The sequence below is a fragment of the Benincasa hispida genome, chromosome 6, assembly GCF_027475165.1.
Source record: "Benincasa hispida cultivar pf3 chromosome 6, pf3_genome.v1.1, whole genome shotgun sequence".
NCBI classification, from domain to species: Eukaryota; Viridiplantae; Streptophyta; class Magnoliopsida; order Cucurbitales; family Cucurbitaceae; genus Benincasa; species Benincasa hispida.
Genome location: NC_143483.1, coordinates 53,775,311 through 53,847,399, shown reverse-complemented (window position 1 = coordinate 53,847,399; position 72,089 = coordinate 53,775,311). Strand labels below are relative to the sequence as shown.

General features: G+C 36.9%; 1 long non-coding RNA gene across 1 annotated transcript; it reads left to right on the top strand.

Moving 5' to 3' along the window:
* Positions 1-39,102: 39,102 nt before the first annotated feature.
* On the top strand, positions 39,103-40,780 carry LOC150035771 (uncharacterized). The gene is made up of 2 exons (XR_016530036.1): positions 39,103-39,239; positions 40,526-40,780. It is a non-coding gene; the product is annotated as an uncharacterized LOC150035771 (long non-coding RNA).
* Positions 40,781-72,089: the final 31,309 nt, after the last annotated feature.

Sequence of the window (72,089 nt, the reverse complement as noted above, 5' to 3'; positions counted from 1 at the left end):
AATATTTGATATTAAATTATTAAGTTTTATTTAATAATTAATTGATGAAATTAATTCAATTTTTCATTTTCAAAATCAAAATAGATTTAATAAAATCAAATTTTGATTTTTGAGATAAAATTGAAAAAGAGAAAACAAAACACACAAATGGAAAAATTGGTTTTTCAATTAACCATCTTTCAAGCAGCTCACACAAAATGCATTCAACCTTGTCTTGTCTTCTCCAAACATGAGCTACAACTCATGCAAGTCTCTCCTTTACATGTTGATCTGCAATATAATGAAGAGATTGGAGTGAAAATCGGGCATGCAATCTATAGAGATTTTGAGAGAAAATTTGGTTTGAAGAAAGGATCTTCAACAAGGTTGTTGCAGTGAGCTTTTCTCATTCATCCCTTGATTCAAGCTTGTTTTGAGTCCCACAAATCAATCTAGAGCACCAAGAGAATAGTGGGAAAGATCTTGAGGTGGTCTGCAACAAGATTTGGATAAGATAACAGCTGGAGAAGAAGCTTTGAAGAAGTTTTACAAGAGGTATGTCTTGAAACTCACTTATTTTTCTGCAAGAGCATGCTTTATATTTTCCCAAAATTAGTGAATTCGAGTGCTTAGATGATTCTTGTGCTTCCGCTGTTACTGATACAATCCTAGAATTGGTATCAGAGTATCAAATAAGCATTCAATTCGATTTAATTTTTGTTTGATGGGTGTTTTATATGAGAAATATGAAATTGGTGTACTTATATGGTTTTCTGAGTTTTGGCTGTTTAATTCTCTTTAATTTCTCATTTAAATTTGTAATTGGCTCTTGTTTGATGAGCTTTTACGTGTTAAAAAGAGTCTATAATTTATTTGGAGTTATTAGAGTCAAAATTAAGATGAAATTGAAGAAACAAGTGAAGGAGGCCGAGCTGCTGTTCCAATTTTTCAACTTTTGCTCAAAACCGTTGTTGAGTTTAGTTGCTAAGCGATCATCTAGCTCCAGGCGCTACACGATGTGAAGAAAAGCTAGACGATCGTATAGCAATGGGCACTAGTCGTTGTGATGTTGAACGCTAGACGATCGTGTACCTGTAGAAGCTAAACGGTACGTTTAGTTTGCTATACGATAGCACTAAGCGATCGTTTAGCTTTGGCGTGGGAACTAAATGATACGTTGTATTACTATACAGTAGTACTACACGATCGTTTAGCTATGATGCGTGCTAAGCGATGCGTTGAAGTGCTACACGATAGCGCTGAGCGATTGTTTAAATGCGGAGCTAAGTGATCATGTAGACGAAAAGCTAAACGATGCGTTGAAGTTTCTATGCGATGGAACTGAACGATCGCCTACTTATGAAATGCTAAGCGACAGGATGATATTCTATATGATGGAGTTAAGCGATCGTTTAGCTACGATGGATACTAAACGATGACATGAAGTGCTAGACGATGGTGTTAAGTGATCGTTTAGTTCTATACGATAGAACTAAGCGATAGTTATGCGATAGCTAAGCGATGGAGTTGAGTGATCGTGTAGTTCTATATGATAGAACTAATTGATTGTTTACCTTCGATAGATATTAGGCGATCGTGTAGTTTTATGCGATAATGCTAAACGATCGTTTAGTTGAGGCAAACACTAAGCGATTGTGTAGTTCTTCAACACTACACGATTGGCCTTTGCAAAACTTTGAGGTTGGACCAAGAGTAGCCGGTTCAACCGATTTTCTCAAGGTCCAAACTGGTTCAGCCACAAAGTATTTTTGACTGGTCCGGTTCAGACTTTGATGGTCTTGTTCAGACTCATCCAGTCCGGTTCAAAGTGCTTGGGTTTGGTTTGGAGCGGTTCAAATACGGTTTTGAAGTTGATTATAATAGTTAGCCTTTTGTTTGCTTGTTTTTGCCAAAACTAAAACCATATCATTATGTGTTAATTATTTATGCATTTGATGTATGTTATAATTAAATAAATCTTGTATGTGCATATAGTATGCCATTTAGATTTAAAATTCCACCATAGGAAGCATGTTACATGCATTGAAAGTATGTTATAATTGTTATAATATATAGTATGCATGTTAGGGTTTCTTGTATTTAATATAAGTGTTATATTAAATATTGAATGCCTTATGTATGCTATGGATGTTTAGCATGTCTAAAGTTTTATAAGTTGTTATAAAATTAGGTTAGACATTTAAAATCCATAAACAATAGCTGCATGCTCATGTAGGTTGACCACTTGTTTTAATTGTTAAAACTTATAAAACCTAGGTTACAAACTCAACCGATATATAATCCTGTCTAAGGCTGGGGGTACTTAAGTCGACGGTTTATGAAACACCTCCTACCTGGGGATTATGGCCGAATTATTGAGCATTTATAACCAATTTTATGAGCATACGTGAGTGATATGAGGTAATAAAATGGTTTATCACCAAGACATCATAGGTTAAAATCCAATTATGAGAATTATACTTGGATAAACCACATAGACTTGGGATTATTTTATTAGCCGAAAAGAACCTAAGTATAAATATACCCAAAATAGAACACTTCAATGGCAGTTTAATAACTTCTATATGATAGAGTTATTAGAAAACTTCAGTGGGAGATTAATAACATATATGATACATTATTTTTAGATCTCAGGTCTCTAAGAGTTCACAATCCAGATTTAAGTAGTACTTCGTGTCACCCTTGAAGTGACCTCCCTACGGAAAGTATTTTTTAGCTTATATCTAGATTTCGGTGAATAAGAGGACGTTGTTCAAACATAAGTCTTTTATACGTAAATAGATTTCAACTACCACGTCTCCACATAGTTTACACCGTGAGATTCATATGGCACTTCGTGTCACCCTGGAAGTGGCCTCCCTACGGAGAGTGTATTGTATGAGTCAATATCAAGGTAAACGGAGGAAGTAGTTCATAGTAATTGGGTGAAGGATGTGTGTCAATATATCCTACGGTCTCCTCCATTAGTCTGAACCATGAGATTCCTATGTTGTGCCTACTGATTAGCTTTAAACGGTTCTTTGCTAGTCATTTAGCGACGGCTATCCCCACGGAGGGTTGTAACATAGGATTCGGAATAACCCAGGCTTCAGTAAAATGAATAGGGTTTTATAGTTCCATCTTGGATATTGTCTTCAATTTCGGAGGCAAGTTCATACCGTCCTATAAGATCTGAAAATGTCAGGTCACACTTACAAGAATTACTAAATTGTTAGTAAAGATCTTGACCGAAAACGATAACTAAACAACTATAGGAATAAGAGTTATTTCGGAGACAATAGAAATAAGAGTTATTCCAGAGATAGTGTTTGGTCAAATTTGTTTGTTTTAGTGAAGGAATATGTGACTGCCCCTCGGTAGCACATATTCTGACTCACTAAAGTATCGTTGCAAATAAATAATGGTTATGGGTACATTTTTACCTTTTACTAAAACTTGATTTTGGATTTAGTTACAATTTGCTAATTAGAATTTGTTCGAATTTTATCAGCATATCGAATACTTCTAGAACACTCGCTTCTGATATTATTAACAGTAAAATCAAATCAACAAACAAATTACTAGCGGTTGATTACACCTAAAGAGTTTTAACCAAGGATTGTCCTCTATCTCCCAACTCATCTGAAATTATGAATTATGTAGAAGAGAATGCAAAATTCGAACAACAAGATAAATATGATTTACTTGTTATCGAAGCATGTTTAGTGGAAAACGATAAAATCTTGATAATGGGTTTAGGTGCCGCTAATCATGTATGTACTATCTCACAGGAAAAAAGTTCTTGGAGACAGTTGATAGAAGGTAAAACAATTTTTAAGGTAGGGACCAGGGAAATTGTTTCTGCCAAAGTAGTGGGAGATTTGAAGTTATTTATAGGAGATAAGTACATTTATTTGAAAAATGTATATTATATTCCTTCTATGAAAAGGAATCTAATATTTGTCTCTTGTTTGCTAGAACAAAATTATAAAGTTTATTTCGAAAATGATGAAGTGTTCATCAATATGGGAAATAGACAGATTTGCTCTGCAAAATTAGAAAATAACTTGTACATGCTAAAACCAGCTGAGGGCAAAACTATGTTGAACATAAAGATAGTTAAAACTGCTGGGACTCATAAGAAAAGGAATATTTCTCAAAATGCCTATCTTTAGCACTTGAGACTGGGTCACATAAATCTTAACAGTATTGAGAGATTGGTTAAGAACGGTCTTCTAAATAAGTTGGAAGATAGTTCATTACCACCTTGTGAATTCTGTCTTAAGGGTAAAATGACAAAAAAATCTTTTTCTAGAAAAGGTCTTAGAGCCAAAGAACCCCTAGAGCTGATTTACTTAGACCTTTGTGAGCCTCTAAATGTTAAAGCAAGAGGAGGGTATGAATATTTCATCAGTTTTATAGATGATTATTCCAGGTACGGGCATGTTTACCTAATGCACCAAAAGTCTGAAACTTTTGAAAAGTTCAAAGAGTATAAAGCTGAGGTTGAAAACCAATTAGGTAAAAAGATTAAAATACTTCGATCGGATCGATGTGTTGAGTATATGGACATGGAATTACAGAACTATTTGATAGAACATGGAATTCAGTCTCAACTCACAGCCCCTGACACACCTCAGTAGAAAGGTATGGTAGAAAGAAGAAACAGAACCTTGTTGGACATGGTTTGTTCCATGATAAGTTTCGCTCAATTACCAAATTCTTTTTTGGGACAGCAGTTGGGATTGCGATGTATATTTTGAACATAATTCCCTTGAAAAGTGTTTTTGAAACACCTTATGAGCTCTGGATGGGACGTAAAGAAAATTTACGTCACTTCAGGATTTGGGGTTGTCCAACACACGTGTTGGCACAAAATCCTAAAAAGTTGGAACACCGTTCAAAAGTATGCCTATTTGTAGGCTACCCAAAAGAAACAAAAGGTGGGTTCTTTTATGATCCTCGGGAAGATAAAGTATTTGTATCGACAAATGCAACCTTCCTGGAGGAAGATTATATAAAGAACCATCAACCTCGCAGTAAGCTAGTAATAGAAGAAATGTCTAGAGAAACAACAAATATATCAATAAGAGTTGTTGATGGAGCAGGTCCGTCAACAAGAGTTGTTGATGAAACTGATACTTCATATCCTTCTCAAGAGTTGAGAATGCCTCGTCGTAGTGGCAGGGTTGTGCAACAGCCTGACCGGTATATGGGTTTAACTGAAACTCAAATCATCATACCAGATGATAGTTTAGAGGATCCATTGTCTTTTAACCAAGCAATGAACGATGTGGACAAAGACCAATGGATTAAAGCCATGACCTTGAAATGGAATCTATGTATTTCAATTCTATCTGGGATCTTGTAGATCAACCAGAAGGGGTAAAACCCATCAATTGCAAATGGATCTACAAGAGAAAACGAGACCAAGCTAGTAAGGTATAGACCTACAAAGCTAGACTAGTGGCAAAAGGGTTTACCCAAAGAGTGAGGTTAGATTTTGAAGAAACCTTCTCTCTAATTGCCATGATAAAGTCTATTAGAATACTCTTGTCCATAGCCACATTTTATGGTTATGAAATATGGCAAATGGATGTCAAGACAGCTTTTCTGATTGGCTATCTTGAAGAAAGTATCTATATGTCTCAACCAGAAGGGTTTATACAGCAGGGTCAAGAGTAAAAGGTTTGCAAGCTTAATCGATCCATTTATAGATTAAAACAAGCTTCTAGATCCTGGAATATGAGATTTGATGCTACGATCAAATCTTATGGCTTTGAACAAAATGTTGACGAACCCTGTGTATACAAGAAAATCGTCAACAAAACTGTTGCTTTTCTGGTGTTGTATGTTGATGTTATTCTACTCATTGGGAATGAGGTAGAATATCTAGCTAATGTTAAGAGATGGCTGGCTTCACAATTCTAAATGAAAGATTTGGGAGAAGTACAGTATGTTCTTGGAATCTAACTAGTATGGAATCGCAAGAACAGAACATTGGCATTATCTCTAGCATCTTATATAGACCAGATGTTGTCTACGTATAAAATGTAAAATTCCAAGAAATAATCTTTACCTTTCAGGCATGGAATTCACTTATCTAAGGAATAGAATCCTAAGATACCTCAAGAGCTTGAGGAGATGAATCAACTTCTATAATGCATCTGCAGTTGGGAGTTTGATGTATGCAATGCCGTGTACTCATCCCGATATATGCTATGTCATTGGAATTGTCAGCAGATTTCAGTCCAATCTTGGTCATGACCATTGGACTGTTGTTAAAAACATTCTCAAGTATCTTCGGAGAACAAGAGATTATATATCGTGTATGATCCTAAGGATCTGATCCTTACTGAATACACTGATTCTGACTTTCAGACCGATATTGATTCAAGGAAATCAACTTTGGGGCCAATATTCACTCTTAATGGAGGAGCAGTTGTGTGGAGAAGCATCAAGTAGAGTTATATTGCGGACTCCACAATGGAAGCTGAGTATGTAGCTACAAGCGAAGCAATAAAAGAAGCAGTATGGCTCAGAAAGTTCCTGACAGATCTGAAAGTAGTTCCTAACATGCACCTGCCTGCACTCTCTATTGTGACAACAATGGAGCAGTTGCAAATTCAAAGGAACCACGAAGCCATAAAAGGGGGAAGCATATTGAATGAAAGTATCATCTCATTAGGGAGATTGTACACAGAGGAGACGTTATCGTCACCCAGATTGCTTCCCAAGACAACTTAACTGATTCATTTATGAAGGCTCTCTCGACTAAAGTGTTTGAGGGTCACCTAGTAGGACTAGGTCTACGAGTTTTGTATCACTAGGGCAAGTGGGAGAATATATGGGTATTGTAATTCCCTAGTTTATTGTATTTGTACATTTTATTCTCTCCATGTAAACTCAACATTGTATCTATTTGTATATATTGATCCACTGGAGTTTTTAGTCCAAGTGGGAGTACTATTGGGTTTTATGTCCTAAAACTCACAGTTTGTAAAATGATAAACATTTTCTATAATCAATATACTTGTTATTGATTTCATAAATTATTATGAAAGTCTAAATCCAATAAACAAAGACCCATGACTATTGTATGAGTACTTGAACTTTATGTGGAGACATAAGAGTAGATCAGGTTCAAGTAAATAGTCAAAATGATCTATGGTACATAAATAAGGTTGGGTACCTTATTCTGGTAACACCATTGGATGCAACCTACTTTGTAGTTGTTACAAAGAGTTGTAAAGTGCTACATACGATGTGATCCTTATTCGTAGATGTTATGACATGAGAAGTGGGGGCGTCCTATGCAATGAGTTTGCATAAGATCAGACCAAAAAATAAGTCACTTTTACTTTATAACGTTGTTTACTATATAAAACTGACTATTTCACCTATATGACTTAGGTAAATTGATCTTAATCCTGAGCTAACTATGAACTCCTGTTTATTCGAGATTTTCCTCAGATTTGCATAGGTACGGGTTGGCTCAACAACGTCGGCTCAATAAGACTGCCATTTTAGGGGTAAGACATGATAGATAGTAGGACATAAGGTGCAAGACGGAGTTCACGCCTACCTAATTTAGGGATAGGAGAAAGGTTGTTCTCTCAAGTACTGAATCCAGGTCTTTAACAAGGGACCCCACCCTCTCACTGGGCTGAGAGAGTTTGGTTTAGTGATTGGAACACAAACCAGTTATTCATTAGATGATCAATAGAGACTTGATAAATAAGACATAATCTTGAGGGTAAACAGATATTTGACCTAGCCGTTATTACGAACAACCTGTGAAAGGTCGACTTGCTAATTATGGTTAAATCATGTGGACATAATATATCTACAGTGAGGGCAGTTCAACTATGGGCTTTAGTGGAGTGACCCATTAGTTAACGAATGAAGATTAATTTGGTCTAATGAGTTTAGCCAATTAATCTCGGATCATTGGAGCCCATGATCTGTAGGTCCGCGAGGTCCCTCTACTAGCTCGTAACGGACTAGCTCTAGAATAGCGTGATAAGTTAATTTGAAAGGTTCAAATTAGAATTAAGGAAATTAGTAATTATGAAAATTAATTTAATATTTGATATTAAATTAATTAATTTTTATTTAATAATTAATTTATGAAATTAATTCAATTTTTCATTTTTAAAATCAAAATAAATTTAATAAAATCAAAATTTTATTTTTGAGATAAAATTGAAAAAGAGAAAACAAAAATTGGTTTTTCCATTATCCATCTTTCAAGTAGCTCACACAAAATGCATTCTTGTCTTCTCTAAGCATGAGCTGCAACTCATGCAAGTCTCTCCTTTACATGTTGATCTGCAATATAATGAAGAGATTGGAGTGAAAATCGGGCATGCAATCTATAGAGATTTTGAGAGAAAATTTGGTTTGAAGAAAGGATCTTCAACAAGGTTGTTGCAGTGAGCTTTTCTCATTCATCCCTTGATTCAAGCTTGTTTTGAGTCCCACAAATCAATCTAGAGTACCAAGAGAATAGTGGGAAAGATCTTGAGGTGGTCTGCAACAAGATTTGGATAAGATAACAGCTGAAGAAGGAGCTTTGAAGAAGTTTTACAAGAGGTATGTCTTGAAACTCACTTGTTTTTCTGCAAGAGCATGCTTTATATTTTCCCAAAATTAGTGAATTCGAGTGCTTAGATGATTCTTGTGCTTCCGCTGTTGCTGATAAAATTCTAGAATTGGTATCAAAGTATCAAATAAGCATTCAATTTGATTTAATTTTTGTTTGATGGGTGTTTTATATGAGAAATATGAAATTGGTGTACTTATATGGTTTTCTGAGTTTTGGCTGTTTAATTCTCTTTAATTTCTCATTTAAATTTGTAATTGGCTCTTGTTTGATGAGATTTTATGTGTTAGCAAGAGTCTATAATTTATTTGGAGTCATTAGAGTCGAAATTAAGATGTAATTGAAAAAGGTCGAGCTTCTGTTCCAGTTTTTCAGCTTCTACTCAAAATCATTGTTGAGGTTCAGTTGCTAAATGATCGTCTAGCTCCAAGCGCTACACGATATGAAGTAAAGCTAGACGATCATATAGAATTGGGCGCTGGTCATTGTGATGTTGAACGCTAGATGATCGTGTACTTGCGGGAGCTAAACAATGCGTAAAATTTGCTATACGATAGCATTAAGCGATCGTTTAGCTTTGGCATGGGAATTAAACGATACGTTGTATTTACTATATGGTGGTACTACATGATCGTTTAGCTACGATGTACGCTAAGTGATGCGTTGAAGTGCTACGTGATAGAACTGAGTGACGTTTAGATGCGGAGCTAAGCGATCTTGTAGACAGATACCTAAGCGACATGTTGAAGTTTCTATGCGATGGAACTAAACGATCGCCTACCTACGAAATGCTAAGCGATGCGATGATCTTCTATACGATGGAGTTAAGCGATCGTTTAGCTACGACGGATACTAAACGATGATATGAAGTGCTAGACGATGGTGTTAAGGGATCGTTTAGTTCTATACGATAGAACTAAGTGATAGCTATGCGATAGCTAAGTGTTGGAGTTGCGATCGTGTAGTTCTATATGATAGAACTAAGCGATTGTTTACCTTCGACAGATACTAGGCGATCGTGTAGTTTTATGCGATAAAGCTAAACGATCGTTTAGTTAAGGCAAACACTAAGTGATCGTGTAGTTCTTCACAACACAAGGTGATGGAGCTAGACGATTGCCTTCAATGCAACATGATCGGCCTTTGCAAGACTTTGATGTTAGACCGAGAGCAGCCAATTCGACCAGTTTTTTCAAGGTCTAATCTGGTTCATCCTCAAAGTATTTTTGGCCTTTAATGGTCCGGTTCAGACTCATCCAGTTCGGTTCAAGGTGCTTGGGTTTAGTTTGGAGCGGTTCAAAGACGATTTTGAAGTTGATTGTAATAGTTAGGCTTCTATTTGTTTGTTTTTGCCAAAACTAAAACCATATAGTCTGTGTTAATTATTTATGCATTTGATGTATGTTATAATTAAATAAATCTTGTATGTGCATATAGTATGCCATTTAGATTTAAAATTCCACCATAGGAAGCATGTTACATGCATTGAAAGTATGTTATAATTGTTATAATATATAGTATGCATGTTAGGGTTTCTTGTATTTAATATAAGTGTTATATTAAATATTGAATGCCTTATGTATGCTATGGATGTTTAGCATGTCTAAAGTTTTATAAGTTGTTATAAAATTAGGTTAGACATTTAAAATCCATAAACAATAGCTGCATGCTCATGTAGGTTGACCACTTGTTTTAATTGTTAAAACTTATAAAACCTAGGTTACAAACTCAACCGATATATAATCCTGTCTAAGGCTGGGGGTACTTAAGTCGACGGTTTATGAAACACCTCCTACCTGGGGATTATGGCCGAATTATTGAGCATTGGTAATTGATTTTATGAGCATATGTAAGTGATGTGATGTAATAAAATGGTTTATCACCTAGACATCATAGGTTAAAATCCAATTATAGAAGTTATAAGGTAATAAAATGTTTGGTTCGAGTCTTGTTGTTGTTTGAGGAGTTCGTGACAGTTTGAGGGTTGTACAAGAAGAAGTGTTCTTCAAAGGGATAATTACTTGAACCCTTTTTTTGTTCAAAAGCATGTTGTAATTTTTATTAAGATGCATAATTTGTATGTTTGTTGTAAATGTTTGTTTTCAATCAAAATGGAATTTGGACAATCTACTTCTGCTCATGGATCTCCTTGTAAACGAGTTCCTTCAATTGTTATTAGAGCCAGGTTGTAGTTCTGATTCCAATTCCATTTCTGTATTGAAATCGTTTATAGTTTGGTAGGTTTTATTTTCTGCATTGCGTTTAATCATTAAATGTATGTGGATGGTTGTTGATGGATGTTTACGGGATAGTAGTCTCTGTTTTGGCTTTCTGTTTAATTACAAAAGTTAACTTGTAAGGGCCCCTATGTTTTTGGGCATCAAATCTTCAAATTTAGTCTGTATTCGTTTTAGTTTTGAGTCGTTCGTGAAGCTTCAGATGTAAAGATTGTAGTGTGTTTCGATGGAGAAGACGAAATGGTGGTCGCATCGTGTAGTTTGAGCTAAACGATCGTTTTGATTTTGCTATGCGTTCGTGTAGAATTTTCTATACGATCGTGTAGCATCTACTAAATGATCACATAGCTAAATGCTACGCAATCGTGTAAAGTTGTCTACTCAATCGTGTTGTGTTGGTTGCATGATCGCGTAGGCGCTCGAAAGATAGACAATCACACAGTATGTGATACTCGACGCATGGCATGCGTGCTAAACGATCGTGTAGACTATCATGCTCATCGCATAGTCAGTAGCTACACAATTGCAAAGTATACGATACTCGGCACATTCTACTCGATCGTGTAGACTATCATGTTCATCGCATAGTCTTTAGCTACATGATTGCATGATATGCGCTACTCGAAGCATGCTACACGATTGCATGATATGCACTACATGAAGCATGCTGCACGATTGCGTGGACTTTCATGTTCATCACATAGTTCAAAGCTACGTGATCGTTGTTACACGATCGTTTATACTTGACGGTCGTTGCTCGACGATCAGGAGATTTGCTACACGATCAAGTTGCAAGGCTTCAAGGTGAGCGGTTCAAGACCCGGTTCACTTGTTCTGAACCAGTGGACTCAGCTTTTGTAATAGATTAGCCTTTTCTTTTTCAGTTTTGAGATTTACTATCCTGGTCCATCAGCTTTATTTAAATATGCATGTGATGTATGTTTATTATATATGTCATAATACTTTTAACACCCACCATAGGTTTTGCAATTTTTTTTCATGCATCATTTTATATTATAAGTGTTATAATATATTAGTATGCATGATTTAAATTACTTAATGCATGCTCATGCATCATATAATATAAGAGTTATAATATATACATGCATTATAGCACATCCATGCATCATTTATATTATAAATGTTATAATATAAGGTTGAATGTTTGTATGGAATGTATCCTATAGTCTAATTCATTACTTGATTATATAAAAGTTATATATTAGTAATGAATAAACATTGCATGAAGCATGACACTACTTTAGGTTAATTTATAATTGTTATAAATAACTCATGTTGGTCTAGCTTACAATGTTGTTTGATTTTAATTGTTTCATTTCTTATAAAAGTTATAATAAATGAAATTAGAATTAAAATCAATAATAAAGAATTGCATGCACACTTTAGGCTTTAATTATCTTTTAAAAGTATTTTAAAATTTATTCCTAATAAATGATTAAAAATGTTACAAATGTTTCTATAAGGGACCTTTTGTCTAAGGCTAGTTCTAGCTAGGCTAGGGTGCTTAAGTCGATGGAAACGTCACACCCCTATCTAGGAACCTACTTGGAAATGTGAATTAAATAGATTTGTTACATGCATGCAAATTTGATGAAAGTTTATTAAAGAGTTTAATAAGACTTGAATCAAAGTTGTTTAATCATCAAAAACAAGTTTTTTTTTTAGCAAATTAAACAAATCACTTAGATAAAATCAATAGCCAAATTTTCGAAGTTAATAACCCTAGGTAGAACATTCAATGGGAGGAAAATAGAGTATATGATAATTCACTTTTACCTCTACACGTTTCTCCTTGAAAGTTCACACTGTGAGATTTATCCTCGACCTCAAGGCACCACGGGTGTCTCCCTATGGGTGGCATTTGGGTAGTCAATACAAGGTGAATGGAGAGAGTGTTCATAGTAAGTGGGAGCAGGACGTGTGACAACATATCCTTTGTGCATCGCCTTGTGGCATCATGGGTGTCCCCCTAAAGGATGACAGTTTTACACAACTCTTTATTTAATCTCCAGAAATGGATAGGGTTACTTTAGTCTCTTGTCCTAATCGACTTTTCCTTAAGGTTGGCTCATAGTGAGGGACTCTAGGACCTAAAATGAGGGGTTACACTTACACAGAATTGCTAAGGATATTAACAAATTGTGGACCGAACAATAGTGACTATTAGATTCAATTACAAAGAGTTGTTTCTGTCTAATGGTTGAGATTGTCTCATTTAAGTGAAGACGTACTTGATCACCCTACGGTGACTTTCTTCCTGCCTCATGAAGCATCATTGCAAAATAGATGTCACTTAGGGTACATTAGACTATTTTTCTAAAATTTGATTAGTTTTCTAAAAAGTGGTTTAATGCAAGTAGACTTAATTAAGTTTGTTCGTTTTTCAACAATTTTTTAATGGCTACCGCGACTTTAAGCTTACTTGTCGCTGATAAATTAACTTGTGAAAATTACTCTAGATAGAAAAATAACATAAACACGATTTTGATCATCGATGATCTCCACTTCGTCCTTACAGAGGAATGTCCTCCTATTCCACCTCCTACTACCCCTCGAAATGTTCAGGAAGTGTATAAGCGATGGACACGGGCGAATGAGAAGGCCCAAGCGTACATCTTGGCCAACCTTAACAAAGTTTTGGCCAAGAAGCATGAGCCCATGGTCATTGCACGTGAAATCATGGAGTCCCTGAGGGGAATGTTCGGACAACCGTCCACGCAGCTTAGGCATGACACTCAAAGTACATCCTCAACTCACGAATGCAAGAAGGGTCATCCATTAGGGAACATGTTCTCAACATGATGATCCACTTCAACATGGCTGAGATGAACGGGTCGAGCATCAATGAGGCCAGGCAGGTTAGCATAATTTTATAATCCTTCCCAGACAACTTTCTTCATTTTCATAGCAATGTTGTTCTGAACAAAATTGACTACAACCTTACAACTCTACTCGACGAGTTACAGACTTTCCAATCCTTTTTGAAAAGTAATGAGAAGAAGGGTGAAGCAAATGTTGCTTCATCTTTCAAAAAGTTCCACAAAGGTTTGGCCTCTGAACTAAGTCTGCACCTTCTTCCTCCGAAACTAGAAAGTGGAAAAAGAAGAAGGGTGGTAAAAGGGAAGCACCTGCTAACCCACAACTTGCTGCTCCAAGGGGTAGACAACCAGTGAGGGTTGACAAGGAAAAATGTTCCCATTGCTACCAAGATGGGCACTGAAAGAGGAACTGGACCAGATATTTGGCAGAAAAGAAGAAGGCCAAACAAGGTAAATGTGATTTACTAGTTTTGAAGACTTGTTTAGTAGAGAACGATGATTTTTCCTGGATTATTGATTCTGGGGCCACTAACCATGTTTGTTCTTCATTTCAGGGAATTAGTTCCTAATGGTAGCTTGGTGCTGGTGAGATGACGATGCGAATTGGAACCAGACAAGTTGTCTCAGCTGTGGCAATAGGAGGTCTCCAATTAACTTTACAGAACAAATTTCTCATTTTGAATGACGTATTTATAGTTCTCGATTTGAAGAGGAACTTAGTGTCTATAAAGTGTTTGCTAGAATATAAATATTAATTACATTTTTCTTTTAATAAAATGTTTATTACTAAGAATGGTGTTGATACATGTTCTGATCAACTGAAAAGTAATTTGTATGTGCTAAGGCCGTTAGCACCAAATGCCTCCATAACATAGAGATGTTTAAAACTGTCGTAACTCAAAATAAGTGACTTAAAACTTCTTCTAAAGAAAATGTCCAACTTTGGCACCTAAGATTAGAACACATTAATCTCAATAGGATTGAGAGGTTGTGAAGAATGGACTTCTAAGTGAGTTAGAAGATAATTCTTTACCTATGTGTGAGTCATGCCTTGAAGACAAAATGACTAAAAGGCCTTTTACTAGAAATGGTCATAGGGCCAAAGAACCTTTAGATCTTGTGCATTCAGACCTTTGTGGTCTGATGAATGTAAGAGCCAGAAGATAATATTTCATCACTTTCACTAATGATTATTTAAGGTATGGGTACATTTATTTAATGCAACGGAAGTCTGAGTCTTTTGAAAAGTTTAAAGAATTCAAGGCTAAAGTTGAAAATGAATTAAATAGAACGATTAAAACACTTCAATCCAATCGAGGTGGAGATTTTTTTATCATCTTTCCAGAACTACTTGATAGAACATGGAATAATTTCCCAACTCTTAGCACCTGGTACACCTCAGTAGAATGGTGGTATTAGAAAGGAGAAATCTAACCCTATTGGACATGGTTTGGTCTAGATGAGTTACGCTCCCTTACTTGACTCGTTTTGGGGTATGCAGTGGAGATTGTAGCTTATATCCTGAACTGCGTTCCCTTCAAGAGTGTTGTCGGAACACCTTTCGAGTTATAGAATGGTCGTAAAGCTAGTTTACGTAATTTCAGAATCTGGGGTTTCCTAGCACATGTGCTTGAGGCTAATACTAAGAAAATAGAACCACGTTCAAGGTTATGCCTCTTTGTAGGGTATCCCAAGGGAACGAGAGGTGGTTATTTCTATGATCCTAAAGAAAACAAAGTATTTGTATCGACAAATGCCACTTTTCTTAAGGAGGACCACATAAGGGAGCACAGATTTAGAAGCAAAACTATGTTGAATGAGCTTTCCAAAGAAACTATTGAATCTTCAACAAGAGATGTTGAAGAGCCTATTACCTCAACAAGAGTTGTTAACGTAGGTTTTGAAGGAAATCAAACTTGGGATTTCCATGAGCAGCGGAACAAGACAATTCCAAATTACAATCATGAATCAACAAATCATTTACAGTCGACTTCAATACAAACGGTTATGTGATTATACATAGAAATTACAGCATGAATAAAACACCAAATGTACAAAGAGAACTCTATGCACATATGCAGAGACGTCTCCACGCTCCGATGCGCGACTCTGATCGAACAATCGCAACCACAAGCGCTCGATCTACACGACCGCAACACCACGCGAACACAGCACGAACTCTTTGCACTCGTCCTCAATGATCTCTTTGGTCATGATCTCCTCCGTAACATGAACTCCTCTGAAGCACCACGAATGGATCCTCCAAAGCACCATGAACGACCTCCAAAAAACCTCGATGATGTCGAGTTGAGTCTGACACCACCAATAAGGCGACCTTGGTATTCTCGGTGTGAGAATCCAGAGGGTGGGCTCTGTTCGGACTTGGTGTGAGGCAGAAAAATGGAGGAAACAACGATTGCGTACATGACTGGGCAAGTGGGAGAAGTCGGAGACCTATCGTATAGGTCGATGCCTAATCGTTTAGATAAAGCTATGCGATTGTTTAGAAAAAGCTATGTGATCGTTTAGCTCGACAGACTCTACACGATCGTTTACCTTAGGCCAACGATCGTTTAGCAAAGCTATGTGATCGTTTAGTAAACACTGCACGATCGTTTAGCTAGCACCTGTACGATTGTTTAGCTCAGCCCAACCGTCGTTTAGTAAATCTTTATTTACTTGACGACCACCATGAGTTTCTTTTCGCGGGGAGAAAACTCAAATTTCTTTTCAAAATTTTGTAAAAACTTCTATTTCAAAATAGGAAACCAATTTTCCTTTTAAACTCACGGTTACCATGATCAATAACCATCCATTACATTTGGTTATTTAAAAGAAAAAGTATTAATTATCTAATAATTAATATTATTATAAACATAAATGATAACCAACTTATCATACTATATTTATAACCTATAGTTTTAATATTTTATCTCATGAAACATATAAACCATAGTTCTTTTTCTATTCTATGGTAGTTAATGTAAATCTCATTTACATCAATCCTCCACTAGATATATCTCATACATCATACCGATTATATCACATATAATCAAAATACATCTTGTCAATTTGAACATTTCAAATCAACACCAAGAACTTGATCCTTCAACAGAATCCAAGCTACTAAGGGGACCTCATGGACCTGTAGATCCGAAGCTTCAACGGTACGTGAATAACTGACTAAACTCTTTAGCCATAGGATCCACCGTCCGTTAACTGCCAGGCACTCCACTAAAGACCGACAACTAAACTCTCCTCACTACAGATATATTATGTGTCCATCTTAATCAATCAGTAGTGCGACAACCCTTTACAGATCGCTCGTAAGTACAGTTGGGCCAATAACCATTATGCCCCTATAGTTACATCTGTCTCCTTAAGTACCACTAATCCCTCTAATGAACATAAATCATAGTCCTACTATGACTGAGTCTTCTCTTCCAAAGAGAAGTTATGGCCACTATGTTCAAGCCCCAGAATCAGCCCTTAAGGGAGCAATCTCTCTACTTATCTCTGCTTCGGGAAAGAAGTGAATTCCATATTGTAGATTATGTTCTTAGCTCCCAGATCAGACAAGTCCCCAAAAAGGTAGGCATGTTGAGTTGGAAATCTGGTCACTCTCACCCATACTAATCAAAGGACCGCCCTCAAAGGCAAGAGTTCACAAAACACTCAGGATTGAGGTTGTGTCACCTATGGTCATTTAGGTGAGATGCAAGTCTCTAGTATCAACGGTGTTATATACAACGTCTAGTCATCTCGTGGTCCAGGTCTTATACAAACATTTTGTATAGGACACCCCCGCTCCACGTCTCCACATGAATGGTCAGGATCAACCATCTGTAGTAGTTTACAACACTTACAAATCTCTACAAAGCGGGCTGTATCCGTAGTGTCACCAAGATCAGGTATCCCACCTTAATTCTTATACTATAGAACGATTTAGGTTATCACTTAAGGCATGATCCACTTGTATATCATATATACATGCTTAAGTTCACATAAGATAACCAATGAGCTTTGTTTATTGAATATGAGTAAATGCCAGAATTAAATAACACTTATTTTATTCATTTAATAATGTGTGTTTTTACAAAACAATGAGACTCCGGGAGAATTAGAAGACACCAATCCCAACAGGTTCATCTAGTAGGTCAAATCCACCTCAAGTGTTGAGGGAACCTCGACATAGTGGGAGGGTTGCAAACCCACCTCTTCACTATATGGGTTTAACTAAAATCCTAGCTATGGTAGCTAATGGCGAGGTTAAGGATCTATTGTCTTACAAGAAGGCAATGGAGGATGTTGATAGAGATGAACGGATCAAAGCCATGGATCTCAAAATAGAGTCTATGTACTTCAATTCAGTTTGGGATCTTGTAGATCAACCTGATGAGGTTAAACCTATAGGTTGTAAATGGATCTACAAGAGGAAACGAGATGCTGATGGGAAAGTGCAAAACTTCAAGGCTAGACCGGTAGAAAAAGGTTATTCCCAGGTAGAGGGAGTCGACTTTGAGGAGACTTTCTCGCCTTTTTCTATGCTTAAACCTATCCGGATCCTCCAATCCATTGCCTCATATTATGACTATAAGATATGGCAAATGGATGTCAAGACTACTTTTTTGAATGGCAATCTTGAGGAGACCATTTATATAGTGCAGCCCGAAGTATTCATAGTTTAAAGTCAAGAGCAAAAGGTTTGCAAGCTTAATCGGTCCATTTATGGACTGAAACATGCATCTCGATCTTATAATATAAGGTTTGATACTACAATCAAATATTATGGCTTTGATCAAAACGTTGATGAGCCTTGTGTCTACAAGAAGATCATCAACAGTTCAGTAGTTTTGGTTGTGTAGATGATATTCTAATCATTGGGAATGATGTAGGCTTACTGACTACAGTTAAGAACTGGCCAGCGACCCAATTCCAAATGAAAGATTTGGAAGAAGCTCAGTTTGTTCTTGGTATTCAGATCTTTCGAGATCAGAAGAATATGATGCTAGTACTGTCTCAGGCATCGTATATTGACAAGATGTTGATCGAATATTCGATGCAGAACTCTAAGAGGGGCCTATTGCCTTTCAGGCACGGAGTTACATTGTCTAAGGAACAGTGTCCTAAGACACCTCAAGAGGTTGGGGATATGAGACGGGTCCCCTATGCATCTGTTGTGGGCAGTTTGATGTATGCGATGTTACCTAACATCTGCTATGCAGTGGGGATAGTTAATAGATATCAATCTAATCTAGGATATGATTACTGGACAACCGTTAAGAACATCTTCAAGTATCTACAGAGAACGAGGGACTACATGCTTGTTTATGATTCTAAGGGTTTGATCCTTACCGGATACACTAACTCTATTTTTAGACTGATAGGGATTCTCAGAAATTCACTTTAGGATCAATGTTCACTCTTAACGGGGGGGGAAGGGGAAGAGAGGGTTGTAGTATGGCGACGCACCAAGCAGGGATGCATCGCAAACTCCACCATGGAGGTTGAGTATGTAGCGGCTTGTGAAATTGCTGAGGAGGCCATTTGGCTCAAAAAATTCCTAACTGATATGGAAGTTGTTCCAGACATGTCAAAGTCCATCACACTTTATTGTGATGATAGTGGTGCTGTCGCTAATTTTCGTGAGCCTGTGAGTCATAAGCGTGGCAATCACATAGAGCGAAAATTTCTCATTCGAGAGATTGTGCATCGAGGGAACATGATTGTCATGAAGATAGCTTCAGAGCACAACATTGCTAATCCGTTTACGAAGGCCCTCACTGCTACAGTGTTTGAGGGTCACCTGCAAAGTATAGGTCTATGGGATAGACCACGGCTAGTCTAGGGCCAGTGGAAGATCTTGTACTGGGTGTGTTATGCCCTAGTTTATTGTTTTGTGTACTTGTATTTTTTTTATCTTGTACACCCCATTAGCTTTAGGACAACTGGGAGATTGTTGGGGTTAATGCACTAAATCTCGTAAGGTTCTATAGTTTGTAAACCTTGTATGTGATTAATAATATTTGATATTTTATTCATTTTGTCTATGAAATATATGATATTTTAGTTGCATTAACCACAAACCAATAAACTAACATCCCTAGTTATCGTTGTAACTTAAACATGTATGTGGAGACATACAGGTGGATCATGTTTAAGTGATAACCTAAATAGTCTGTAGTATATAGATAAGGCTGGGTACCTTATCCTGGTGACACTACGAGTATGGCCCGCTTTGTAGATGTTACAAATGTTGTAAACTGCTATAAATGATCTGATCCTAATCATTCATGTATTAGACATCCAAATGAGGATATTCTATACAAAGAAGTTTGTATAAAATCAAACCACGAAATGTTTAGTCTTATTATATAACACCATTCATAATAGAGACTTTCATTTCACTAGAATGATCATAGGTAACATGACCTTAATCCTGAGTGAGTTATGAACTCCTACCTATGAGGGCGGTCCTTTGATTTGTATGGGTGAGAATGGCCAGATTGCCGACTTAACAAGTCTACCATTTTGGAGAAGTTGGTTATCATATTTATTTATATTATTAATTATTTGGAAAATTAATCCCTTTTTCTCTTAACCACCTTAGTGAGAGTGTTGAGTTGATTTTGAATTTTAAATGCGTAATACAATGTAATGTAATGCCACTGCAAGGATGGGGGGAATGGATGGATGGATGGTGATGAAGTGGATGAATCACACTTCTCGATAATAAATGTGATACTACGTTTTAAAGTAATGTATGTGAGGCTGCTTAAATGCGCTCGTAGTATGCGTTCATGTAGTATGTGTGTGTCACAAGTTTTCTTGCGCTGGTACCAAGTATAATTCCAACGCAAGTTTCTCAGAGTGATCTGAGGTCGAACACGGGGATTGCGATGATCAATGCAATACTAATGTGATATATGCGACCAAAAAAAAATAATAATGAATTGTATTAGGAAAAGTAAAATGCGATAATAAAATAAAATGCGATGATAAAATAAATGCAGTGACAAAATAAAATGCAATAATAAAATAAAATGCGGTGATAAATAAATGAATAAACAAATAAATGGGTTGTTTGCGAAGATGTGCAAGTATCTGATGGAATGCGATGGCAAGTCTTATGAAATGTGTCAGAAAGAGAATGGGTTGGGGGAAAGGACATCACAAGTTCATCAATCCTATTGAGGACGCAACTAAGGTTCCACTTTCCCTTGGCTTACACCTCTCAGTGATCGGCCACATACCCATATGTCTATGGTGAATCGGGGATGAACGTTGTGAACGCAAGGTTGTTTCCATTTCTGGAAATACTTCTTGCTTTAGTTAACGCATTCTTCCAACCTTCTTTCGAGAGGTGGATTAACATCTTCACTTCTGCTCTCACAGGTGAAGATGTCGTTAAGCATGCGTTAGCTAAACTTAGCTAATTTCTTCAATATGGATTAACTTACTTGCTTAATCCTTCCCCCTTACCCTGGGGATTAGTTACACATGATGAGATAGATGGACGATGAATGTATGGTGGAGAACAGAGAAATGATGATGAATATGATAATGATATTTAAAGATAACGATAAAGTGTTTGTTATAGATGGATGAATGAAAGATTAGAAATGAACACAGTTGATGAATAGAAAGTGAGAATAAATAAGGAAAGCGTGTCATTATCTTGACACGGATCCTTATCGGAGATGATTTTCTTGCCGGCGTGTAGGAGGAATGTGGTGGAGAACTTCCTTCTCAGGCTTGTTTTCCAGGTAGAAGTGATCTCTGCACAGAGCTTCTCTTCGAGAATGTGAATGAATTTCTTGCTCCTGAGACTTCCCTTTTGGACTTATCTCGTTTTTCTCCAGGATTTTCTCTAAATGTCTCTTCAGACCAGCCTCCTCTCTTTGAAATTGATGTAGCTATTTATAGACCTTGGCACCTCCTTTGTCAGTGGTCCCGCTTTGAAAAGATGCTTTTTCTGCCATGGCTTGGTGGAAACGTCCGCTCTGCTCCACATTCAATTTATCCGATCGTACAATAGAAAAGCTGTACAATTTCAGAAATCCCACGAATGCGTCGCTCTTTTCATCTATGATCGATCGCCGCATGCGGTGCAAATGCGTTGATCTTTTTATCTAGGATCGATTGCCGCATACGGTGCAATTGCGTTGCTCTTTTTTGTCCTTGATTGACCGTCGCATGCAGTGCGGATGCGTTGCTCTTTTTGTCCTCGAGCGATCGTCGCATGCGGTGACCTGTTTCCTATAAAACAAAGACTTGGACATTCCATTTTGCCATTACAATGCTACAAATGATCTAATCCTGATCATTCATGTCGAGACATGTGAGCGAATGTATCCTATACAAAGAGTTTGTATAAGACCCAACCACGAAATGATTAGTCTCTTTATATAATGCTGTTAATAATAGAGACTTACATTTCCCTAGGATGACCATAGATGATATGACCTGCATCCTGAGTGAGTTGTGAACTCTTAATTATGAAGGTGGTTCTTTGATTTGTATGGGTAAGAGTAGCTAGATTGCCAACTCAATAAGCCTACCATTTTGGGGATTCATCTGAGTGGGAAGTTGGGAACACAGCTACATAAAACAGAATTGACTCCTTCCTCGATGATGGGGTAAGTAGATAAATTGATCTCTTAAGGGCTGATTCCGGGGCTTGAACATAGTGGTCACACCCTCTCCTGGCTCGAAAGGGACTTGGTTATTGTTGGACTATGACTTATTGTTCATTAGAGGAATCGGTGGTACTTAAGGAGTTAGATGTAACTACAGGGGGAAACGGTAATTTTGGCCCAGCTGTACTTATGAGCAATTTGTAAAGGGTGATCTCACTGTTGATTGGTTATATTCAATGGACATAGAAATATATATGTAGTGCAAAGAGTGCAACTCTTGGTCTTTAGTGGAATGACCGACAGTTAATGGATGTTGGATAATTTAATTAAAGAGTTTAATTAATTATCCAAGTACCATTGGAGCTTCAATCTACAAGTCCATTAGGTCCCCTTTGTAGCTCAACAGGGATTTTATTGAGAATTATTTTTGGATTAATTTGAAGTGTTCAAATTACTTGAGGGAATTAATTATATGTGATATAATTAATATAATGTATTTGATACATTATAATATAAGGTTATATTAGAGGAATTTGAATATGATTCAAATACTAACTATATAAATGAGATTCATATAATTAAATACAATATAAATATGATTTATATTAAATACTATAAATAAGTTAAGAGGAATTAAATATTTGGATATGATTCAAATATTAATTATATGAATGAGATTCCTACAAGTGAGTTTACTATAAATGTGATTTATATTAAATTCAACGTATGGTTGAGAGAAAATACATTTATAGATTATATTGTATTTGATACAATATGTAACTACAAATTATGTGTTATATGAGATATAACATATAGTTTATATACATATAATAAGGTTGTTATTATATGTATAATTATTATTAATTTAATTTTATTAAATTAATATTAATTAATTAAAGGGAGGAAGTTACAACTCTCTCCCCCTAATTTCTCTCAGCCAAGTACATTATGAGAGGGGTCAGAGAGATGGATCGTGCTCATTCATCTTCTTCCTGAAAACACTGAGAGAAATAGTTCTCTCTGGAAAAAACTCACAAAGAGGAAAATTTCCTTTCTTCTTCCTCTCCATCTTCTTCCCTCTTTCAAACCTAGTGCAGAGCCCACAACTCCTGCCTATTCTCAACCCTAGAGAATATAGAGGGTTCATCTTTGAAGGAACTCTTTGGGGAGAGAACCTTGAGCCGAAGCAGATTGACCAAATTCCATTTTTCATTGAATACAGATTTTATAGTAAACATGAAACAAGATATGCATTTTATAAATTACATCATGCTAAAGAAAAAGTTTCAGAAACCTCACCTCTGAAGACCTTTTCTTCACGTTTTCCCTCGAACAATTCACAGACTCCTTGAAGCCTTTCTTCAAGAATAACCTCGAACACGAACGAATATTACCACAAATGTTTCCTCGGTATTCTCAAGGTGAGAACCCAAGAGTGGTGGGCTCTGGCTATCTTGGTTTTGAGGGAAAACTTAATAGAGAAAAGGAAAGATTGAGAACTCTCTCAAAAAACTCAAAACACACAGAACTTTTCTGTTGTTTTACTCACTTTCTCCAAATCGTTCAACTTAGCCAAACAGAAGAAAAACAAAAGATTTATTTTCTATATGCCAAATATAACCCCCACCCACGTAAAGGGGAAGGGAGTTGTTACTCACTCCCCTATTATTAAAATCATAATAATATAAATATAAATATAATAACTAACTTATCATATTATATATATATATATATATATATATATATTAAATTATATGTTATATCAAATATAACATATAACCTATAGTTTTAATATAGTATCATATACAATATAAGCTATAGTTTCTTTTATCTTTTATATGGCATTTAATATAAATTTTATTTATATTAAATTTAACAACTATGAATCCAATTCATTGAAACTATATTTGAATCTCATCCAAATATTTATGTCCTCTTATTAAGCTATAATATATCAAATACATTGTGTAACGACCGGATCCTTACATATTATGGTCCGACCGCTATGACATGCATGCTTAGAATTTTCTATTATAAGACGAGTTTTGGTAAAAATCTTAAGAGAACATATCTAAGATTTTATTAATTAGGTAGAAAACTATATAAAAAGTTTATTTTACAAAACACCAGGATCCATAAAACCCTAGCGTAGTGATACATAAATGCATATGCCTATAATAGTGAGTTTGGTGGTTGGCTATTTGAGCGACGTCCAGTTCTGCCACCTACGCCGTGTCCTTACCTACAAAGTCTGTAAAAATAGGATGAGTATATAATATACCCAGTAAGTAGTTCTCACATAGGGTAGTGACCAAATGCACAATCACATGCAACATGTTCTGAAAACATATGATTGGGACCGAAAACATATAATAACATGTGGTGGTCGGTTATGCTTCTAACGTAAATTTCTCCGTTCTGATAGAAAGATGAGGACTTAGGCGAAAACTAACCCATCTGATGATTAGCGGGTCATGCACTCAGTAGGGCCAGAGTCGCATCCACATCAACCATTCACATAAACGTAAGATTGGACTAGAGGGGTGCAACCATACATACCCTGTTAGTCCCTAGCATAATCTTGACATAGAATTGGGTCTAGAGGGGTGCAACCATACATGCCCTGCTAGCCCTAGAATAATCTTGACATAGAATTGGGTCTAGAGGGGTGCAACCATACATGCCCTGCTAACCCTAGAAGCATAACCTTTATCTAATTAAAATTTAATCTTATGAACAAACATAATGCATGAGGTCCCTTGTCGATAAACGTATTTTAAACATGTAATGCAACATAACAATAACATAATTATGCAACATATTAAAGGTACACTACCATGAAGCACGGGTAAGATAACTACTTACCTTGACTACGATCTTAGTTATTCCTTAGTATTCCCTATGGTTAATCAGTAGAGCTTTCCCTCTTAAATCAAAAGGAAATTTGGGCAGCACTTCCCTCGCGTTTCCTCCTTCAAACTAACAGAATTACTTCATCCTTTTCACACGATTTTTACTACTGAGTTTGGTTTGAGAATGAGTTTAACTTCTAGCCCAAAGCCTCCTATTTATAGCCGTTTCCAGCTCTTCTCTGTGTGACAACTCATCCTACAAATGGCTTTTTTAAAATTACTTAGGTTTAAGAATTTCTCTTAATAAGACACCTAATTTTGGCTAACGTTTTCCCTTACGTCTTCAACCTTTGTTTGTATTCAATTTTAGGGTTCTTCATGTATAATCTATAAGATCGTGGCCAAATTCAATGCACAATCCACACTTCTATCCAAATCTCGCTCTCTCCAGCTTTCTCACTGGTTTGGCTCTCGTGACTCTCGCTCTTGCTCTCGCTCTCGCTCCCGCTCTCTCCCACTGTCTCGCTGAGAATCTCTCTCTCTTTACTCTTGCTCTCTCTAATTTTCTCTCCACTCTCGGTAGTTTTCACGCGTAGGTTGCCTTCACTGCTTGTAGATTCCACTTCCCCTTTTTAACTCTTTCAAATTTTAAGAGTATATGGGCAATTAATTCACCTCCAATTCTTCCAATGAGCAGTGCCCAACCAAAAAGTTATCTACTGCCCCTTTGTCTCCTGAATTAGCTAGCGTCCAACTTCTAATTAATCCTCCCTGATTCTACCCCCTTAATCATTATTTTTGGATAATTAATAAATTTCTTATTTTTTTCCAATTCTAAATTTCCACCCTGACTTTCCTATTAAGTTTATATTTTTCATTCTTAATTATATATTTTATTTTTTTTCTTGCTTTCTAAATTAGGGTTAGGGTATTACATTTACCCTTTTAAATAAAATTTCGTCCTGCTTAACATTTGACATTTAATTTCTTGTAGTGTATGCGTACAAATTTGGGTTGTTACAATCTTCTCCCCTTAAGAACTTTCGTCCTCGAAAGTTTCTTGGTTCTTAAACAGATAAGGGTATTTGACTTTCATCTCTTCTTCTCGTTCCCATGTAGCTTCTTCTACTTGCTGACTTCTCCAGAGAACCTTCACTAAACTTATTTCTCGATTACGAAGTGACTTTTTTTCTCTTGCTAGGATGCAAACTGGAGTCTCTTCATATTCCAAGTTTTCACTTATTTGTAGAGGTTCATAATTTACTACATGTGATGGGTCAAACACGTATTTTCGAAGCATCGATACATGAAAGATATTTTGTATTGTAGAAAGGGTAGGTGGTAATGCTAACGATAAGCTACTTGACCAATACGTTTTAATATTTCAAAGGGTCCAATGAAGCGGGGGCTAAGTTTGCCTTAATGTAGGTCTTGCAATTAACTGTGCTATTTGAATTATGAAGGTTTCTGGTATTAGTGAGATCTCAGCTCTTTCAAGGTCATCCATTATGTGTTTGGAGATGGTACTTAGGGCTGCTGTATGAGCTGACCTTCTGCTAAGAGCATCAGCAACAATGTTAGCTTTTCCTGGATGATAGAGGATCTGACAGTCATAGTCTTTGACTAATTCTAACCATCTTCGTTGCCTCATATTTAACTCTTTCTGGGTAAAGAAGTACTTATGGCTTTTATGATATGTATAAATTTGGATCTTTTCCCCATATAAATAACGTCTCCATATCTTTAAGACAAATACTGCGACAGCTAACTCCAAGTCATGAACGGGATAATTTTGTTCATAAGGTTTTAGTTGTCTTGAAGCATATGCTATTACCTTTCCATGTTGCATCAATACACAACCAAGCCCCTTCTTCGATGCGTCACTGTACACAGTTAAACTCCCTGATCCGTTAGGTATAGTGAGAATAGGGGCTATGGCCAACCTTTCTTTTAGTTCTTGGAAGCTTTGCTCACATGCTTGATCCCAGACAAAAGGATTATTCTTCTTGGTGAGGTTAGTTAAGGGTAATGCTATACTTGAGAAATTCTTCACAAATTTTCTATAATATCCTGCTAATCGAAGGAAGCTTCGAACTTCGCTGACTGTTGTTGAGCGAGGCCACTTGCTAAATGTTTCAGTCTTAGCAGGATCCACTGAAATTCCTTCTTGCTTTACAATATGCCCTAGGTAGACAACTTGTCACATCCAAAACTCAAACTTGGAGAATTTGGCATACAACTTTTCATTTCTTAATATGGAAAGGGCGTCCCTAAGATGTTTTTCATGTTCTACCTCAGACTTGGAATAGACCAAAATATCATCTATAAATACGATCACAAAGTTATCAAGATAGTCCTTAAAAATTCTATTCATCAAGTCCATGAAGGCTGCTAGGGCATTCGTTAATCCAAAGGGCATCACAACGAATTCATAATGCCCATATCTTGTTCGGAAAGCAGTCTTGGGTATATCAGACTCCTTGATTCGTAATTGATGATAACCAGATCGTAAGTCTATTTTGGAGAATACTGAGGCTCCTTGTAATTGGTCAAATAGGTCATCAATTCGTAGGAGTGGGTACTTATTCTTTATTGTCAACTTATTCAACTCTCGATAATCTATACATAAACGCATAGATCCATCCTTTTTCTTAACAAATAAGACAGGTGCTCCCCATGGAGACACACTAGGGCGTATAAATCCCTTATCTAACAATTCTTGTAATTGTATTTTGAGTTCTTTTAATTTTGCAGGTGCCATTCTATATGGTGCTTTATATATTGGTTCAGCTCCGGGAATTAGATCTATACAAAATTCTATTTCTTGACTAGGTGGTAAACCTGGTAGCTCTTCTGGGAATATATCTTTAAATTCTCTTATTATAGGAGTGGCCTTAATTTCATCCTTTTGGTTTCGTAAATCCAATACACTTGCTAAATATGCCCAAGCCCCATGGTTGAGCAAATGTTTAGTTTTTAAGGCTGAAATTATTCTTGAGGCTGATGGTATATTAGAACTCTTAAACTTAAAATTGGTTCCTGTTGGAAAGGTGAATATGACCTCTTTATTATGGCAATCTATGCTTGCATAGTTTGTTGCTAACCAATCCATACCTAGTATTATGTCAAAATCACTTATGTCTAGGATGATAAGGGTCAGCCTTAGTTTATGTCCTGATACTGACAATTCACAATTTTCCACTACTCAACATAGATACTCCGGCAGGAGTAGCTACGGATAGAATGTAGCCTAAGGGCTTTGATGTTAATTGAGCATGTTGTGCAAATGTTGTAGAGATGAATGAATGACTAGAACCCGAATCAAATAAAGTGAAGGCATAATACCCAAGGATGGGTAATGTACCTGTAACCACTGCATCTTGATCCTCTGCCTCTTGACGTGTAACAGCAAACACCCGTCCATTCTGTTGTTGGGTAACCTTATTACTAGTAGGCTGGGAGGTCTGGGCAGTTGATACTTGGTTGTTGAGCTTTGGACAGCCTTTGCATAGTGACCCATCTGGCTGCAGTTGAAACACACCCCTAAGTTCCGAAAACATTGCCCCTGATGGTGTTTTCCACAATTTCTGCACTTAGGATATGTAAATGTTTGACTCTCCTGTTGTGACTGTACGCTCTGAGCGCTTTGGAAAATTTGTGCTTGCCGTGGTGAACGTTAGAAGCCTTGTTGGGTGAATTTCCATTTTTGATTTGGCTTAAATCCTTGTTCAGAAGTTGAGATTTTGGCAACAAAATCTCTTCCATGAATAAGGCCGACTCGAGGGCAAAAGCATACTCTTTGTGTCGGAAAGCAATAACAATGCCTCGAATGCCTTCTCTTAATCCCCAAATAAACCTTTCCACCTTCTTCTCTTTTGTGTCCACAAGTCGAGGAACAAAGTGAGACAAGCGATCAAATTTTCGTTCATACTCTGCTACCGACATGTTCTCTTGACGAAGATTAAGAAATTCCACTTCCTTTTGATATCTCACTGTCAAAGGGAAATACTTATTGTAAAAAGCCTGATTGAATTGCTGCCATGAGACTATATCTTTGATTGTTCTTTGTGTGGATTCCCACCAGAACTTTGCATCGCCTCTTAACATGAAGATGGCACAATTTACTTTCTGTTCTTCTAGGATGTTCATATGGTGGAAAATATTTTCTATTTCTGTTATCTAATTCTCTGCTATAATTGGATCCAAGATGATCCATCAAATGTTGAAGGATTGAACTTCCCGAATTCTCGAATGATCTTCGAGTCATTTGTATCGTTGGTTATTGGTGTGGTGGATGAGGTTGTGTTTCCATTACTCATTTTTTGTATTAGGATTTGTAACGCTTCAGATGTAAGTAACACGTAAGGCGTCTGTCCATGTCCTTGATTTTGATCCCTTGTGGATTCACTTCAAGGTCTGCCTCGACGTGTTGGAGCCCTTTGTGGTGGCATATAGTACACATATTTTATTTTCATAATAAGGAAGCGATCTAATTTTAATTATTATTTATTTATTTTTTTAACTCATACCTTATGTTTACTAAATTATTTACTAAATTACTTGTTTGAAAATCCACTTACCGGCGTATTTGGCATAACTGTAGGGATCATTTAACAAGCCAAACCATCAAACACCACGACTCTTCTAATTAGTAGAGCCTAATTGGCTCAAATGCTCTAATACCAACCTGTAACGACCGGATCCTTACATATTATGGTCCGACAGCTATGACATGCATGCTTAGACCTTTCTATTATGAGACGAGTTTGAACATATCTAAGATTTTATTAATTAAGTAGAAAACTATATAAAAAGTTTATTTTACAAAACACCAGGATCTATAAAACCCTAGCATAGTGATACAAAAATGCATATGCCTATAATAGTGAGTTTGGTGGTTGGTTATTTGAGCGACGTCCAGTTCTGCCACCTACGTTGTGTTCTTACCTACAAAGTCTGTAAAAATAGGATGAGTATATAATATACCCAGTAAGTAGTTCTCACATAGGATAGTGACCAAATGCACAATCACATGCAACATGTTTTGAAAACATATGATTGAGACCGAAAACATATAATAACATGTGGTGGTCGGTTATGCTTCTTACGTAAATTTCTCCACCCTGATAGGAAGATGAGGACTTAGGAGGAAACTAACCCATCTGATGATTAGCGGGTCATGCACTCAGTAGGGCCAGAGTCGCATCCACATCAACCATTAACATAAACGTAAGATTGGACTAGAGGGGTGTAACCATACATACGCTATTAGTCCCTAGCATAATCTTGACATAGAATTGGGTCTAGAAGGGTGCAACCATACATGCCCTACTAGCCCTAGAATAATCTTGACATAGAATTGGGTCTAGAGGGGTGCAACTATACATGCCCTGCTAGCCCTAGAATAATCTTGACATAGAATTGGGTCTAGAGGGGTGCAACTATACATGCCCTGCTAGCCCTAGAAGCATAACCTTTATCTAATTAAAATTAATCTTATGAACAAACATAATGCATGAGGTCCCTTGTCGATAAACGCATTTTAAACATGTAATGCAACATAACAATAACATAATTATGCAACATATTAAAGGTACACTACCATGAAAAACGGGTGAGATAACTACATATCTTGACTGCGATCCTAGTTATTCCTTAGTATTCCCTATGGTTAATCAGTAGAGCTTTCCCTCTTAAATCAGAAGGAAATTTGGGCAGTACTTCCCTCGCGTTTCCTCCTTCAAACTAACAGAATTACTTCATCCTTTTCACACGATTTTGACTACTGAGTTTTGTTTGAGAATGAGTTTAACTTCCAGCCCAAAGCCTCCTATTTATAGCCGTTTCCAGCTATTCTCTGTGTGACAACTCATCCTACAAATGGCTTCTTTAAAATTACTTAGGTTTAAGAATTTCTCTTAATAAGACACCTAATTTTGGCTAACGTTTTCCCTTACGTCTTCAACCTTTGTTTGTATTCAATTTTAGGGTTCTCCATGTATAATCTATAAAATCGTGGCCAAATTCAATGCATAATCCACACTTCTATCCAAATCTCGCTCTCTCCAGCTTTCTCACTGGTTTGGCTCTCGTGACTCTCGCTCTCGCTCTCTCTAGCTTTCTCACTGGTTTGGCTCTTGTGACTCTCGCTCTCGCTCTCGCTCTCGCTGGTCTTGCTCTCGCTCTCGTTGGTCTTGCTCTCGCTCGTCTCGCTCTCTCGCTCTCGCTCTCTCCCACTGTCTCGTTGAGAATCTCGCTCTCTCCAATTTTCTCTCCACTCTCGGTAGTTTTCACGCGTAGGTTGTCTTCACTGCTTGTTGATTCCACTTCCCCTTTTTAACTCTTTCAAATTTTAAGAGTATATGGGCAATTAATTCACCTCTAATTCTTCCAACGAGCAGTGCCCAACCAAAAAGTTATCTACTGCTCCTTTGTCTCCTGAATTAGCTAGCGTCCAACTTCTAATTAATCCTCCCTGATTTTGCCCCCTTAATCATTATTTTTGGATAATTAATAAATTTCTTATTTTTTTCCAATTCTAAATTTTCACCCGACTTTTCTATTAAGTTTATATATTTTTCATTCTTAATTATATATTTTATTTGTTTTTCCTGCTTTCTAAATTAAGGTTAGGGTATTACATTTACCCTTTTAAATAAAATTTCGTCTTGCTTAACATTTGACATTTAATTTCTTGTAGTGTATGCGTACAAATTTGGGTTGTTACACATTGCGACAATTATATCACATATAATTGAATCAATTTAATTAAATTTATTAATTAAATCCCTCTATTAATTTGTATAATTTGAATTAATCCAAAAACTTATTCTCAATTAATCCTATTGAGCTACCAAGGGGACCTCATGGACCTGTAGTTTGAAGCTCCAACGGTATATGAATAATTAATTAAACTCTTCGCACTGCAAATATATTTATGTGTCCATTGGATATAACCAATCAACAGTATGATGATCCTTCACAAATTGCTTGTAAGTACAACACGGCCAAATTACCATTTTCCCCCGTAGTTACCTCTAACTCCTTAAGTACCACTGATCCCTCAAATGAACAATAGATCATATTTCAACTATGACTAAACCCCTTTCGGACTAGGAGAGGGTGTGGCGCCACATTGTTTAGGACCCGGAATCAGCCCTCAAGGGAGCAATTTATCTACTTACCTCTGCCTCGAGGAAGGAGTGAATTTCATCTTGTGTAGTTGAGTTCCCAGTTCCCAGCTCCTCAATCAGACGAATCCCCAAAATGGTAGGCTTGTTAAGTCGGTGATCTAGCCACTCTAACCCATACAAATCAAAGGACCACCCTCATAGGCAGAAGTTTATAACTCATTCAGGATTAAGGTCATGTTACCTATGGTCATCCTAGTGAAATGTAAGTCTCTATTATGAATGGCGTTATATAATGAGACTAAACATTTCATGGTCTGGTCTTGTACAAGCTCCTTTGTATAGAATATCCCCACTTGCATGTCTATACATGAATGATCAGAATCAGATTATTTGTAGTACTTTACAACAATTGTCACACCTACAAAGTGGGCCATACTCGTAGTGTCACCAAGATAAGGTACCTAGCCTTATCCATCTACTACAGACCACTTATGTTATCACTTAAACATGATCCACTCGTATGTCTCTACATACATGTTTAAGTCACAAAGATAACCTTAGATGTTAGTTTATTGGTTTGTGGTTAATGGAACAAACATATCATATAGTTTATAGACAACGAATAAAATATCATATATTTTATTAAATACATAATGAGTTTGTACAATAATGTTTACAAACTATAAGACCCTTTGAGATTTAGAGCATCAACCCCAACAGTCTTTTGGTGGTGTCCCTTTTGGAAGAAAAGATCATGATCTGTTCGAGAGATTTCTTGAAGAAATCGGTTCTTCAAAGGTAAATTTATTTCCTCCTCTTTCTTTTGAAATTAGCATGAATTAAGTTTATTTTAATGCATAATCCTTCTCTTTTAATTATGTAATTTTTGTAAGTTCTGTGAAAAACGAAAATTGGGACCGATCCCCACATTTAGCTGTGTAAACCTTCAATGGTTTTCCCTTCAAATAGAATATCTTAAAAAATAATTTGAGATGAAAGATCTCGGAAAAAGAACAAAATTTTGTCTTGGCTTGCAAATTGAGCATTTAGTAAATGGGATTCAATTTATACAAGAAAAGTTTTGAAAAGATTTTATATGGACAAAGCACATCCATTGAACATGCAAATGGAAGTTCGTTCATTAGGTGCGAAGAAAGATATATTTTGACCTCGAAATGATAATGAAGAATTTTTTAGTCCTGAAGTACCTTATCTTAGTGTAATTGGTGCACTTATGTATCTTGTTAATAATACAAAACTAGATATTACATTTTCAGTAAATTTATTAGCAAGATATAGATCTTCTCCAACAAAAAGACATTGGAGCGAAATTAAGCATTTACTTCGTTATCTCTGAGGTTTTTTTTTTTTATTAAAATCAATCAAATTTTGATCTAGTTTGTTATGTAGATTCTAGATATTTATCTGATCTACACAAAGCTACATCTCATATAAGTTATCTGTTCACATGTAGAGGAACTGCTATATCATGGCAATCAGTGAAACAGACTATAACTGCCAATCATACTGAAATTCTTGCAATTCACGAGGCTAGTCAAGAATGTGTATGGCTAAGATCAATGACTCAACACATTCATGGAACATATTAAAGAAGATAGAATAAAACATATTTCACCGAAGCTTTTTTACACTCATGATCATGAAGAAAATGGTGACATCACTATACAACAAATTTATTCGAAAGATAACCTAGCAGACTTATTTACAAAGGCATTACCTACCGCAACATTTGAAAAACTGGTGCACAACATTGGAATGCGGCGACTCAAAGATCTCAAGTGACGTTTCCTGAGGGAAAGTAAATATACTACTTTTTTAAAAGTATCAGATTATATGAAATATGTACTATTTTTCTTTTACTAGGATTTTTTTTCCAATGGATTTTTTCCTAGTAAGCTTTTAACTAGGAATAATTCATATATTTGGCATCTAAGGGAGAGTATTCTAAATATGTTAAATTAGATGTAATGTAGATGCCCATTATTAGTGTCCAATGGCCATGTGTCACTTATCCATTATCCCATGTGTTGTCCACATGTCTCAAGATTACACATTATTAGTGCCCATATAATCCACTTCCTATTTGCTAAATTTCCTATAAATAGTGGCATTTGGTAGGTTTTGAAAGACACATTGGGCAAAGTCCGTGAAAATTGGAGAAGTGGAGAATTTAGAGAAATTTCTTATTTTATATTTTAAATTTATTTTATTTTGTTTATTTATATATTTTGTTTAATTTATTTTAATATTAATTTATTTTATTATTATAATATATTTATTTTTATATTATATTTTATTGTATCCGTGTTCCCTTATACTCCTCAGATTCATAACAAATAGATTACTATAGATTTATTGAGATAAATAACTATATCAATTTTGTTAGTTTAATATCAATCAATTAATTATTTAACCATTTTCAAAATAAAATTATATATAAGATGAAAAACAAAAAAATATATCTGGGAATAACTTATTCACAATCAAAGTGTTAAAAACCATGTAACAATCATGAGTTTAGCATGTCTATGTTAATTTTCATCCAGTTAGCCCTTAAACCAAGCAATCCCTCAGGAACGTTAATTAAGGCCCTTCTTAAGGTTAGGCATCATGTATGGAGGATCATCCAAGATATCATTCCCACAAAAGTCAATGTTTTTAAGAAATGACTTGATGCTAACCTTTTTTGTTTGTTTTCTAGAAATAATGGGAGACCACTATATGCGGCTTCTGTTTTGTGATGTGTAGGGCTCATTGGCATCCTTCAAAGCTCTGGGAGTTGGATGGATAACAATCTCAAGGAGGATGAGTGTGGTAAGTGAAGGATTCGAATCCCGTAGCAGAAGCGTTTTGTGAGAACCCTTTCATCCCTCAATTCGATTTTTACATGGCATGCTTTAGGGAAAAAGATTAGAACCATTTTTACTTTTGTAGATTCCTAAGTTTCACGAACAATCCTCTTTAAGTTCCAACGAATGGCTCCTCCAATGATCTTGACCACGAACGATTTCTTGAACAATCTCGAACACTACCACGAGAATAACCTCATTATTTTATAGGATTCCAATAGAGGAATAAGTGGTATCCAACTATTGGGAGAGGGATAGAAGAAAAGGGTTTTGGAGAGTAGAGAAGATTCTCGTTGTAGCTTAGGAAAACTTTTGCACAGTAACACTTGTGTGTTGTGTATTGTCAGTGTCAGTATCAGTGTCTCCCAAAGGGTCCAGAGGGAAGTTTTTATATAGAAAAGAGCCAAGCTATTTTCCTAATCCTTTTCCTATTTCCCTTTTCCACAATTAATTAATTAATTAATACTTATTTAATTAATTATCTCAATTAATTAACACTTATTTAATTTAATTTATACACTAATTAAATAACTATTTATACATGAAATTAAATTTAATGTATGTATATATATATATATTTAATTATCATAAACATCGTACGTATATGTGCAATACCTCTCTATTAATTAATTCTTTGTGAATCTAATTCACTTTAATTAATTCATTGTATCTTTTTCAAATATCATTTTCCAATTTAATTTGAATTATAGATCATATCTATAATCAAGGGCTTCAGACTTATGTTGCATTAGGTAGAGATACCCGTACCTCGAATAATCATCTATGAAAGAGATGGTTGACTAGATGTATCGACATCAACAATTCTTGTTGATCTATTGGCCTGTTCAACAACTCTTGTTGAACCTTCAGTAGTTTCACTAGAAATCTCATGTATAACAAACTTGCTTCGTGGTTTATGATCCCTGATGTGGTCTTCTTCCAAGAAGATAGCATTTGTCGACACAAACACTTTGTTCTCACTCTGATCATAGAAGTATCCACCCTTCGTTTCCCTGGGGTAGCCTACAAAGAGGCAAACTTTCGAACGCGGTTCCAACTTCTTCGAGTTAGCCACAAACACGTGGGTCGAACATCCCCAAATCCTGAAATGGCCTAAACTATATTTACGACCTCTCCACAACTCAAAAGGTGTTTCAGAAACACTTTTTGAGGGAACGTTGTTCAAAATATAACATGCAATCTCCACTGCAAAACTCCAAAACTGGTCTGGAAGATGAGCATAACTCATCATAGATCGAACCATGTCCAATAGGGTTCTGCTTCTCCTTCTGATACACCATTCTGTTGAGGTATACCCGGGGCCAAGAGTTGGGACGTAATTCAATGTTCTATCATATAGTTCTGGAATTAGAGGTCCATATACTCTCCACCACGATCATATTATAGTGTTTTTATCTTCTTACCTAACAAGTTTTCAACTTTAGCCTTATACTCCTTGAACTTCTCAAGGGCTTTAGACTTACGTTGCATTAGGTAGAGATACCCGTACCTTGAATAATCATCCATGAAAGAGATGAAATATTCATACCCACATCGAGCCCTAACACTCATCAGACTACAGAGGTCTAAATGTATAAGTTCCAAGGTTTCCTTGGCTCTATAACCTTTTCCAGTAAAAGATTGTTTAGTCATCTTGCCTTCAAGGCATGATTCACATACCGACAAAAAGTTTTCTTCTAAACTCTTTAGAAGTCCACATTTTACCAATTGCTCAATCCTATTGAGGTTAATGTGACCTAATCTTAGATGCCAAAGATGGACATTTTCCTTAGGAGAAACCTTTGGTCTTTTAGCTGTTGTTGCTGTACTGAATATTTCAGTATTAAACAAGGCTTTTATGACTAACGACCTTAGTACATATAAGTTATTTTCCATTGAACCAAAACCAATCTCCATACAATTCTTAAAAATAAACACTTTACTCTCAGAAAAGAAGATAGTATAACCTTGTTCAATGAGACAAGAAACCGAGATTAAGTTCCTCTTGATATGAGAAACTACAAAAAATATTATCCAGTAATAGATAACGTTTCTTGTCCAAAAATAACTTCAACCTACCTACAGCAACAGCTGAAACAACCTCACCAGTACCGACTCGAAGAGTCATCTCTCCTTGTGGCAACGTTTTTCAGGAACTAAATCCTTGGTAAGAGTAACTAACGTGATTAGTAGAACCTGAATCAAGGATCCAGGCAGAATCATCATTCTCTACTAAACACATCTCCAAGATAAATAAATCACATGAATTGTCTTTAGACTTCCTCCTCTTTTGGAGAGTAGTAGGATCAGTATCATAATCGAAATATTCTCCAAGTTCCATTTCAGAGAAAACTTCTCGTCGATGAACTTTAACAGAGTCAGCAACACTTGCTTTCTCTTCCTGGAGGTTATCTTGGGAACTGACACGATTGGTATCTTTGTCATCCATCCCTTTGTGCTCGAAAAGTAAGAACTGATATTCAAACAATTCTTGCAACGAGTCCATGATCTCATGTGCAATGACCATGTTCTCAACCCTTTTAGACAAAACATCAGATATGCTAGCCAATATGTGAAGTCGGGCCAACAAGTTAGCCTTCATCCACACCTCATATGCATTACGAACATTTCGCGATGCATCAAGGGTCAGGACTTGAGGACACTTCTCAACCATGACAAAATCGAGGTCGTTTACCACGAAATATGTTTTAATAGACTCTTTCCACTGTTTGAAATTGGTCAAACTAGAGGCATTTAACGGAAAAATATTCAAGTTGCTGAAAAAGAAACACATTGACCTGCATTAGGTTTTAAGCAAATACTCGTTGAAAAACATACATCCAATATGGTTTAGCAAAAGCCGCCGAAGGGTGGTCAATTCATCCTTCCTCTGAAATTAGACATTCTCAACCAACCATTAATACTAAAACAACTCTTGCTCCTATAACGACTAACCACCATTGATTTGGTCAAGAAATCATTAACTTACTTAACAATTTCCCGTAAACCCGTCATTTTAGGCCCTAGAGTTCCCCCCCAAGCAGCCAATCCGAAGGGAAAAAATCCGATTGGAAAACTAAAGTGCCCTATCCGATTCTGGAGTTCACCTTGATATTGACCAACTGCACAAAACCCATCCGAAGGGGGACACTTCCAGAGCGCTACGAGGGAGTGCAAGTGTAACACCCCGAATTTTCACTTTTTATATAATTTCAGTAATTTTGTTATTAGAAGGCATTTTTGAAATTTTGGATTTGAAGTATAAGTGTGGGAATTTAAGTGTTAGATGTGAAAATTATTCAATTTTGAAATTTAATTTGAAAATTAATGACAGGAATTAATTTTCTTTTGAAAAGGAAAAGAAATAAATAGTATAAAGTGGATTAAAGAAACGATTTAAGTGTAATTATACTTTTCCTTTTTTAGTTATTATTATTATTATTTTTAAAATAAAAAGAAGAACCCATCCCTCCTCCTTCCTCACGATCTCCAAGCCGCCGGACCCCTGAAACTCTTTTTTTTTTCTCCTCTCACCGACCCTCTTCGCCGGACGTCGCCGCTTGGTTCGTGAAGCCGCCAGCCGTCCGGACCTCAAGCCAGACGCCACCGTTCCCCTGTCCTAGTCCCTCGTGAAACCCGTTGGTCGCTCCCTGTCCGAAGCCGTCGCTCGTCGAGCCCTAGCACCGTTCGTTGTCCAGCATCTCCGGTTGTCCTAAGCCGTCAAATCTGAAGCCGCTAGTCATCGCGCCGCCATCAGTTTTCTCACGCGTCAGATCTGAAGTTCTGTCGATCTGCCTCTTCATCCGTCCCTCGCCAACAAAAGCTCACCTGTACGCCGCTCGTTGCTTAGCCGTCTGCCAACTACCGCACAGGTTTGTAGTCGTCAGCCACTGGCAAGCCACTGTCTTGTGTTAGAATTTGACGTTGGGTATTGAATTCAAGATTTGGAGGATTTAGAGGTGTTGCCCAACAAGATGGAGATTTAATTTCAGCAGAAAAATTGTTAAAGTTTGGTCTTGTTTCAAGGTTTTGCTTTGCAAAGGGGAGATAAGCTTGCTTGGGTTTACTTGGATTTAATTTTGAAGTAAGTAATCTTACTACTGGAATTGTCTTTGTGTCATAAATTTATGATTTATTTTTGAAGATTTTAAGACTAGTTACAAGGATACTTTTGACTATTCTGAGATTTAATGGACTCTTTAGAAAAGATATAGGAACGTGTGATAATATATCTGAAGCATTTTAATGTATGAACATGATTTAGAATTTTATGAGTTACATTAAAAGGATGATTGAGCATGACCCTTAAATGTAAGTTAAGTGGCACTCCTACTGGAATGTCCTACTGGAATGTCTTAAAGTTAGATGAGGATTCGACATTTGCTGATTCATATAGTTATGCAAATTATTATGAGAATGTGTAGACAGTACTATATATTATGAAATCTCAAATACTTGATTGTTTACATAGCTTAGTGCATGAAAGTGATGTACTAGAGCAGATCCATTAACACTAGATTAATTTACGTATGTTGAGGTTAATTAATATGACCTTGATGAGGAGATTTTAGAGGATTCATGATTAGGTGAAGGTTATATGTAATAGGAAGCTAGATACCATTTTTTCCTTTCCAGACTATGTGACTGCATGAAAGTAATGCACGTCCAAGGACCTAGTACATGAAAGAGAGGTACTAGGGCTGGTGTGTATGAAAGTGATAAATACCTAGAGGGTACTGGGGTGTACGAAAGAGGTACATACTTAGTGAGTTATGTGTATACGAAAGAGGTGTATGCCTAATCATGTGTACGAAAGAGGTACACATCCCTACATTTATAGAGAGGATCTAGGGTGTACGAAAGAGGTACATACTTAGTGGATTATGTGTATACGAAAGAGGTTATACATAATTAGATGTACGAAAGAGGTACATACTTAGTAGGTTAGGTGTATACGAAAGAGGTGTATACTTAACTAGGTGTACGAAAGAGGTACACCTTCAATGGGTTATGTGTATACGAAAGAGGTGTATACGTAACTATGTGTACGAAAGAGGTACACATTAAGTGGGTTATGTGTATACGAAAGAGGTGTATGCATAACCATGCGTATGTAAGAGATTGTGTTTTCTTCAGGATTCACCAGAGGTTGTGGGTCCTACGGGACTTATTTGAGGTAGTGGGCATATTCAATTACCTTAGGATAGAAATAAGTTTTTCATATATATATGTGTTCCATGAGGACTAGAATAATTTATATATTCCACTAGGGGTAGACATCTAGAGGACATAGATGTCTAGCCTGACCCCCAGTAGTGGGGTTACTTACTGAGTATTTTATACTCATTCTTTCTTATGTTGATGTTTCAGGTAAGGGGTAGAGATGTACCAGCGATGGCGCAGCAGGATTTGTGATCGTGCCACTGGGACTAGTTTTTACGCTTCCGCATCATGAGATTTAGAGTTCTTTTCACGTTTCTCTTAATGTTTAGTTTTGATGTTTGAAACTTATTATTAAGAATTGTTCTTCATATGTATTTATTAACCTTTATGATTTATGGATACCCTATTATTGTTTTTAACAATTGCATTTAATAAATGTCTTTTGAACTTCTCTTGTTTTAATTAGCATTTATTTCAAATAACTGAGCGTCGTTTTAAATTCTTTGCATGCATTTATTTTGGTAACGTTCTTACTTAAGTCCTAGGGGGTCGGGTCGTTACAGCAAGAATGATCTCACGGTGCGAACCAATGAAGGAGACCGCAGGACATGTTGACAAACACCCTTCACCCACTTACTATAAATACTTTTTCCGTCCACTTTGATATTGACTCATGCAAACATCATCCGAAGAGGGATTCTCACAGGCACCACGAGGCCAAAATGAATCTCACGCGTGAACATTTAGGGAGAAACGTGAGTGGAATCATTGACATATCATAGATATCTCTTCCTCCCACTGAGTATTTTATAACCTAGGGTTTAGTTTAATTAGAAAAAACATAACTAAGAATTTTAACTAAGTGACTTTTTAGGTTTGCTCAAGAGTAACTTTTACCTTGGAAAGTTGAAACAACTTTTGATCATCATTCATTAAAATCTTTAACGAAGTCTTTGATAAACTCTCGTATGCTTGCAGAAAATCTATTTAATTCACCTTTCCAAGTAACTTCCTAGGTAGGGGTGTTCCATTTTCGTCAGCTTAAGTACCCCAGCCTAGACAAAACCCGCCTTAGACAAAAGGTTCCTTATAGATAGATTTAATACAAATTTAATCATTTATGCCAATCAATTTAATCCTATTAAACCGATTTAAAAAGATTAAACTTAGGTATCTAATCTCATTAGAACCTTGAACTTAGGTTTATCTCAATCCAATTTTAAAATTCTTTTAAAACATGAGTTTGCCTAAGTTCGTATGCAACTCTTTCTTATTGATTTTAGTTCTAATTTCCCTTATAACGCTTATAACAGAAACAACCAAAACCATCCACAACACGAAGAAAGCACATACAAGGCATTCATAACTTTTATAAACAAGTCTAAGTGTCATGTAGAGATGTCCACGGGGCGGGACGGGGCCGGGGATGCCATTCCCCATCCCCATCCCCACTCCTCATTTCATTCCTCATCCCTGTGAAATTTCCCATGGGGATCGGGTTCCTGGGGGAATTTTTCTCCGTTACCTTTTTTCTTTCTTTCTAAAAAGTCAATTAATTTAAATCACTAATATGAACAAGTTTTAATTAAATAATTAACTTTATCACTATATTGTTTATTATAGTTAGTTTTGGCCTAAAAAAGCTAATTAATTTTCTTTACTAGAAAGAAATAAATATAAATCAAATTATTCACATATATAATCTAAATTTAAATATATTCATTATCTTTCCCAATAAATAATCAAATTTGAAATTTAAATGTAATATTTATATAATAATCATAATAACATACATTAGATAACTATACTAAATAAATATGTAAAAGCTAATCGGGCGAGGACGGGGAACGGGGGCAGGGACGGGGAATGCATTCCCCGTCCCCGTCCCCGTTTAGCTCATAGGGAATTTTTTTCCTCACTCCCTCCCCCATTCCTCGCCTTATCGGGGAATCCCTAACCCGTTTGGGATGGGACCCCCTCCCCGTGGGGAAATTGGACATCTCTATTGTCATGTTCCATGCATTGTTCATTTATTTCTACTTTTATATAACACTTATACAACCAAGCAATGAACCAACCAAACATGCGTCCATTCACCCTTATACTATAACACTTATAATACAAAGATGGTGCATGAATATGCTTACTGCATGCATAAATATAACTCTTATATTTCATGATGCATGTGGCATGCTCTCTTGTAATTTCATCATGCCAAAAACTATATTATAACATCTAAAATATATGATGCATGAATAATTGCATAACCTACGGGGGGGTTTCAAATCTATATGTCATATATTGTGGCATATAAACAACATACATCCCATGTACATTAAATAAAAGTTGATGAACTGGGATAATTAGCCTCAATCCTTAAAAAAAAAAAAAACAAACTATTACAAATAGCAAAGAGTCTCCAGTTCAAACAAGTGAACCGGGTCTTGAACTGTCCGGGCAAAAAAACATGTCTCCTTGATCGTGTACCAAACTCTTTGTGATCGCCTACACGAAAGAGTAAACGTTTTACTCAATCGTTTACCAACACTTCTTGAGCTAAAAGATCGTTTAGCAACAATCGTGTACCTTTAACTATGCGATGAAGTATGAGATACGTGATCGTGCAGGCGCATCTTGCAACACAAGCCTTAAGCGATCGACTAAACGACAACGATGCAGCGAAGCACAATCATCTAAACGATCGCTGAGCAAGCACAAGGTATCGTATACCGTGTGATCATGTAGTCAGTGACTATGCGATGAAGCATGCTAACTACACGATCGTTTAGTGTGTTCGCCTTTTATTAAACGATGAGCATCAAATGCTTTACGCGATCGTTTACCTCTAGCGTCCACGTGATCGAGCAACGAATGCTATATGATAGAGTAAACGCTTTACCCCATTGTTTAGCAATAGCTAAACGATCGTTTAGTAAATACTACACGATCGGGCAGAATATTTCTACATGATCGTTTAGTAAAAACTGAATTATTGTTTACCTTAGGCTACACGATACGACCAACCTTTGGTCTTCTTCCTCGATGAGAACCGCATATCCATGCTTCGAAACTTCATCATGAACAACTTAACAAACTCAAACACTTTGAATTACAAACTCGATTGCTTGTTAATTATGCCCAAAAATGCAGGGGCCCTTACAAATTAACACTTTGTAATAAAAAAGAAAGCTTTAAACAGAGGCAATAACCCGTAAAAATTCATCAACACATCCACAAACGCATTTAACACATAAACGCAATGCAGAAACCTTAAAACCCACCACGACCATAAAATAAATTCAAAACAGAAATGAAATTTGGAATATCATAACAATCTGGCTCTGATACCAATTGAAGGAAATCAGGCATGAGGATCTTCATGAGCAATGAAAGGATCATTCCAAATTTCATTTGAATTGAACATAAACAATTACAGTATGAGAACGGAAACTAATAGGTCATGTACAACACAAAATTACAACATCCTAATAAGAGTATCAAGGGATAGAGTATGCGTACCTTTGAAGAACCATTCTTCAAATGCCCTTGATCAATCTACAAGCGTCCACAACACAACAACACGAACGCAACGATCAGTGTATAGCACGATCAACAACGAATACCACACGAACAACACAATCACGAACCCGACGAACGGCCTCCACAAACAAATCGAGTCACACTCGATTCACAAAGTGAGTAAGAACACCACCACAATGGTTACCTTGGTATTCTCGGTGTGAGAATCAGGAGTTGTGGGCTCTATATGAACTTGGCTTGAGGAAGAGACTGTAGGACAACAATCGTGTAGACGATTAAGCAAGTGAGAGATAAGAAGTTGTCTATCGTATAGACGATATGCTCAATCGTGTAGTAAATGGCAGCCTATCGCATAGACAATGCCACGCGGTCGTTTAGCTACAACTAACTGATGAACTATCGTATAGTCAAAGTCCACGATCGTTTAGTCTCTCTATAGCTATCGCTTAGTGAAACACTTTCACTTGATAGCTTTCTCTGTGAGTTCTTTCCGAAAGTAGCAACTCTCTAAATTTAGGAAAATATTTTTCCTTTTATCTCATAGTTACCATAAAACCACCAATACCCTCCCGTTCAATCGGTTATTAGAGAAAAAGATTTAATTATCAAATAATAATATCATTATAAATAAATATGAAGACTAACCTACCATATTATATTTATAACCTATAGTTTTAATATTCCATCTCATAAAACATACAAACCATAGTTCTCTTTCTATTTTATGGCACTTAATGTAAATCATGTTTACATTAATCCTCCACTTGATGTATCTCATACATCACACCAATTATATCATATATAATTGAATTTCCTTATGTTAATTTGAACACTTCAAATCAACCCCAAGAATTGATTCTCAACTTGAATCCATTGAGCTACCAAGGGGACCTTATGGATCTGTAGCTTGAAGCTCCAACGGTATGTGAATAACTGACTAAACTCTTTAGTCACGGGATCCGCCATCTGTTAACTGTCGAACACTCCACTAAAGACCGGTAGCTGCGCTCTCCTCACTACAAATATATTTCTGTGTTCATATCAACTAATCAATAGTGCGATAACCTTTCGCAGATAGCTCGTAAGTACAACTGGGCCAATTTACTGTTTCCCCTGTAGTTACATCTAACTCCTTAGTACCACTAATTCCTCTAATGAACAATAAGTCATAGTCCTACTATGACTGGGTTCTCTCTTCCAAAGAGAGGATGTGGCCACTATGTTCAAGACCCGGAACCAGCTCTTAAGGGAGCAATCTATCTACTTACCCCTACTTTGGGGAAGGAGTGAATTTCGTCTAGTGTAACTGAGTTCCCAACTCCCCAATTAGACAAATCACCAAAAAGGTAGGCTTGTTGAGTTAGCAATCTGGCCACTCTCATCCATACTAATCAAATGACCGCCCTCAAAGGCAGAAGTTCCCAAAACACTCAGGATTAAGGTCATATCACCTATGTTCGTTTAAGTGAGATATAAGTCTCAAGTATCAACAACGTTATATAAAGAGACGAATCATCTCGTGGTTCAGTCTTATACAAACTCTTTGTATAGGACACCCTCGCTCGCATGTCTCCACTGAATGGTCAGGATCAGACCATCTGTAGCAGTTCACAACACTTGTAAACCTCTACAAATCGGGTTGTATCCGTAGTGTCATCAAGATAATGTATCCCTCCTTTATCATTCTACTACAGACCTTTTAGATTATTTCTTAAGGCATGATCCACTTGTATATCTCATATACATGCTTAAGTTTATATATAATAACCATAGATCTTTGTTTATTAGATATGATTAAATGCAAAATAAAATAACTCTTATTTTATTCATAAAAATGTGTATAAAGTTTACAAACTACGAGACTCTGGGAGAATTACGACACCAATCCCAACAAACGAGTGCATTCCATCTTATACTATTATGTTCCTAGCTCCCCACTCAGTCTTGTCCCCAAAATGGTAGGCATATTTTGTCAGAAAACTGGCCACCCTCACCTATACAAATCAAAAGACAATTCCTTGTGAACAAGAGTTCGGTTTAGTCTTATGCAAACTCATTGCATAGGATACCCTCATTCGCATGTCAACTACACGAACACATTGGATCATTGTGTTAGTATCAAATACAAAGTGGGTCGTATTCATAGTGTTACCAGAATAAGGTACCGAACCTTATCCTCATACTATAAACCCTTCAGGTTGTATCTTGAACATTGATCCCTGTATGTTTCCACATACAATTCAAGACTCATAAGGCAGCCTTGGGTGTTAGTTTATTGGATTTAGGGTTATTAAGACAAAATAGACAAACAACACAAATAATAACATTTATTGAATTAACATCTATAAATCTTTATTGATGACGACCAATTAATGACATTTACTATCTACGAGTTTTAGAGTAAAAACCCAAAAAACTCCTACTTGAACTAAAGCTTTAGCAGTGGGTTGTGCATAATATCATAATAAAAAAGGTGGGATTATTTTAAATAAATACAATAAACTAGGGTATCCATATACCCATTACACACCTCCCACTTGTCCTAGATTATACAATGTACATTCCTCGTAGACCTGGACTCTCTAGATGACCTTCAAACACTTTAGGCGAGAGAGAGTCTTCGTAAATAGATTGACAATGGCTACTGCCCCATTGTTGTCACAGTATAAGGTGATGAGCAAGTCTATATTTGGAACCCCTTCCAATTCATTTAAGAACTTCCTTAGCCAAATTGCTTCATTTGTTGCTTCATAAGCAGCTACATACTCAGCTTCCACATTGGAATCCACAATACATCCTTGCTTGATGCTACACTACATTATAGTTCCCTCGTTCAGGATAAACACTGATCCTGACGTGGATTTTCTAGAATCCTTGTCAGTTTGGAAATCAGAGTCGATGTATCCTATAAGGATCAAATCCTTAGCTACATACACCAGCTTATTGTAGGGGGGATCAGATCCCACAGTAGAAACATTTTGTTAGAACACCTTGCATCCCGCAAATCGATTTTACATTAAACAAAATCATTGTACAAAACAAAATATATAAACATGTAAATTAGCATGCATTAGGGAAAAGATTAAAATGATTCTTACATTTGTAGATTTCCAAGTGCCACGAACTTCTCCTAGTTCTAACGAATAGATCTCCAACGATCTTGATCACGAACAATTTATTGAACAATCTTAAACACTACCACGAGAGTAACCTCGTTATTCTTTGGGATTCTAATAGAGGGATAGGTGGTATCCAACTATTGCGAGAGGGAGAGAAGAAAAGGGTTTTGGAGAATAGAGAGAATTCTCTTAGAGAAAATTCTGCACAATAACACTAGGGTGTTGTGTATTGTCAGTCTTTCTCTTTGATGATAATATGTGTGTCTTCCAAAGGGCCATAGGAAGGTCTTTATATAAAGAATGGCCAAGCCCTTTTCTTAATACTTATTTAATTAATTAGCTCAAATAAAGAACACTTATTTAATTTTAATTTGCACAATAATTAAATAACTATTTATACATTAAACCCAATTTAATGTATATATTTAATTATCATATACATACCATATATATGTGCAAAACCTCTCTATTAATTAATTCTTTGTGAATCTAATTCACTTGAATTAATTAATTTGAATCTTATTCAAATATTACTTTCCAATTTAATTATAGATCATATCAATAATTAATTATATATTAATCACATTAATATATAAATTCCTCAAATTAATTTGAACAATTCAAATTATCCCTCTTAAATATCAACTAGTGAGCTAACGATGGGACTTGGTGGATCTGTAGATCAGAAGCTCCAGCGATATGAGATTAATTGGCTAAACTCATTAACCAAATTAATCAATATTTGTTAACTGTGGGTACACTCCAGTAAAGACCCACAACTACATTCTTCTCACTACAGACATATTTCTGTGTCCATGGATATAGACTAATACCAGCAAGTTAGTCCTTCATGAGTATTCGTAACTCCAGCTGGGTCAAATTACCGTTTTACCCTTTGGTTGCCTCTGACTCATTAAGTACCAGTGCTTATCTAATGAACTACCTGTTTATGGTCCAACCAATAAACAGAAACCCCTCTCATACTAATGAAAGGGTAGGGCCCTTTTAAAGGGAACACTCATCTACTTACCCTTAAGGCAAGAAGAAGTGAATTCCATCTTGTATTATTATGTTCCCAAATCCCCATTCAGTTTTGTCCCCAAAATGGTAAGCTTATTAGGTCGAAAATTTGGAAACCCTCACCCATACAAATAAAATGATAATCCCTCATAAACTTGAGTTCAGAATATACTCATGATTAAGACTAAGTTGCCAAGGTTATCATAATGAAATAGGAACCTAACTAGTCAACGGTGTTACTGATGACTATATTTTGATGAATGTCCTTTATTAGTATGCATGCACTGTGATGATATATAAGATACTCAGGTTCTTTCGATAAAGACATTTTTATACGATACTACGCCTAAATATATGTGTTGATAGTGCTATGCTCGTAGTATGTGATGAAGTAGTGCGTGTCACAAGTTTCTTTGCGCTGAAACCAAGTATAATTCCAACGCAAGTTTCTCAGAATGATCCGAGGTCGGACACAGGGATTATTTTCGTTAATGCGATACTTATGTGATACATGCGACCGGTTTTTAACAATGAATAAAGAATGATGGTTTATATAGAAATATAAATTGTGATGTAATAAAATTGCGTTAATAAAGTAAATTCCTAAACTAATATGATACAAGATACAAGATACATGATACTGAGGTCGAGAACTGACTGTGAAGTTGTACAAAGAATCGATGTTTACGATGGCAAGTCTTATGAATGAAGCAGAAAGAGAAAGAGTAAAGAGTAAGAACATCGTAAGTTTGTTAATCATGTTAAGAACGCAACTAAGGTCCCATTTTCCCTTGGCGTACACCTCTCAGTGATCGGCCACGTTCCCATATCTCTATGGTGAAGCAGGGATGAACGTGATGAACGTAAGGTTGTTTCCATCTCTGGAAATACTTCTCGCTTTAGTTAACGCATTCTTCCAACCTTCACTTGATAGGCAGAATAACATTTTCACTTCTGCTCTCACAGGAGAAGATGCCATCGAGCATGCTTTAGCTAAACTTAATTATTTCCTTAACACTAATTAACTCACTCGCTTAATTCTTGCTATTTACCCAGGGGATTAAGCACACTTCATAGAGAAAATGGATTATGGATGTATGGAAAGAAACAGAAAGATGACAATGGTGATGATCATAACATTTAATTCTAAAATTAAGCGTTTGATACATGTTGTGAATGAGAGATTAAAGAAGATGACTATAGAAGATGAAATAGAGATTAGAAACAAATACGAAAAGAGTGTCAACGTCTTGACACAGATCCCGATCGGAGATTGTGCTTGCTGGCGTGTGGAGTGGTGGAGAGGAAAGCTTCCCTCTCAGGCTTGCCTTCCCGGTAGAATTGACCTTCGCACAGAGCTTCAACTACGGGAATCAGAAGAATTCTATGCTTGGAGACTCACCTCTCGGCCTTGTCTCGTAGTTCTCCCGGATCTACTCTGGACAGTCGCTTCAGACCAGCCTCTCTCCTAGAATTAGTATATGCACGTCTCTATGTATACATGTATATCTGTATGTACCAGTATCTCATATCTATATGTCTTTCAGCGAATGTGAAGAAGCTATTTATAGGCGAGGCCTTGGCTCTTTGAATTTGTGGTCCCCACTGTATAGTTATGGTAGTTCCTGAAATGGCAGAATGGAAAATTCCTTCTGTTACGCAATCAATCTGTCAAAAATGCACAACTAAAAGTTGTACACTTGTCAGAATCCTCTGCAAATGCATTGCTCTTCACATCTTCGATCAATCGCCGCATGCGATGTTGTTTTGATTACCGCATGCGGTTGAAATTGCGTTGATCGCTAAAGCTCTTGATCGATTGTCACATGCGCCGTCATTTCATTGAACATCTCTTCGTTCTTGATTGATGGGCGCAATGCGACGTAGATACGTTGTTTATTTTGTCTTCGAGCCATGAACGCATGCGGTGACTGATTTCCTGCAAAACAGAAACTGAAACATTCTATTCTACCATCGCAATGGTGTTAGTGGATGTATTTACGACATTTTATAATTTTCGCATTTTTTAGCCAATTTTCATACTATCGACGCAACTTTCCTTTCTTTTTGCCCCAATATCTAAATAAAACAGTATAAATAACTTGTATTTCTATAAGTTATCAGTTACATCTAGTGGTTATATTTTGTGGTCCAGTCTTATGCAAACTCATTGCATAGGATACCCTCTCTTGCGTGTAACCTACACGAACGTGTTGGATCATTGTGTTAGTATCAAATACAAAGTGGGTCGTATCCATAGTGTTACCAGGTTAAGATACCTAGCCTTATCCCTATATTATAGACCCTTTAGGTTGTATCGTGAACATTGATCTCTGTATGTCTCCACATACAATTCAAGACTCATAAGACATCCTTTAATGTTAGTTTATTGGATTTAAGGTTTTTAAGATAAAATAGACAATAATACAAACAATAACATTTATAGATTTAAAATTCATAACTCTTTATTGATGACGGTCAATTAATAACATGTACTATCTACAAGTTTTATAGCATAAAACCCAACAAACTACCACTTGAACTAAAAATCTAGTCAATGGATTGTACACAATCCAAAAGGTGGGATAATGCTAAATAGAATAAACTAGGGCATCCATATTGAAAAAACTCTGTTTACTGAGAAATTTTGAACGGAAGCGGATCATCCAAATCTCATTGTGAATGAACTGATACATTTACAGTCATACAAAACAGATTATGCACAAAACTTAAATTACAGCATGCTTCTAAAATAAAAATAAAGGATAAGAGATTCTACCTTTGAAGAACCCTTCTTCATGTAAATCCCTCGATCAAATTTGTTCACGAATGCAACGAACAACTAAAACACCCTCAAACAGCAACAAACAACAACTCGACACTACCACTAGGTTACCTTGATATTCTCGGTGTGAGAATCCATGAATGGTGGGCATGATGGAACACGAGTCATACGCAGCGGAATAAGGATCTAATTACACTCTAATTACTTTTAATCAAAAGGAATTTAGCATGCAAAATGAAGGAAAAACAGTAAATTAACATACCTTTGAAGCTCCCAAAAACCGCTTTTCCTCGCTGAATCTCGACTCGAACTCTTTCGGACCACCACTAGAGTTGACCTACTATCCTCTGGACTCATAATCGTGTTGTGGGACCCGGTGGATGAAGAACCCAAGAGAGAGAAAGAGATGGAAAAGAAGATGGAATTTGGGTAGGGTTTGGGTTTATTTTTCCAACCCAATTTTGAAAACAAAATTGGCAAATTGTCAAAAAACTTTTCTATCCAAATTCAAAAGCTCATATTTATATAAAAGGGCCATGCAACAATTGCATGAAATCAATTCATAAAAACCCAACACCTAGAATCCACTATCTGAGTGGGCTTAATGACTACACTATAAGCCAACACCCAGCTTACTGTTTTGTTAGTAGAATTATCTAACAAAAGTTTGGATGTTCCCACTAACTATAGTCAAAGGGCAAAATAGTCATTTGGTCAAAGTCAAACTTTGACCAAAAAGTCAACATTTTTAACTTTTTATAATTTTTTCCGTGTTGACTAATTTTGACCTCTCGAGCATGAATTCACATTCATTTTCTCGAAATTCAAATCACATTTGAATATAAGGTCGATCAAAGTTTGACTTTTCAATGTCAAAAGTCAACTATTTGACTTTTTATATCTTTGACCATTTCCATTATTTCCAAGCTTCCGAATATGAATGTGTTCATATTCTTGATATTTTAATCATATTTAAATATTAAAGTTGTATCTCTAAATTGAAAACCCGACCACTATATCACATATACTTGTCGGTTTCTCTCTCTTCACCTAATTCGAACAATTCGAATTATTCTATCATACTGTTCTAAGTTTATTCCATATGAGCTAATAGGGGAATCTAATGGACCTACAGATTATGGGCTCTAACAATCCGAGATTAACCAGTAAACCTCTTTAACCTAATTAATCAACATTTGTTAACTAACGGGTCATTCCACTAAAGTCCCATAGTTGCACTTCTCTCACTGTAGATATATTTCTGTCTATCTGATATAACCATAATTAGTAAGCTAATCCTTCACAGGTTGTTCATAATCTTGGCTGGGTCATAAAAACCGTTTTACCCCCAAGACTACATCTTGTTCCTTAAGCTCCACTGATCCTCTAATGAACAATTGGTTTAAGGTTCAACTTATAAATCGAATCCCTCTCGAGCCAAGAAGAGGGTGGGACCCCTTGTTCAAGACCTGGATTCAGTACTAAAGGGAACAACCTATCTACTATCCCTATAACAGGTAGGAGTGAATTCCATCTTGCACCCTATATTCCAGCCTATCCACCCGATCTTACCCCTGAAATAAGAGGCTTATTGGGCCAGTGATGATGAGTTGCCCTCACCTATGAAGATCTAAGGATAATTCCGAGTGAACAGGAGTTCAAAGTTAGCTGAGGATTAAAATTAAGTTACCTAAGTCATCAATTAACGAAATAGTCAGTTTTATACATAAAACGGCATTTAGAACGTAAAAAGTGACTATTTCATGGTTCAGTCTTATGCAAACTCATTGCATAGGATGCCCCCACTCGCATATCTCTATATGAACAATTCAAGATCACATCGTTTGTACTAACTACAAAGTGGGTCGCATCCATAGTGTCCCCAGAACAAGGCGCCCAACCTTATTCATATATTATAGACCATTTTGGCTATATATTTGAACTTGATCTACCTTTATGTCACTAAATAAAGTTCAAACTACATTAAATAGTCTCAGGACCTTAGTTTATTGGATTCAAGATTACAATTTCAATAACAACTTTATCGAAAAACAAAATAGAATATGTTTATTAATTTACAAACTACGAGTTTTAGGACATAAAATCCAACAGGGCTCTAGCTTATTTTGGTTAGAGGGAAGGTTTGGTGTGTAGGAGGAAGACAATTGAGATGAGAAAAACACTATCGTGTAGACGAAAAAGTCTATCACATAGAATTTGCACTCGATCGTGTAGTCTCTCAAGTGATCGTATAGTAAGACTTTCTTACTCGATTGCTAATCATGTTAATTATTTGAGATTTGAAATCAAATTTCATTTTATCTCAAATTTGCCATAAAACTAAATAACTACCCACTAAGGGTGGTTATTGAGAAAAAGAATTTAATTATCAAATAATTAATAAATATAAATAAATATGATAACTAACTTATCATATTATATTTATTACCTATAGTTTTAATATTGCATCATATACAATATATAAATCATTGTTCTTTTTCTTTATTTTATGGCATTTAATATAAATCATATTTATATTAAATTTAATAACTATGGATCTTATTCATAGAAAATATATTTGAATCATATTCAAATATTAGTTCCTCCAATCAAACAATAATATATCAAATAGATTATATCAATTATATCATATATAATTGAATTAACTTAATTACATCATATATAATTAAATTTCCTCTTATTAATTTGAACATTTTAAATTAACCTAAAAACTGATTCTCAACTTAAATCCATTGAGCTACCAAGGGGACCTTATGAACCTATAGCTTGAAGCTCCAACAGTACGTGAATAACTGACTAAACTCTTTAATCACATTATCCACCATCCGTTAACTACCAGGCACTCCATTAAACACCGGCAGTTGCACTCATCACACTACAAATATGTTTTTGTGTCCATTTGATATAACCAATCAACAGTACGATCAAACTTCACAAATCGCTCATAAGTACAATTGGGCCAAATTATCGTTTTGCCCATTTAGTTATATCTAACTCCTTAAGTAAAACTGATCCCTCTAATGAATAATAGAGCATAGTCCCATTATGACTAAACTCCTCTCGAGCCAATAGAAGGTCTGGCGTCACATTATTCAAGACCCGAAATCAACCCTTAAGGGAGAAATATTTCTACTTACCCTTACATTGAGGAAGGAGTGAATTCCATCTTGTGTAGCTGAGTTTCCAGCTTCCCAATCAGACGAATCCTCAAAATGGTAGGCTTGTTGAGTTGGCGATCTAGCCACTCTCACCCATGCAAATCAAAGGACCGCCCTTATAGGCAGGAGTTCACAACTAACTGAGGATTAAGGTCATGTTACCTATGGTCATCCTAGTGAAATGAAAGTCTCAATTATGAACGACGTTATATAACGAGACTAAACATTCTGTGGTCCAATCTTATACAAACTCTTTTATAAAAAATATCCCCACTTGCATGTTTAATACATGAATGATCAGGATCAAATCATTTAGCACTTTACAACATTTGTAACACCTACAAAGTGGGCCATACTCGTAGTGTCACTAGGATAAGGCACCCAGCCTTATCCATATACTACAGACCATTTAGTATCACTTAAAGCACAATTCACTTGTATGTCTCCAAATACATGTATAAGATACAACGATAATCATGGATCTTAGTTTATTGGTTTGTGGTTAATGCAATTAAAATATCAAATATTTCATAGACGATGTGAATAAAATATCATATATTATAAATCACAGTATTTTGTTCATATAAGTGTTTACAAACTATAATCTCCCACTTGTCTTAAAGCTAATGGGGTGTATAAGATAATCAAATTACAAGTACACAAAACAATAAACTAGGGCACAAACACCCAGTACAAGATCTCCCACATGCCCTAGTCTAGCCGTGGTCTATCCCATAGACCCATACTCTACAGGTGACCCTCAAACACTATAACCTTGAGGGCCTTCATAAACGGATCAGCAACATTGTGTTCCGAAGATTTCTTCATGACAATCACTTCCCCTCGATGCACAATCTCTCGGTTGAGATGGTATTTGATAACTTGTAGAAATCCAAGTTATTTATACTATTTTATTTTGATATTACAGCTAAAAGAAAGAAAAATTGCGTAGATAGTATAGAAATTGGCTAAGAAATGCGAAAATTATAAAATGTCATCAATACACCCACTAACCCCATTGCGATGGTAGAATAAAATGTTTCAGTTTCAGTTTTGCAGGAAATCAGTCACCGCATGCATTCATGGCTCAAAGACGAAATGAACAATGCATCTATGTCGCATTGTGCTCATCAATCAAGAATGAAGAGATGATCAACGCAATGATGGCGCATGTGACAATTGATCAAGAGCTCTAGCAATCAACGCAATTTCAACCGCATGCGGTAATAAAAAACAACACCGCATGCGGCAATCGATCGAAGATGTGAAGAGCAACGCATTTTTAGAAGATTCTGACAAGTGTACAGCTTTCAGTTGTGCATTTCTGACAGGTTGATTGCGTAACAGAAGGAATTTTCCATTCCGCTATTTCAGGAACTACCATAACTATACAGTGGGGACCACAAATTCAAAGAGCCAAGGTCTTTCCTATAAATAGCTTCTTGAAATTCGCTGAAAAGATATATAGATACAGATACTGGTACATACATATATACATAGAGACGTGCATATACTGATTCTGGGAGAGAGGCTGGTCTGAAGCAACTTACGGAGTAGATCTAGGAGAACCACGAGACAAGGCCGAGAGGTGAGTCTCCAAGCAGAGAATATTTCCAATTCTCGTCGTTGAAGCTTTGTGCGAAGGTCAATTCTACCGGGAAAGCAAGCCTGAAAGGGAAGCTTTTCTCTCCACCACTCCCACACGCCGGCAAGCACAATCTCCGTTCGGGATCTATGTCAAGACGTTGACACTCTTTTCGTATTTGTTTCCAATATCTATTTCATCATCTATATTCATCTTCTCTAATCTTTCATTCACAACATGTATCGAACGCTTAATTTTAGAATTAAAAGTTATGATAGTCACCATTGTCATCTCTCTGTCTCTTTCCATACATCCACAACCCATTTTCTCCATGATGTGTTCTTAATCCCCTGGGTCAATAGCAAGAATTAAGCGAGTGAGTTAATTCGTGTTAAGGAAATAATTAAGTTTAGCTAAAGCATGCTCGACGACATCTTCACCTGTGAGATCAGAAGTGAAGATGTTATTCCGCCTAGCGAGAGAAGGTTGGAAGAATGTGTTAACTAAAGCGAGAAGTAGTCCAGAGATGGAAACAACCTTGCGTTCATAACGTTCATCCCTGTTTCACCATAGAGATATGGGAACGCGGCCGATCACCGAGACGTGTACGCCAAGGGAAAGTGGAACCTTAGTTGCATCTTTAACGCAATTGACAAACTTGCGATGTTTTTACTATTTACTCTTTCTCTTTCTGCTCCGTTCATAAGTCTTGCCATCGCATACATCGATTCTTTGTACAACTTCACAGGCAGTTCTCGACCTCGGTATCATGTATCATGTATCCTGTATCGTGTAGCATATTAGTTTAGGATTTACTTTATTGACGCATTTTTACTTTCTTCGCAATTTATATTTCTGTATACCATTCTTTATTCATTGTTAAAAACCGGTCGCATGTTTCATTTAAGTAACGCATTACCGAAAACAATCCCTGTGTTCGACCTTGGATCATTTTGGGAAACTTGCGTTGGAATTATACTTAGTTTCCGTGCAAGGAAACTTGTGACACGCACTAATCCATCGCATACTACGAGCATATCATTAACAACGCATATATTACGACGGAGTATCGCATAAAAAAAATGTCTTTATCACAAAAAAGCACTTGAGCGCATATACAACACATCATTCATTTCATTCACAAACCATGCGTTAGAGTTAGATAAAGAGAAAGAGATTAAATTTATGTCATCAAGTTTATGGCGCCATTGCCGGGGATTGGTAACGGTTAGTGTTGAATACTTTTGTGGTATTTTTCAGGACAGATCTCTTTGTACTGTCTGTTTAATGCGAGGAACAGGCTGACGGTTTATAAGTACTAGAACCGATCAAGAATTCAAAGCTGACCTAGAGATCGAGCGTACTTTTTGCGCAAAGGCATGGTAGAACAGAGGAAGGCGAAGAAGAGTCAATATGGCAGACAATAATAACGAGGCACCCGAAGGAAATCAAGGGGCAAACCGGCCAGCACAAGACCCTATATTTCTTGTTGTTGACTGCAATATCCCCATAAGAAATTATGCGGCGCCCAATCTCTACGACTTCTTGCTTGAAATTTCACAACCTATGGTTGAGGAGAACGCACATTTCGAAATAAAGTCGGTCATACTCTAAATGATACAAAACACGGGGCAATTTGGAGGTCAATAAGGTGAGGACCCACATGCCCATCTTACCAAATTTGTGGAGATGTGCAGTACTTTCTCCATCCCTGACGTCACCCCAGAAGGTATTAGGCTTTACCTCTTCCCATATACACAGAGGGGTGAGGCAAAGAGGCGGGCTCATCCGTTGAAGCCAAATGAAATCACATTATGGGATCAGTTGGTGGAACGATTCATGAAGAAATTCTTCCCAGCAGTCAATGCAAGAAGACGAAAGGATGTGTTGAATTTTGAGCAAATGGAGAACGAGACCCTAAGCACCGCTTGGGTGCGGTTTAGAAGTTGGTGAAAGATTGTTCACATATCGGGATTCCCGATTGCGTTCTGATGGAAACATTTTATAACGGCCTGAATAGATCAACGCAAGTTGTTGCTGATGCCTCCGCAGCGGGAGGATTCATGGATAAGACCTACACAGAAGCCAAGGTCATCCTTGATCGCATTTCGCGGAACACGAATCAATGGATGGATGACGGGTACGGAGGTAGAGGCTCTGAGAGAAGAAGGAATGATCAGGGCATTGTACCAGAGGATACAATGACAACTTTGGCTGCACAAATGGCCACAGTGACCTCTCTTCTACAAACGATGGCACTTAATTAAGGTGCTCTCTCTCAAAGTTCAGCGCAATCCAATGCATCGACACAAGTGGCCGCAATAAGTTGCGTCCAATGTGGAGGGAGGCATGCTGTAGAGATGTGCCCATTAAACCCGTAACAAGTGTTTGCTATCCAGAACAATCCATACAACAACACTTACAATCCCGGTTAGCGGAATCACCCTAACTTCGGTTGGGGAGGAAATCACAACCAAGGAGGGCCGAGTAACCATCAGAGCAACAATTCTGGGAATTGAGGAAATCCTCCATCTTTTCATCAGAATCAGAATCAGGGTCATCAGAGACAACCGTAAAACCAACCGTCCTCTTCAAACACCTCTGGAAATTCATCATCATTGGAGTCCCTGCGGAAGCAGTATATTGAGAAAAACGATGCTATCATGCAGTCGCAGGCGTCTTCAATCAGGAACTTGGAGATCCAAGTTGGGCAACTGGCAGTCGAACTTCGCAATAAAACACCTGGAACGCTGCCAAGTAATTCCGAAGCCTCGAGATCTCACGGGAAGGAATAATATCCTTGATGACATTGGGTAGGTAAGCTTGAGCGCCTGTAGAGGTGTGGATTGTGTTAATCATGGGAAAATTTTCTTTCAATCCATATCTCTAAAATCTATGTTTACTTTGACATGAGCTTGTAGCACATTATCTGTCATCACAGTGCATGCATAAGAAGGAATTAATTTTTATCATTATAAGTTTATGGCGCTGTTGCCGGATATTGATAACGGTTAGTGTTGAATACTTTTTTGGTATTAATTAGGACAGATCTCTTTGTACTGTCTGTTTAATGCAAAGAACAGGCTGACGATTTATGAGTACCAAAACCGATCCAGAATTCAAAGATGATCCAGAGATCGAGCGTACTTTTCGCGTAAAGGCACGCCAGAATAGAGCAAGGTGAAGAAGAGTCAATATGGCAGACAATAATAATGAGGCACCCGAAGGAAATCAAGGGGCAAACCGGCTAGCGCAAGACCCTGTATTTCTTACTACTGACCGCAATATCCCCATGAGGAATTATACGGTGCCCAATCTCTACGACTTCTCACCTAGAATTTCACGACCTATGGTTGAGGAGAATGCACGTTTCGAAATAAAGTCGGTCATGCTCCAAATGATACAAAACACGAGGCAATTTGGAGGTCTACAAGGTGAGGACCCGCATGCCCATCTTACCAGCTTTATGGCGATGTGCAGTACTTTCTCCATCCCTGGCGTCACCCCAAAAGGTATTAAACTTTACCTCTTCCCATATACACTGAGGGATGAGGCAAAGAGGTGGGCTCATTCGTTGGAGCTAAATGAAATCACATCATGGGACCAGTCAGTGGAACAGTTCATGAAGAAATTCTTCCCTCCAGAAGTCAACGCAGGAAGACGAAAAGATGTGTTGAATTTTGAACAAATGGAGAACGAGACCCTAAGCACTGCTTGGGTGTGGTTTAGAAGGTTGGTGAAAAATTGTCCGCATATCGGGATTCCCGATTGTGTTCTGATGGAAACATTTTATAAAGGCCTGAATAGGTCAACGCAAGTTGTTGCTGATGCCTCCGCAATAGGAGGATTCATGGATAAGACCTACACATAAGCCAAGGTCATCATTGATCGCATTTGCGAAACATGGATGACTGGGTGGATGACGGGTACAGGGGTAGAGGCTCCGAGAGAAGAAGGAATGATAATACCATTGTACCAGCGGATACAATGACAACTTTGGCCATACAAATGGCCCCGGTGACCTCTCTTCTACAAACGATGGCACTTAATCAAGGTGCCCTCTCTCAAAGTTCAACGCAATCCAATGTGCCGACACAAGTGGCCGTAATAAATGCGTCCAATATGGAGGGGGTCATACTGTAGAGATGTGCCCATCAAACCCACAACAAGTGTTTGCTATCCAGAACAACCCATACAACAACACTTACAATCCTGGTTGGCAGAATCACCCTAACTTCAGTTGGGGAGGAAATCACAACCAAGGGGGGCCGAGTAACCATCAGAGCAAAAATTCTAGGAATCGAGGAAATCCTCCATCTTTTCATCAGAATGAGAATTAGGGTCATCAGAGACAACCACAAAACCAATCGTCCTCCTCAAACTCCTCTGGAAATTCATCATCATTGGAGTCCCTGCTGAAGCATTATATTGAGAAAAACGATGCTATCATGCAGTCACAGGCGTCTTTAATCAGGAACTTGGAGATCCAAGTTAGGCAACTGGCAGCCAAACTTTGCAATAGAACACCTGGAATGCTACCAAGTAATTTCGAAGCCCCGGGATCTCACGGGAAGGAATAATATCCTTGATGACATTGCGCAGGCAAGCTTGACCACTTGTAGAGGTGTGGATTGCGGTAATCATGGGAAAATTGTCTTTCGATCCATATCTCTAAAATCTATTTTTACTTGCTTTCTTAATTGCTTCCTTTATTGCTTTATGAATTTTGTTATTTATTGCTTCCTTAAACTAGCTTTGATTGCTTTACGAATTTAGTTCTCATTTAATTCAATTGCATTAATTTTCGTGCTTTATTTCAATTTCCTTACTTTCTGCATTAATTGCATTATTCTTAATTTTCAATAAGAAGAAAATGAATGCCGCAAAGTCCTAGCGATTTGCGTTGATAAAAAAAAAATAATAATAAAAATAATAATAACAATCAACATCCGGTATGCATTGCGATGATATGTGCATCTTGTGCTAACAAGATACATTTTGCATCCATCCTACTCAAATGCATTGCACTGAGGGGTGTGTTGCGCTCGTATGTATTTTTCGCCCATCCTTAGCGAAAACGCACTATGTCGATGTAGTGTTGCGCCAGTAGAAATACAGTGCGCCCGTCCTCCAGAAATGCGTTGAGTTGGGGGGGGGGGGTGTTGCGCTGATACATGCATTGTTGCCCGTCCTCTGCAAATATGCATTTGCATTAATGGAGGCATTGCGTTAATCTTAACCTTGCGCATATCCGAATAAAACACAAAAGATAAATTCTTTTTGCAAATAGAGTAGTCTAATCATTTAGGCTTCAAGGAAATGATGATTTAGCAGATGAAATGACGTACTTCTCTGCTAATTCATAAATGTGAGGAGCGCAACGGCAGGCTTGTTGAGTACCTCAAGGCCTGCCACCGCAGAATTTGCATTGGGCCCATCAAGGCCCAACCTATAAATTCCGTCCTCCCCCTTCTTAGGTCATCTATTTAAGTCCTTTACAAAAACGAAACCCTAGCAGATCCTTTGCATACCCAGACTTCAAACTTTCTTCCTAAAACCCTAAGAACCTTCCCAGTTCTTTCACTCAGTACAACCATGGACGATCAATCTTCCTATTCATCCTTTTTACCCTCATCATCCACACCAACCTAAATCACTGCAAGAGAGGCGGCATTCCTCGTAGCAAGCCACCGCCTCGCTGCCCAGTCAAAACCCATCACACGAATCGTCGGAAAACCTTGGCAAAAGCCTTTAGTAGCCAGACCACTCCAAATTAGAGAGGGGCAGAGCATGGAGAGTGCCCCACTCCCAACACTGTCATCTGAAAGCGAGAAGAAGAGAAGAGACGACAGAGAAGTGTTCGGGAGCATTCTGAGTAATATGGAGAAGGAGGGAGGGGTACCTGAAGTGGAAGTTGTTAATCAATCCTTTCCTTCAAAAGAAGAGATGTAAGAAGCTTCGGGGAGAAGCGCCCTGGCCGTTTCGGATCCTAAGGAAACTGTTCAAACAGAATCCTATGAAGAACCCAGGGTTGCTTTGGAGGAGGTGGAAGCGAAGAAGCTGCCTGAAACGACTGAGGAGAAGAAGAAGAAAAAAAATAAGGAGAAGAGGGCAGAAGAAGATGAAGAAGCCCAACCAAGGAAAGAGAAGAAAGAAATAAAATCGAGTGAGAAGAGGGAACGTAGGCGAGAAGGGAAGCACCTGAAGAAGAAGGAAGAAAAGAGAAAGAGGGCTGAGAGTCAAGAAGTCGATGGAGAATCAACCACCACAAAGGTGGATGAAGGAATGTCAATGTAATAAAGAGAATTAGCAAAACCTGAAGAGGAAACAACACAAATAAGAACGGTTGCGACTGACGATGGAGAGGATCTAGACATCACCCCTCTTTTACGGCGTCGCAAGGGTCAACAATCGACCCACCAATTTTGCAAAGTGCAGTAGAAGAGAAGAAGAGGAGAAGAAGAGAGGAAGAAGAAAAACAAGAGAAGATGTTGTAGGCATAACAAATCATCACAGAAGGCGATTTAAAAAGAAAATTACACGATGAAAAAGTGCACCACAACAATGCAATCTCGGCAGAAGAAGAGAGAAGAAGGCTCTAGGAAGAACAACGCATATTGCTGGCCTCACAGCAGTTTGAAAGAGAAATAAGAGAAGAAGAAGAGGAAGAAAAGAAGAAGAAGGAAGAGAAGGAGAAGAGGCGCAGAGTAAATGTTCAGCGCATAAGAGAAAAGAAGAGTAAAGAAATTGCGGAATGGGAAAAGGAGGAACAACGAAAGGATTGGGAAAAGAGACAAAAACAAAGAACTCGTCTTGTGTTGACAAAAGAGAAGGGCAAAGCAAAAGCGGAAAGCAGTGGCCTGCATTGGCCAAATGACGCCCATCCAAGAAGAAAGAGAATGACGACATGATGATGGAGATGGGGTTCTTCCCTGTGCCATGCCACTACCGGACTTAATCACAAGTGTTGTATTGGAACATGGATGGGAAACATTCTGCCAGTGCCAATGGTAGTGCGAGCTGTCTATAATGGACGACTTCATGGCATCAAAGATGCGGTGATCATGAATGGAGAGGTAGTGCCTTCTAACGCAAAGGACATCAATGAGTTATATCAGATGAAGGAAATCTCGGAGGCGCCAGGTAATAAAATCATTGATGATCCCACAAAAGAACAAATGGAAGATACGCTGAAGATATTAACGCAACTAGGCACGCAGTGGTCGGTATCTATGAAAGGCATCAGAACCCTTGCGTCCAATAAACTGCTTGCGGAGGCGCGACTTTGGAAGTATTTGGTGAAACGGTGACTTATCCCGACTTCTCATGACAAAACAGTTTCGAGGAATAAAGTCATGGCCACATACTGCATAGCACGAGGCATTCCAATAGATATGGGCCAATTGATCGCAAGGAAACTTGTGACACGCACTACTCCATCGCATACTACGAGCATATCGTTAATAACGCATATATTACGACGTAGTATCGCATAAAAAAAATGTCTTTATCGCAAAAGCACTTGAGCGCATATACAGCACATCATTCATTTCATTCACAAACCATGCGTTAGAGTTAGATAAAGAGAAAGTGATTAAATTTATGTCATCAAGTTTATGGCACCGTTGTCGGGGATTGGTAACGGTTACTGTTGAATACTTTTGTGGTCTTTTGCAGGACAGATCTCTTTGTACTGTCTCTTTAACGCGAAGAACAGGCTGACGGTATATGAGTACTAGAACCGATCCATAATTCGACGCTGACCCAGAGATCGAGCGTACTTTTTGCGTAAAGGCACGCCAAAATAGAGCAAGGCGAATAAGAGTCAATATGGCAGACAATAATAACGAGGCACCCGAAGGAAATCAAAGGGCAAACCGGCTAGTGCAAGACCCTGTAGTTCTTACTACTGACCGCAATATTCCCATATGTTGTGCCCAATCTGTACGACTTCTCATCTGGAATTTCACGACCTATGGTTGAGGAGAACACACGTTTCGAAATAAAGTCGGTCATGCTCCAAATGATACAAAACACGGGATAATTTGGAGGTCTACAAGGTGAGGACCTACATGCCCATCTTATCAGCTTTCTGGAGATGTGCAATACTTTCTCCATCCCTGGCGTCACCCCATAAGGTATTAGACTTTACCTCTTCCCATATACACTGAGGGATGAGGCAAAGAGGTGGGCTCATTCATTGGAGACAAATGAAATCCATCATGGGACCAGTTGGTGGAACGGTTCATGAAGAAATTCTTCCCTCCAGCAGTCAACACAAGAAGATGAAAGAATGTGTTGAAGTTTGAGCAAATGGAGAATGAGACCCTAAGCACAGCGAGAGGATTCATGGATAAGACCTACACAGAAGGTTGGTGAAAAATTGTTCGCATATCGGGATTCCCAATTGGGTTTTGATGGAAACATTTTATAATGGCCTGAATAGATCAACGCAAGCTGTTGCTGATGCCTCCACAGCGAGAGGATTCATGGATAAGTCCTACACAGAAGCCAAGGTCATCTTTAATCGTATTTCACGGAACACGGATGACTAGGTGGATAACGGATACGGGGGAAGAGGCTCTGAGAGAAGAAGGAATGATAACACCATTGTACTAGCGGATACAATGACAACTTTGGTCGCACAAATGGTCACGGTGACCTCTCTTCAACAAACGATGGCACTTAATCAAGGTGCCCTCTCTCAAAGTTCAGCACAATCCAATGCGCCGACACAAATGGTCGTAATAAGTTGCGTCTAATGTGGAGGGGGCCATGCTGTAGAGATGTGCCCATCAAATCCGCAACAAGTGTTTTCTATCCAGAATAACCCATACAGCAACACTTACAATCCCGGTTGGCGGAATCACCCTAACTTCGCTTGGGGAGGAAATCACAACCAAGAGGGGCCGAGTAACCATCAGAGCAACAATTCTAAGAATCGAGGAAATCCTCCATCTTTTCATCAGAATCAGAATCAGGGTCATCAGAGACAACCGCAGAACCAACCGTCCTTCTCAAACACCTCTGGAAATTCATCATCATTGGAGTCCCTGCTGAAGCAGTATATTGAGAAAATCGATGTTGTCATGCAGTCGCAGGCTTTTTCAATCAGGAACTTAGAGATCCAAGTTAGGCAACTGGCAGCCGAACTTTGCAATAGAACACCTGGAACGCTGCCAAGTAATTCCAAAGCCCCGGGATCTCACGGGAAGGAACAATGTCCTTGATGACACTGCACACGCAAGCTTGACTACCTGCAGAGATGTGGATTGCGGTAATCATGGGAAAATTGTCTTTCAATCCATATCTCTAAAATCTATGTTTACTTTGACATGAGTTTGTAGCACATTATTTATCATCACAGTGCATGCATAAGAAGGAATTAATTTTTATCGTTACAAGTTTATGGCACCATTGTCTGGGATTGATAACGGTTAGTGTTGAATACTTTTGTGGTATTTTGTAGGACTGATCTCTTTGTACTTTCTGTTTAACGTGAAGAACAGGCTGACGGTTCATGAGTACTGGAACCGATCCAGAATTCAAAGCTGACCCAGAGATCGAGTGTACTTTTCGTGCAAGGACACGCTAGAATAGAGCAAGGCGAAGAAGAGTCAATATGGCAGACAATAATAATGAGGCACCCGAAGGAAATCAAGGGGCAAACCGGCCAACGCAAGACCCTGTATTTCTTGCTGCTTACCGCAATGTCCCTATGAGGAATTATGCGACACCCAATCTCTACAACTTCTCACCCGTAATTTCATGACCTATGGTTGTGGAGAATGCACGTTTCGAAATAAAGTCGGTCATGCTCCAAATGATACAAAACACGGAGCAATTTGGAGGTCTACAAGGTGAGGACCCGCATGCCCATCTTACCAGCTTTGTGGAGATGTGCAACACTTGCTCCATCTCTGGCGTCACCCCAGAAAGTATTAAACTTTACCTCTTCCTATATACACTGAGGGATGAGGCAAAGAGGTGGGCTCATTCATTGGAGCTAAATGAAATCACATCATGGGACCAGTTGGTGGAACGGTTCATGAAGAAATTCTTCCCTCCAACAGTCAACGCAAGAAGACGAAAGGATGTGTTGAATTTTGATGACATTGTGTAGGCAAGCTTGACCGCCTGCAGAGGTGTGGATTGCGGTAATCATGGAAAAATTGTCTTTCAATCCATATCTCTAAAATCTATGTTTAATTGCTTTCCTTTATTGCTTTATGCATTACGTTATTTATTATTTTCTTAAACTAGCTTTTATTCCTTTATGAATTTACTTTTCATTTAATTCAATTATGTTAATTTCCATGCTTTGTTCAATTTCCTTACTTCTAGGCATTAATTGCGTTGTTTTAAATTCTCTGTGAATGATTGTTTAAAAGAAAATGAATACCACAAAGTCCTAGCGACTTTCATTAATAAAATACATCCGGTATGCATTGCGATGATTGGTGCATCTTGCGCTGACAAGATACACTTTGCGTCCATCCTACCCAAATGCATTGCGCTGAGGGGTGTGTTGCGCGCATATGTATTTTGTGCCCATCATTGGTGAAAACGCACTATGTCGAGGTAGTGTTGCGCCAGTAGAAATATAGTGCACCCGTCCTCCAAAAATGCGTTGAGTTAAGGGGTGTGTTGCGCTGATACATGCGTTGTTGCCTATCCTCTGCAAATATGCATTTGTGTTAATGGATGCATGGCGTTAATCATTAACCTTTCACTCGTCTGAATCAAATACGAATGATAAATTCATTTCATTATTTTTATGTATATAAGCTATTTCTTGATTCTTTGTTCATGCTCAAATTTGTATTGCGATATTTATAATTCTTTGTATACTTGGTTAATTTTAATACAACCGAGTAACTATTCTTTTCGTATGCGTTAGCCTCTTATTTATCATTCTTTGTCAATTATTGCGATGTTCTTTATCTTATATTTTGCGTTATTAATTGCGCTGCCATGATGAGTAATATGCATACCCTTAGCAACATTTCCCACACTTTGTATTTTCTGACTAACACTTAGATAATTCGTAGCAATAGCACTGCTTTACCTTTTATCCTTTAAGACTCTTTACTCTTTCTCTTTCTGCTTCATTCATAAGACTTGCCATCGCAAACATCGATTCTCTGTACAACTTCACAGTCCGTTCTCGACCTCAGTATCATGTATCATACTAGTTTAGGACTTTACTTTATTAATACAATTTTATTTCATCGCAATTTATATTTCTATATAAACCACCATTCTTTATTCATTGTTAAAAACCGATCACATGTATCATAAAGGTATCGCATTAACGAAAACAATCCCTGTGTTCGACCTCGGATCATTCTGAGAAACTTGCATTGGAATTATACTTGATTGCCAATCATGTCAGTTATTTGAGATTTGAAATCAAATTTCATTTTATCTCAAATTTTCCATAAAACTAATAACTACCCATTAAGGGTGGTTATTGAGAAAAAGAATTTAATTATCAAATAATTAATAAATATAAATAAATATGATAACTAACTTATCATATTATATTTATTATCTATAGTTTTGATATTGCATCATATACAATATATAAACCATAGTTCTTTTTCTTTATTTTATGGCATTTAATATAAATCATATTTATATTGAATTTAATAACTATGAATCTTATTCATAGAAAAGATATTTGAATCATATTGAAATATTAGTTCCTCCAATCAAACAATAATGTATCAAAAACATTATATCAATTATATCATATATAATTAAATGAACTTAATTATATCATATATAATTAAGTTCCCTCTTATTAATTTCAACATTTCAATTTAACCCGAAAACTTATCCTCGACTTAAATCCATTAAGCTACCAAGGGGACCTTATGAACCTGTAGTATAAAGCTCCAACGGTACGATAATAACTGATTAAACTCTTTAATCACAATATCCACCATCCGTTAACTGCCAGGCACTCCACTAAAGAATGACAGTTGCACTCGTCACATTACAGATATATTTTTGTGTCCATTGGATATAACCAATCAACAGTACGATGACCCTTCACAAATCGCTCGTAAGTACAGCGAGGTCAAATTATCGTTTTGCCCATGTAGTTACATCTAACTCCTTAAGTACCACTGATCTCTCTATTGAACAATAGAGCATAGTCCCACTATGACTAAACCCCTCTTGAGCCAAAAGAGGGTGTGGCATCACACTGTTCAAGATCCGGAGTCAACCTTTAAGGGAGCAATTTATCTATTTACCCTTACATCGGGGAAGGAGTGAATTCCATCTTGTGTAGCTGAGTTCCTAACTCTCCAATCAGACAAATCCCCAAAATAGTAGACTTCTTGAGTTGGCGATCTGGCCACTCTCACCTACGCAAATCAAAAGACTGCCCTCATAGGCAAGAGTTCACAACTCACTCAGGATTAAGGCCATGTTACCTATGGTCATCCTAGTGAAATGAAAGTCTCAATTATGAATAGTGTTATATATCAAGATTAAACATTTCATGGTCTGGTCTTATACAAACTTCTTTATATAAAATATCCCCGCTCGCATGTCTAATACATGAATGATCCGAATCGATCATTTGTAGCACTTTACAACATTTATAACACCTACAAAGCGGGTCATACTTGTAGTGTCACCAGGATAAGGTACCCAGCCTTATCCATATACTACAGACCATTTAGGTTATCACTTAAAGCACGATCCACTTGTATGTCTCCACATACATGTTTAAGTTACAACGATAACCATGGATCTTAGTTTATTGGTTTGTGGTTAATGCAACTAAAATATCAAATATTTCATAGACAATGTGAATAAAATATCATATATTACAGAATGTTTGTTCATACAAGTGTTTACAAACTACAAGACCCTACGAGATTTAGGGCATCAACCCTAACACATATACCCATTATAGATCTCCTACTTGCCCTAGATTATACAATGTACATTTCTCATAAACCTAAATTCTCTAAATGACCCTCGAACACTTTAGCCGAGAGAGCCTTTGTAAATGATCAGCAATGTTGTGCTCCGAGATAATCTTTGTAATGATCACATCTCTTCTTTGCAGAATCTCCCATATCAGGTTATACTTCCTCTTAATATGCTTTCCTCGTTTGTAATTGTGAGGTTCTTTGGAGTTGGCTACTGCCCCACTATTGTCACAATATAAGGTGATGGGAAAGCCCATATTTGGAACCACTTCCAAATTACTTAGGAACTTTCTTAGTCAAACTACTTCCTTTGATGCTTCACAAGCAGCTACATACTCAGCTTCCATCGTGGAATCTGAAATGCATCCATGCTTGATACTATGCCATACTACAGCTCCCCCGTTCAGGTTAAACGCTGATCCTGACATGGATTTCCTATAATCCTTATCAGTTTGGAAATTATGTATCCTATAAGGATCGAATCCTTAGCTCCATACACTAGCTTGTAGTCCCTCGTTCTCCTAAAATACTTGAGGATGTTCTTAACCGTTGTCCAATAGTCTAACCCTAAATTGGACTGGTACCTACTTGTTAGGAATATCCTAGCAGTTTGTAAAGATTTTCTATTCATAATAAAGATATTATCGAGATTTCTTTCAATAAAGATATTATTGAAGATGTTGATGAATTTTAATCATTACTAAATCCAATAAACTAACTCATGGCAATAACATGAATACTTATACTTTATATAGAGACATAAAAGAAGATCAAGTTTTAGTATATAGCCAAAAAAGTCTATAAGTATATGGATAATGTTGGGTACCTTATCTTGGGGACACTATGGATGTGGCCTACTTTGTATATATTGATACAAACAATGTGATCTCAAAGTTGTTCGTGAAGAGACATGTGAGTGGGAGCATCCTATGCAATTAAAGAATAATCCCAGATAGATAGCTAGGTACATAGTTCTGCAAGACAAAATCTGCTCCTACCCATTTTAGGGTTAGCAGATAGGTTGTTCCCTTAAGTATTGACTCTTGGCCTTGAACAAAGGGGCCCCGCCCTTTCGTGGCTGAGAAGGATTTAGTTTATTAGTATGACCATAAACCAATTGTTCATTAGAGGATCAATGGAGACTTAAGGAGAAAAACTATGAAGCACAGATACTGAGGCAAAGAATCAGTATCAGACACGTATCGGATACTGATACTTCCAAATACTTTCCAGATACATATCTGACACGTGATTTGATGTATCTATACTTTCAGATACTTTCCAGATACATATCTGACACACTATTTGACGTATCTATTTCTATGCATACTTTTTTTTTATGAAAAAAGACAAGTAATTCATCTAATTTTTCCCAATCTAAAATTAGGAAACTTATTTAAAAAGCTCATTACTCGAGTCCAAAACTAAAAGAAAAAAATAACGGACCAAACCCTAGACTAGAATCATCTAATTTCTATCTTCACGTTTGAGTCCCCACAAAGTCCACCAAAATATAAATCATTCAGATATCTTCAACAATAAGTTCTTCGTTTATTCTCATACTTCTCTCTCTAATATTCTTCTTCTTCTTCTTTGCAATATGAGTCACTTTTCTAGTTTTAAGTATTATACTTCAACATCTTAGATGTTACTTTTTTTGTATTGTATTTCAGTATTTGTATTCTATTTTATGCTATTGTTATTAACTTGTATGCTAAATTTATCTATATCTTAGATTTTTTTAAAGAAAAAAATGTATTTTCAACGTATCAGTATCCTCGACTTTTAGAAATATATATATATATTAAAAAATATAAAAAAAATGACGCATCCTTTGATGTATCCGTATCTTAGTTTTTTAGAAATTGACGAATCGTTGTATCCGTATCGTGTAGCCATATCTGTATCTATGCTTCATAGGAGAAAAATGTATTATAGGGTTAAAACGGTAATTTTTGACTTAGTCATGAATGCAAACGACCTGTGAAAAATCGACTTACTGATTATGGTTAAATCAAGTGGACAAAAATATATCTACAGTGAGAAGAGTGTAACTACTGAGCTATAGTGATATGTCTCGATAGTTAACGAATATTGATTAATTTGGTTTAAAGAGTTTAGCCAATTAATCTCAAATCGTTGGAGCTCATGATCTATAGGTCTATTAGGTTCCTCTACTAGCTCGTAAAAGGATTAAATTTTAGAATAGCATGTTGAGAGGATTTTAAAGGTTCAAATTTGGTAGGGTTTGGATTATTATATTCGATATAATCAAACGTTTAATTATCAAATAAAACAGAATTGGAGAGATGGAAATGTATAAATTTGATTTAAATATAAAGTATATAAATGGAGATTCATGTAAGGATTAGGTGTTTTATTAATTTAATATTTGATATTAAATTAATTATTTGTTAATTTTATTTATAATAAAGTATTTTAAATAAATTAGAAATTGAAAAATTAAATTCATTTTTAAAGTTTTATATTAGTTTTTATTTTATGCAAATTGAAATTAATGTAAAAGGAAAAACTTATTTTAAAATTAGAAAGTGGAAAATTCCAACTTTTCCAATTTTTCTTACACCTAATCCAGTCAATTGAATGGAAGATTGAGTGCCAGTCTCTATTATTCACTTATTTGCATGTTAATGTTGAATAAATAGATATTTATTTGACTGAAAATGACCATGCAAGCAGAATTGAAAAAGAAAAATTTCTGGTTTTCTCTTTTCACTCCAACTCCCAAATTCATACCCAAATCTCTCTCAATTTTTGTTCCTCCACTCAATTTAAGACCTGAGATTAGTAGAGAAGATACTTGTGGTGGTCTACTACAGAGATTGAAAAAGAAACTCGAGGTGAAACTAGTCAATTTAAGAGAATCATCAAAGGTATTCACTTGAACTCCTAATATGCTAAACTATGAACATGCATGCTTATTAACTAAAATTGATGTAGTTAGAGTGCTTAAATCCTTAATTGCTTCCGAATGTCAACTTCATCACTTGGTACCATAGCATTTTTCAAGCACTCAATTTGCATTAATTTTAGTATGGTGGGTGTTTTTCTTAAGCTGCATGAAATTGTTGCTGAAATCAATGAATTTTAGTTTTGGCATCTAAATTTCCCTTCAATTTGCAAGTAATTGTTGTAATTGGCTCTTTGTTTATGGGTCTTAATTTATGATTAAGAGTCTATAAATTTATTAAAGTCAATAGAGTTGCAATTAGGTTGTAATTAAAGAAAATCGGAAGCATGCTCAGCTATAGAAATTCAAAATTGAAGCTTCTGTCAGACAGAGTTGCAACGCTACCCTCACAGCATTGCAACATTGTTCTTCATCCAGGTCAGAAATGAAGATGTTATCCCATGGCGTTGTAACGCTACTCATCCCAGCCCGGTTTTTTTGGTAGTTCAACTGAACCGATTTGACCGGTTTCAGGTCTTGGTGGTCGGATTCAACTTATTGACTGGTTCAATCCATTTTGAAGCCCTAGAGGTCTGGTTCAAATGATTCAGGTCTAGTTGGGGTCAGCTCAAGCGGTTCATAAGTTTTTGGATTTGTTTTTCAACTTTTACTATAATAA